A 72,089-nucleotide genomic window follows, 5' to 3' on the forward strand; every position below is an offset into this window, starting at 1 on the left:
TTGTGGGAATGGTCTTGAATCCAGAGACAGCCTCCTTAGACCACATAGTGGATCGGGCACACATGGCTTGACTGTACCGGGCTAAAAACAATGATTTCACAGCACACAGTGAACGGGACAAGGCAACCAGCCTATCAGAGGAAAATAAAAAACATGTGAGGCATTTGATGCACGCAGGCCCACAGTGCAGAAAACAAAAAGCACCCATGGATTACCAACATAATTACATACACGGGTGGTCAAATAACAATTACACGAGACAATGGCACGCAGACCAGGAGCGATCGCAGCATGCAGGGACGCGTATTTGCGAGAATCGCAACGTGTGGAGACCACGAGCAAAGTCAGACCAGTGCTCAATTCCACGGCACACAGACCGAGAGCGTTCGCAGCGTGCAGAGACGCGTATTTGCGACAATCGCCACGGGTGGAAGCAAAGAGCAGGACCATATCTTCACCCAATGCAGCGGCACACAGCCGGCCAAAATTACCCACACAGATGGCGAGATAACAATTACGGTCGACAGTGGCACATAGAGAATGGGCGGCCACGACACACAAAGACACATAATCGCGAGAATCATGGCGCATATAGGCCAAGAGCAGAATCACGCCGATTCCCCATTCCACGATACACAAGGGGCACACATGGCTTGGCTGTAACAAAGAGGGTGACATGGGCACGTGATAAATCGCTCACACTGGTTGAGAGGAAAATGACAGGGAAAGAGGTGTCCGCTGATCTGAAAAAAAAATCACACCCCTTCGAAAAAATCAAGCAGGCTGGAGGTTACAAACAGAACCAGGAGGGGAACCATGATTGTGGAAAACTAAATGCGTCATGCACCCACTTTGATGTGGTAGGGAACGCGAGAGTCGCTCCCGTGGTGAACCCACCTATTGAACAAGGAAAATTAACCATGAAGCGTGATCTAACAGGAAATGATAACCAACAGGATCGGGAGGAGGAACATGCTTGTTTGGTAAATGGAAACGCGATCAATTGTGTCGCAACATTGCGTGAGAGTACAGTAAAAGTGCCAGGGAAACGCGTTACGGAGACAAAAATCCATGATGGATTGGGGAATGTGTGGAAATCCAGCACACGCAAAAACATGGAATCGAATCGAGGCACGGAATCGGATCGTGGTACGGAGTCAGCAAATCTGCACATGGTTGCGGAGAAGGCAAATGACCCCAACAGTCGAGCACGGAAACTCGTGTTGTGTACTAATCCTGGTGGCGTACGACATGGCTTCACGCCACATAAACCCACAGGGAAGGCGAGGGATAAAAAAAATTACCGATACGAACCAAGGAACCGTGCTCATTTGGCTAAAGCCGTACCGACGATGAACCAAAACGACGATGTGATGATGTTGCATGGAAAGGTCACAGGTTACTCGAAAATACCTGGTCATGAGAAAAATTATTCTGTACTTTTGACCAAACGTGGCAGTAAGGTTGCCAATAACTTGGTAAACATTAAACAAAGAGATGCCAGGAGGGAAACGGTGTACCACCGGGCTCGAAACCGCTATCCAGTGTTTCCCAGGAACTGAAACAAAAATCAAAGCAATAATTGATAACAACCGATGTAACATGTTGCCTTTATTTTTTTTTTCCTGTTCTTTTATTTTTTATTTCAAATGTAATCATGCTGTGACACGTACGCGCGCGTTGTAAGGAAAAATCACAAACTGGAAGACAGTCGATGGTTCATGGTGGAAAAAGGCATTTTTCTTTAATATTAAAAATAACCGGTGGCAGACCACCGATCATTTTTAAAAGGGTGTAATGTTGTATACGGCCCTTTTTCTAATTAATATCCATAATAATATTTACGGATGCATACACAGATTTCTTTTTCCTTTCTTTCATGACAAACAATATATATATTTTTTAATAATGAATCAAACCCGTAAGCCAGAAACACGAAAAACCAGGTGTCGGTCATAAACAGGCCATATAGAGATATAAAGAAATAATAAAACTCTCAAGGCGAGGATGTAACAGCTATCGGCGAAAATCTCCAGATGAACAAGAGTTTGATGGGCCCCTTAGGAAAGGTCCCTCCGAGGTCAGAACACCAAGAGAGCAGACACCAGACGCCAACAGGGTAAATCGTATACATATTCTTTTCCTTATTTTCCAGTAAAACAACAAAAAAATTAAAAGGCAACAACAAGAATAAGATAAAATTAGCGATCCTAACGCTCACTCCAATTAAGAACAGGCCACCAGACACATCAGTTAATTATTATCCAATGATTAATTCGCTATCAAATGATTTTCACCTTTAATACTTTTACTGTTAAAACAAAGCTTGGAGCAAGAATACCGAGTCACATCAAAGGTTATCGAGAAGGAATGAGACAACGGGCAAACTTGCGAAAGAGTTTAAACAATATTCCAAGCAACCCCGACCACATTTGTCTCTCTCACAGCGCGGAGAAGCAGGAATTACACCTTATCACAAGGGGCCATCTGGAAAAGCCAGCCGGGTTTGATTAGGAGACACACCCACCCCACACACGGCAACCAGGCAAAGAAAGTTTTAAAGGAAATTGCAAAATAATATTAATAATAACGTGTTAACCTTACACGACATTCCATTATAGAACCTTACAGAACCAAGGGATATGCATTCCAACAATCAAGAAATGGACCTCTTAAACTCAGGATGATAATTATTTTTCTTTTTAATAATTCCATCATAACAATTCGAACCTCGGTAAAACCGAGAGGTGTCGGGAGGACGTAGTTACAAACACGAGTCTTGGCGAACATGGGACCAAATGGTATTTGAGAAATATAAGTCAAAGTATAAAGAGGTGCTCCCGGCCACCTTTGTCTTTCCCTGCAGCACGTGATAAAATGCATACGCTCAGAAGAGCATCTTCACTTGGAAATAAATCAAATACTATGAATCACAAGCAGGATCATAACTGTGTATGATGAGATACCAACTGTGATGTGAAATGTTAAACTTTAAAAAATCTTAACCATTTCTTTGTGCGTCGGAACGCGAACGGAAAAGGGGGGGGGGGAACCCGCCCCTCTCTCTGGGTGGAGGGATCAGACAACCAGACGCCACCGAGATGAATCGAGGTGTCTGTTGTCTTGATGTTTATGGCTTGAGGAAAGACCCGAACAGGACCGTGTCATAAATGACACACACACAAACATACACACTGACACACGAACCCCCCCACCACCGACACACGAACCCCCCCCCCACCGACATACGATCAGATCAAAGATAGCTCCGCCTCGTGAGGGGGAGCCGAGAAGGAGAGAGATTTTTGGCATAAAAAGGAGCCGTTTCAGCATTGAAATCAACTCATCAGCCCTCGGGGCCAACTCATCAGCCCTCGGGGGCAGCTCAACAGAAGAAGACTCATCTCAACTCAGCTCAACAGAAGAAGACTGATCTCAACTCAGCTCAACAGAAGAAGACTCATCTCTACTCATCTCAGCAGAAGACCCGCTCAACTCATCTCAGCAGAAGAGCAGCCATCACCGACGCCGGAGACGTCTCTACAACTCGCCGAATTGGCGACCCGCTGCCGCTGTTAGCGGCCAGCGCCACCACGAGCGAATCGTGAGCCTGCAATCTACAACCGCCGACGACGGAGCACCAGCGCGCCGCTGCGGGCGTGCTTCTAACACCGTCTACCAGACGGTCATCTCAGCTACAACAACGCATCTACTCGTTCACCAACGTCCGTCGAGTCCGAACCAACTACTGAAAGAAGAATCAACTGATACGTATGATACACTGCCCCCCACTAAACACAAACCAGACGTCTGCTTGACGCAAAGAATCGATTCCGAACATTGGCCTACTCTTTCACCACTCACACCATTCAACACACACACACGGGTCATTAACAAAGCCTAAAAACCTCAAGCCATTGAACCATCCGTGATTGTGGAAACATCGCAACGACCGAGTGAATAATCCATCGTTTTTAAGAGTGTTCATAATTTTTCTCTGTAATATTGTGCTGGGGCTGTACTTCTAACCGCATAAATTACCAACTGACCCATTAACAAGGATTAATTCTTGGCACCTCACCACGGAGCGCCGCTCGCGGGGATAGAGAGCGGGTTCAACCGGTTCCCTGTCAGGGGTCTGGCCACAATTAATTAAAAGATTGGCCCGAGATAAGGATATCAAAAGGAAACATCGCCACCCATTGAGTCGCGTTGAGAAGTTGATTAGAAATACTTGAGTCGTTCGTTAATATTGTCTTTCTGCATAATCTTGCTGGTATCCACGAATGAAATAACGAATTGAAACGCATAGTTGTGCCTCCAAGAATAATACTGGTTGTAGTGCCCCTGTCAACGAGTAGCGTTGCATAATAATCAGTCATCCTATTGTGAACAACGTGACAATAATTGCATTAAGGGCCGCGCATGATCAATGACCGAATGCTGTGTTGTGTGACAATTCAAGTAACGAAGCATTGTGGCCATCGAGTGGTGTTGATAAGGCAATTCGAAGTATTTCAGTCGAACGCTTTAAATTCATAATCGTTATGAATCAATGAACGAACATCAACGTGGTACTGTGCTGACGATTTCAAGCATAATAACTTCGCATATCAGGATGTATTAAGGATTGGATACGAATCAAAGACCAAGTGCTGTGTTGTGTAACAATTCAAGCATACGAGTTTGCATATTATAAAGTTAAGGTTTGATAGAATAGTTCGCATGTTTTTAATCTCTCTCTCAACAACCGATCGATTGCGTTACGCGTCGGGAATTAACCACAGGTGCCGCTATCGAGGTGAAACAACGCAATCGTGATGGTATCATGTTAACGCTGTGTTGAAATTCCAAAATCCTGAGATTGAGTTTTCATATTATCCAAAAATTAAAGTTAGCTAGAAATAAAATTGATTAAAGCAGAAGGTTTGTGTGTGATTCTTCCTGAAATTCTGCATAATATTGTTCTGCGTATGAGATCTGAATCCTGGGGACCTATCATAAGCACACTATCACCATACATAATCCATAACACGCATAATTCGTAATGTTCAATCGAGAGTAATCGTATCCTTATCGATAATACGGAATTAAAGAGCAGAGTCGAATCGACTCTCTCTCATTCACGCTCACAACGCCTGCGTCACTGCATACGATTAATTGCGTCATTCCAATTCATAACACAATCCTAGTCACCGAGGCTCGACCTGATAATCCATAACGACCAGCATTATCATAACCACGCCCACTCGCATTAATTAATACGATTACCTCTCGAATCAGCATAATTTATGCGCATAATTACACTGATTAACATAATTTCGGATAAATTATGCAAATCTCAAATTTCATTTAATTTTCATTATTTTCATCAATTTCCATAACACCTATATATACAACAACCACCCTTTCCTGAAACCGCATTGGGGCTCCGCAAGCCTTTCCTCAGCGTGCCTGGCAAGGCGATGTTGAATAATCCTTGCCAGGACCTTTCCCAGCACACTGACGAGTGAGATGCCCCTGTAGTTGTTACAGTCTGTGCGGTCCCCCTTCTTAAAGAGGGGGACCACCAGGGCATCCTTCCAATCCTGCGGAACCCGTCCAGTGGTCCAGGCTGTTGTTATGATGTCATAAAGGGCAGTTTGTGCACAAACGCCACCCTCTCTCAGCATTTTGCTTGGGAGATCATCTCTACCCGCTGCCTTTCCTGGTCTCAGACTCCGGAACGCCTTCAGTACTTCCTCAACAGATGGCACTTTAGCCAGCCACTCACAGGGGGTGACTTAGAAATAGGTTTTACCCTTTTAACTGGCACAAAAACTGACACCTTTATTCAAGGCATCGTGTTTGCAATAACCACAACACAAGCAGTCAAAATGCAAACAAAAGAGATGCTGTTTAATGGCACTCCGCTCCAGTGCAACGGGGGGGGGGGGGGGGTGGGGGGGGGTCGATGGTGCTCGCAGAGAATCCGAGGAAAGAACTGTCAAGGGAACGCATCGAGTTAATTTTACAGCGGACAGAGAGAGTAGTGCGAGCATCCAACGCACCGTTATCAGTGGCAAATTAAAAGATTTCGGGTTTAGTAACATCTACCAGAGCCGATGTGTTTCGAAGAAAAAACATTGAACAAAAAACAAAGATAAACAGCCCCTTACTCGGCGGGCAATCGTTTTTTTGTTTCCGCACCGCACAGCAAAATGCTAATTGTCTTGCAACACAAACAAAACGAGGAGGAGGGGCTTTAATTCAATGGCACCGGGGCACTGCCGTGGCAGCTAACGTTTGCCCGAGCCGAGCCACAAGTCCCCTCCGATGCTAACCGACAGCGGATACGTTGGAGGCGTGCGATCCTCGCCTGGCGGGGTGCATCCCCCAAGCGGCGACGTACAATTAGGCACCAACAATAAAACAACATCCGTCAGCCTCGAGTTGAGTGATCTGCACGCGGACACGCTCCCGCAACGAGCGAGCGAGCGAGGGGCTCCGTCGGTCAAACGTGGACCCGCCGCCCACCGGCCGGCAGTGGCGAGGACGTGGCAATCTCCTCCTACTCCTCCTCCTCGCTGCTGGCGTCGCCGGCTGCTCCGCTCTACGGATGATGCGACGGTGAAGGAGACAGACGGCGGTGGCACAAAACACAAAACACAGCAGAGAGAGACAGCTTCAACCACAAACACCGCAAGAGAGACAGCTTCAACCACAACACCGCGAGAGAGACAGCTTCAACCACAACCACCGCAGATAGACAGCTTCAATCACAACACAAACACCGCAAGAGAGACAGCTTCAACCACAACACCGCGAGAGAGACAGCTTCAACCACAACCACCGCAGATAGACAGCTTCAACCACAACACAAACACCGCAAGAGAGAGACAGCTTCAACCACAACACCGCAAGAGAGATAGCTTCAACCACAACACAAACACCGCAAGAGAGAGACAGCTTCAACCACAACACAAACACCGCAAGAGAGACAGCTTCAACCACAACACCGCAAGAGAGACAGCTTCAACCACAACACAATCACCGCAGAGAGACAGCTTCAACCCAACACTGCAAGAGAGACAGCTTCAACCACAACCACCGGAGATAGACAGCTTCAACCACAACACAAACACCGCAAGAGAGACAGCTTTAACCATAACACCGCAAGAGAGACAGCTTCAACCACAACACAAACACCGCAAGAGAGACAGCTTTAACCACAACACCGCAAGAGAGACAGCTTCAACCACAACACAAACACCGCAAGAGAGACAGCTTTAACCACGACACAAACCCTACCACCCACCATGATCATCATCATGCTGCTGCTGCTTCTGCTGGTTTAGTGACGACCTAAACGCGATGTTACAGGTTAACGCCGTCACCGTGACGACGATCTGACGACGACGTAACCGGCATCGTCACGGGTCGACGCCGTTACCGTGACGATGGCGTCACCAGGCAGGGCGTCCTCCTCCCCGACGACGGCGCTCTTCGCGGCGAACCGCGGTTCGTCGGTGACGTCCACGGTCACCACGGTAACGGCGCTCGGCGAGGTCGCCGCCCCTCCGGCGTCGTCGCCGTCGCCGTCGCTGGCGGCGGCGGCCCACACCGTCAGGTAGTGGTGGCGGCGCTTGTCGTAGTCCAGGGCCCTCGCCACGACGCTTATGACGCCTGGGGCAACACGGCACACACAGCACGCACGCACACAGCGCACACAGCACGCACGCACACAGCACACACACACACACAGCACACACACAGCACACACACAGCACGCACTCACACAGCACGCACACAGCACGCACGCAGCATGCACACAGCACACACACAGCACACACACAAAACGCACCTCTGCGTGATTCTATGGGAGACAGAGACCCAAGAGGGCCGCCGTCTGTGCCCCGTGCCGCGTCTCTCACCGAGCCTCCGGTCGATCCCGAACGCCCCGAGCTCGTTGCCGCTGGCGATGCCGTAGCTCGGCGCGCCCGCCCCGCCGAAGGTGGCCGCCACGGTGACGACCGTGGTGCCCGGCGCCGCGTCCTCCGGCACGGTGACGCGGTAAGCCGGCCGCCGGAACGCCGGGGTGGCGACGTCATCGTCGTCACGGAGGGACACGGAAATCGCCGCGGTGGCGGAAGGCGCCGAGCCCCCCCCCCCGGCGCGGGCGAGCACCGTGAGGTTGTAGAGGGCACGGCGCTCCAGCGGACGCTTGACGACGATGAGGCCCGAACGGACGTCGATGGCGAAGCGGTAGCCGGCCGAGTCCAGCAGAAAGTGAGTCACCCTGCGGCGGCGGCCTAAAACACACAACAACCGCCATTCGCCACTAAGTGGCGGTGGCGTCACCACGGCGCTTGTGCCAGGCAATGTGCACCTTGAGGCAGTCAAGTGAAGTGTCGAACGCCCGCTGGCAGGAGGTCACGGGGCAGACCCAGGTGCCACGGGTCGACTGACTGAGATGACCGAGATGACTGGCTGAAGCACCACCTGTACCGCCTACTGTGCCAACTTGCTGTGCTTTAGCCACCCGGCGCTCCGCTCGTTGTTGTGAGCGTCGCTCCTCCGCCCTCCGTTGTTGTTGGAGGGCGACTGCCTCCAACTGCCCAGTAGCGTCCTTCACGAGCCTCCTCCACAGAGGCCGATCTCGAGACCGCTGGTACCGGTCATCGGCAAGTCCACTCAGCTCCACGTCCTCCTGTACCACGTCACTCCATCTCTTCTCTAGCCCGTGCCGCGCCCGTTTAGCCCCCTCGATCCGGCCGAACAAAAGCTGTTTCGGCATGCGGTGGCTGGGCATGCAGGCCACATGACCCAGCCAACGCAGCCTTGCCTGCTGGAGGAGCTCACCGATGGGAATGTGTCCAGATCGCCAAAGCTAAAGATCCCACGTGTAGCCTCAGACTTTTGGGGCAAGTGCTGTCAGCGAGTAGCACCTATAAAGGCCGGCACTGTGGCACTCGAGTGGGTGGTTGGCCAGCACCACGCCCGGCCGCCTTTGCCTCCCTACTGGCGATGTTTACACACCGCACCAGGTACTCATTTGAGGCTGAGTCGACCTAGGGGAGGCCCGGGACCGGTTTAGATAATCGTCACTGGTGTTGGCCGTGAGCGGGAATCGAACCCCGGTCACCGGGTTCGTAGCGCGGCGTAGCGCTAACCGCTACACCACCGCTCCCCATAATGTACACACTCACGTGTGTGTGTGTACGTCATCGTCGTCATTGTCATCATCTTCGTCGTCATCGTCAACTTCGTCGTCACCGTACCCAGTTCGGAGTCGACGGCGCGCGCGCTCGTCACCGCCGTCCCCACGCCGGCGTGGCGCCAACGCAGGGCGACGGCACGGGGGGGCGACCCCGCGAGGAAGCGCGGGGCCGAGTCGTCCATGTCCTCCACCCTCACGAGGACCTCCGCCCGGCAGGAGCGGCCGCCCCGGTCGTTCGCGACCACGGTGAGCGCGTGGACCGGGGCGGCCTCGTGGTCCAGCGGCGCCCGCGTAAAGAGCTTCCCTACGCGGGGCCACGCCGACAAGAGATGTTAACTACCTCGCCTGGTATGCAGGAGGTCGTGGGTTCAATCCCTACCCCGACGACGCCTGCTGCTGTAAATTTGGAGTTTGCGTCTCTCTCATCATCATCACCACGATGGCTAGATGTTAAGTACCTCGCCTGGTACGCAGGAGGTCGTGGGTTCCATCCCGATGTTGTATATAGGCCCTTTTTCCATCTTAATATTAACAAGTAATTTTCCCATACATATAGATGCATATTTCTATTGTTTTTTTTTATATAATGAATAAAAACAACACCAACCCAGGCCCTCAGCATGGTATGTGGAGGTCATGGAAAAGCCATTTACCATGACCTACTGACATGATTTTGACAGTTACAAACTCCCAGGGTCAAGGGAACAGACAGAGTGCAGAGCAGCGAATTGCAAGAGACTGACGTAAACACAAAGCCAGGGTCACTGAGAGTTTGTGCTAGCCGCAGACAGCCAAGCCAAACAGCCAACCATTTATCCTGCATTACTATTAAAGTAACATACAGTTCGAAATTCAACAACAGGAATAGGCTAAATTATCGACCCTCACGCTCACTCCAATTGGCAACCAGACCACAAGCTATATCATGGAACCATCACCCATCTATTAATTCAATATGAAATGTTATTTCCATATTTTAATCATTTCTATACAACTTGACCCGAAGCATATGACAATAAGAATTTTCCTAAGTCTAAATGAATTCTCTAACCTCCAGACATAATAAGTAGAGTTAATATAAGGTTAGAGAGGAAAAAACAAGCGCACAGCAAAACTGCAAACGTAAGCTAAAGAGCCTGGAAAACCCAAGGGCGGGGGGAAGAGATGCTTGGAATGGCAGCGTGTCAGCCAAGACACCAGGCAAAGTTAAGTAAAAAAAAAATCACAATACAAAATTTCATACATAACATTAATGCTAACGCTGTTCACCGTAAACTATACTCCGCTTACACAACTTTGTTAAACATAAACTACATGACTTAAGTGATGTTAAACCCAGGGTCAGAGAGAGAAAGAGATCCCGGCCGTCTTTGTCTCCCAGCAGCGCGGGGTAGGAGTGTGCATACGCTCGGGAAAACACCTTCCCTTGACATGAGTCAAATACCACAATGGAAAGCTGACACAGACCTTGGGTTACATACAGAATCATGGCTGCGGGTGGTGCGATACCAAACTGTGAGGGATAAGTGTTAACTTTAGACCTTAACCATTCCTTTGTGTGTCGGGAATATGACATGCAGGGAGGGAAGCTTGCCCTCCCTCTCGCACCAGCAGACAGAGAGACGCCTTCGAGACGGTTTGTAACATGTTTGTTTTACTTTTGGTGGTTTATAGAAAGAGGACAACATATGGCGCAGACAAGGACACACATACGGATGGACACACATACGGACACGCATACGGACACGCGCTCCAGACCATGACACACCGCTAAATCAAAAGAAGCCCCACCTGGTGGGGAGGAGCCAACAGGAAGGATTTTGGCATAAAAGAGGACACTGCAGCATTGAAACCTCAGTTCGGGGGAACTCATCAACGGAGCTCCTCAACGGAGCTCCTCAGCTCCTCAGCTCACCAGCAAGGAGATCATCACCTCAACTGAGTTCGTCCGACGAGGCTACATGGTGCGAGTCAGCATCATCAAAAGTAGTAATGCAACGAACGTGCATCGCCAGCGCCGATTGCGCAACCGGTGTCAACACTCTACAACACCACCGAGCACGCTGCGAGCAAGCTGCGTGCGCCATCTACCGACCGAGTTCCACAACTGCAACAGCGTGTCAACTGGTCGACCTACGCCAACCTATTTTTCGATTTAAAGCTTTCGTGACTGCAAGGATTCATCTTCTTTGGTTCTTTCGGTAAAGTCACGTAGAATGAGAATAAAATAATAAATTAATAAAATAACACAATAAAATTCTCACGACGTTTTGGCCACAACACAAGTGGCCTTCTACATTGCAGGGGTCACAAAAAAGATCCAGGTCCGATTCAACACAGTACATAAAATCCGTGATCTGGTTCCATCTGTAAAAGATGCAGTTCCAGACATACAGTACCCGGGCGTTTACAAACTAAAGTGCCTCTGTGGTAGTAGCTACATTAGAGAAACCAAACGACATATCTTGGACCGCATCCGGGAACATAAAGCAGACTTGTAACAGGGTAGAACGAACTCCTTTGCCGTGGCTGATCACTGTTATAATTCAGTGGGCTCACATGACATTGACTTCTCCAAGACGGAGGTTCTTTGCAAACCAACCGGCTACCATGAGATATTCGTTCATGAGGCAATTGACATATACAAGCACAGAGACAATTTCAACCGAGAAGATGGATTCTGGCTTAGTAACCATTGGAAAGATGTTTTAAACCATTTCGGTTCTTAATTGTATTTTACGATGACCTTGACCGCAGCTCTTTCGCTGGCATTGACTCTTAATACCTCTCACACCACGGTTAATGGTATGATTTACAACATGGAGTATAACAGCGCCTCGCAGCTGTCTCTCTCCCCCTTCTCCGTTTCGACCATGGATGAACTCGTCCGTCTGAACGGGGCACGTAGTTATCCGTGGTGCTGAAGTTGAGGGTAAGAATCCACCCATTTTTTCGCCATATAGTATTGTGATATATAACGACTTATTTCGATTTAAAGCTTTCGTGACGGCAAGGATTCATCTTCTTTGGTTCTTTCGGTAAAGTCACGTAGAATGAGAATAAAATAATAAATTGATAAAATAAAATAACACAATGAAATTCTCACGACGTTTAGGCCACAACACAAGCGGCCTTCATCAGGTGAAGGGACGAGACTGTCTGGAGGACAGTGCTGGAGCGAACAAAGCCACGCTCAGATCGCGACCTTTAAGCTGTGTGAAAAGAAACAAAGCGCCTTGAGAAAGGAATTAGCATAAAATTTAGCATTTAAATAGCTGAGTGATTAGCTTAACTGGTCACAGAAATGGCTATTTTAAAGTCAAAGCATACACATCCACAGAGGCACCCCTTGACAAAGGAATTAGCATAGAATTTAGCTTTGAAATAGCTCAGTGATTAGCTTGTGACTGGTCACAGAAATGGCTATGTTAAATTCAAAGCATACACATTCACAGAGGCACCTAGTACAAATCAAACAGGAGAATTTAGCATTGAAATAACTAGGAGAATTTAGCATTGAAATAACTGAGTGATTAGCTTGTGACTGGTCAGAGAAACGGCTATGTTAAAGTCACAGCCTTCACATCTGAGCTATTCACAGTAACTGGGTATACACTACACTATATAATGAATACTATATAGTAAACCAATAAAAAAACTAAAATATAAATTACCTCAATGTTATCAATAAACTCTATATATTCTCCAATCAGCTAAGCTACCATATCACAATGCTATATGGCGAAAAAAATGGGTGGATTCTTACCCTGAACTTTAGCACCACGGATAGCTACGAGCCCGTTCAGACGGACGAGTTCATCCATGGTCGGAACGAATTAATTAATCTCCCGTGAGAAGCACGTCCCGCCGCACACCAAGCCATCTCTTAATTATACAACATCGCTGATGAATCTATGAACGTATATTCGTGCCTTTAGGAATGGAAATAACTTTTTGATTGTCTTTCGTATGAATACCGTCGCATAATCTTAAGGACTTTATTCATATTTTCTATACGCTCGTGTTATGCTGTATAAGAATTAATAGCTCCGATACCAAAAGGGAAACAATGGATAAGAATTGCCTGCAAGAATTGCTTATGGAACTATAAATGAATGCAGGACGGTGTGGGCTATATATATAAGTTCAAATATATGAACTTGCATATTATAAGTGAAGGTTTTTGGTTCGAATATTATATGCATGTTTTAAATTTCTATCTCTACAATGGCTCGCGTCATGCGGGGAAAGGAATCCATGTGCCATTGTCAAAGTGAAATCATACAGATGTTGATGATACTGTATTGATACAGTGTTAAAAATTCCGAGATTGAGAGTCACATACTATATTAGAGTTAAGGTTTAATTAGAAAATAAATTGATTAATGCAGAAGTGGTCGTGTGATTCTTTTCTATAATTTTTGCATAAGGACTGTATCCTGCGACAAGATATGAACTTGGGGACCTAAAATATAAACACACTAATTCACTCAGTAAACGTTAAAGCGAGAATAATTGCATTACACTGATCGATAATACGAATTTAGACAACGAAGCCGAGTTGACACTAGCATAACAGCATACGATTGATTGCATTATCCAGATTGATAACCCCACCTCGTCTACGAGGCGGGGGCTGATTATCATAAAGGCTGTCATTAACATAACCACACCCACTCGCATAAACTAACACAATAATCTCTCAAATTAGCATAATTTATATGCATAATTAACATAATTTCGGATACATTATGCAAATAAAAAAATTTCACACACCACATATACAACACCGGCCCCGACGATGTCTGCTGCTGTATATTTGGAGTTTGCGTCTCTCTCATCATCATCACCACGATGGTTAGGAGATGTTGACTACCTCGCCTGGTACGCAGGAGGTCGTGGGTTCCATCCCGACCCCGACGATGCCTGCTGCTGTATATTTGGAGTTTGCGTCTCTCAACATCTCATGGCCACTGTGGTGACGATAACTACCTCGCCTGGTACGCAGGAGGTCGTGGGTTCCATCCCGACCCCGACCCCGGCTGTAAATTTTGAGTTTGTGTCTCTCTCATCATCATCACCACGGTTGCCATGAGATGTTGACTACCACGCCTGGTACGCAGGAGGTCGTGGGTTCGATCCCGACCCTAACGACTATGAGAGAGGGGTGTGAGAGGAGTGTGACTATGCGAGTGACAGGATAAGTGTTACCGCTGACGAGGTGCAAGCGGAAGGGCGTTGCTCCGGCGTCGTGCAGCGAGTATCTGACGGTGCCGTTAGGGCCGAGGTCGGAGTCACGGGCGGAAACGCTCAGCATGAAGAATCCTGGCGCGACATCCTCCAGCACGGTGACGTTGTACCACAGCTGGGGGGGCACCGTGGGGCACAGCAGTAGTATGGTAGTAGTGGTGGTGGTAGTCGTGGTAGTAGTGGTGGTGGTATTAGTGTTTGTAGTGGTGTTGGTATTAGTGGTGAGGTCACGTATTAGTGGTGACGTCACCACCACTTAGTGGCGAATGGCGGTGGTCGTTATAGTGTGTGGGTCTGTGCGGCGAGTCTACGGCCACCGGTACCTTGTCACACACGGGGTCATTGTCATTGACGTCCAGCACAATGACGACCACGACGACCGTCCTCGCGTAGGTGCAGTCCGTGGCTGTCACCTGCAAGATGTGGTACTCCTTCTCCTCGCGGTCGAGCGGCCGCTCCAGGCGCAGCGTCCACTCGCCCCCCATGTTGACGGGGCCGAGGGAGAAGTGGCCCAGCGGGTCGCCGCCTGCGGTGGGTAGGACGCGGTCGGCGATCGCCGTCGTGACGGACAGGGAGTTTTAATTTCTCTCTCACGATGACGATTGCTTGTGTTGCGATCCAAACGTCATGATATTTTATTATTATTATTTTTTAATTTACCGAAAGACCCAAAGAATGTGACCGAGAGTTTGACGACGAGAGTCGGTTTAACGTGGGGGGTCTCCGCAGCCAACTGTAAATGTAGCGGTGGGTTCACTCTCCAACGCAACGTGTGTCGTGCTGTACCGGTATACTACACTATACACTACTAACTACTATACACTACCCGTCAGGTGGTACGTAAGCCGCAGGTGTTCCGACGTGGCGTCCGCGTCGTCCGCCCGGATGACGGCCAATGCCAGGCCGGGCTCCGCGTCCTCCGGCACGCGGACGTAGACCACCGAGTCCAAGAACCGCGGGGGGCGGTCGTTGGCGTAGCCCGTGGCGAAGATCACCTCGGCGGGGGGCGCCCTCCCTAAGATGCGCCCGCTCGCGTCGGCGTCCATGGCCCGCCGCAAGACCACCGGGGTCCCTGCCTCTGAGTTTTCGGGGATCTCCATCGCGTACTTGGGCCACTCGAAGGCGGGCAGCAAGTCGACCGCCACCGTGGCTACGCTGACGAACGTTCCGTCCGTGACCGAGACCCGGAAGCGGTAGAGGGCGGGCAGCTGCCATCGCAGGTAGGTCTCGGCAAGGTAAGGTAAAAGGTAAAAACAACGAGCCTACCTTTACCCAACCTTTTACCTTACCACAATACAATCACTCTACCCTACCTTTTACCCTTCAGCAGGTAAGGTAAAAGGTTAAAAGCAACGAGCCTACCTTTACCCTACCTTTTACCCTTACCCCATACAAATTACCCGATTACAGGGTAGTAATTACTGGGGTACTACACATGAAAAAGGTTTAAAACAGGTAAATGCTAGGTAGAGCGCTTTTATCATATAGAATATTCTCGATTATTCCAATTTTACACGCTTTCTATTAACTCACTCTGTTGTTGTCATTGTTGTAGCCTCAAATCTTTTAACTCAATTTTAACCTACTTCCCAATGTGGTTTCGACTGCAAACTTGGTATACTTATGTCATACTGATGACAATACTATATACTATCATTAAAAATAAAATAAAATATTTTTAAACATTATTTTTTATATGTTGTGTTTCGGCTTGGGTCTAATTGCCCACTGTCAACTGACGTTGGCTGTAATTGGCCACGGCCCCTTACGTTGTGGCAAGCTTCGGGGCCACTTCCTGGAGTTCTTACATTACTTCTACGGTACATTTCATAACAGCGTGCTTTAAAAAAGTTTAAAAAAAATATGACTTATTCAATGAAGGCCACGGACTGCGCCACGGAGCTTTTAGCAGTAAACAAGGCACCGTATTTACCGGGTAATACTTCGCTCTATCTTTACCCTATCGGGTAATTCTTCCGAGCTACCTTTAAACTACCTTACCCCTTGGCATGTCGACACCTTTAGCCTTTACCATTTTACCCGGTAAAAAAGGTAAATTACCTTACCTTGCCGAGGCCTAATCGCAGGCTGTCGCCGATGACGGAGACGACGCCTGTCTCGACGTCGATCGCGAAGCTGGTCTCGATGTCGCGATATGATTCACGAATGTCGTCCCTGGAGGGGGAGACGATGGCGTATCGGAGCCGGTGGGCGTCCGACGCGTCGGCGTCAAACGCCCTCGGCGCGGCCACGAAGTGCCCGGCCAAGACCAGCCGGTTCACGGACGCCTCGTACAGCGGCCGCTCGAACACCGGGGCGTTGTCGTTCTCGTCCTCGACGGTGACGGTCACCGGAACGTAGGCGGCGAGGGGAGGGGAGCCGCCGTCCGTCGCCCGCACCGAGAAACGATGAAGCCGGCTTCGCTCGTGATCCAGGGGCGCCGTTGTCACGACCAGCCCGCCGTCCGGGTCCACGTGGAATCCCTCGCCGCCCTTCTCCCCGTCGTCCACGATCTCGTAGCGGAGCGCCCGGTTGGAGCCCGAGTCGGCGTCGGCGGCTCTCGCCTGGACGACGGAGGTCCCCGGGGGCGCGAATTCGGACAGCGTGGCGGCGTAAGCGCCCCGCGCGAAGAGCGGCCGGTTGTCGTTGACGTCCCCGACGACGACGTCCAGGCTCGTGTCGGCGTACAGGCCCGTCGCCGGGGATGCGGCCCGCACCGCGAGGCGGTAGTTGGCCCGCGTCTCGCGGTCCAGAGGGCCGACGACGCTCACGACGCCCGTGCCGAAGTCGACGGAGAACTGCTCGAAGGGGTCGCCGTCGACGATGGAGAAAACGAGAGGCGGGCCCCCCGGAGCCGTCGCGTGGACGTGAGCGATCGGCGCGGGCGGCACGACGTCCTCGGGCACCCACGCGACGTGGGAGAGGCTCTCGAACGCCGGCGCGTCCTCGTCGAGCACCGTGACCATGGCGTCGACCGCGGACGACAGCGGAGGAACCCCGCAGTCCGTCGCCACCACGGTCACGACGAAGTCCTCGCCCGATGCGTCCGGGGCGAAGCTCCTCCTTAGCGAGACGTTGCCGCCGGAGTGATCGACGACGAAACGGCCATCGTGGTCGTCCCTCAAGGAGTACCTCACCCTGGCGTTCTCGCCGACGTCCCGGTCGAGGGCCGCCACGGTGAGCACGGCGCTCCCTGGAGCCGCCGCCGCCCTGACGACGGCGCGGTACGGCAGGCCGACGAACGCCGGGGCGTTGTCGTTGACGTCTTCGACGTCCACCTCGACCAAGGTGCGAGCGACGCTCGGGCCGCCCCTCACCTCCACCAGCAGCTCGTAGCGATCGCGCTCCTCCCTGTCGAACGCGACGCCGGCCGTCTCCAGGATGCCCGCCGTCGGCCTCATCCGGAACGTGCCGCTCGGGTCGAGCAAGCCGAAGACGAGCGGCTCGTTGAGATCTCCACCCGTCGCGACGACCACGGCGACCGCGGCGATCGCCGTGCTGTTCTCGGGGATGCGCGCCGAGTACTTTGGCGGAACCCGCAGCCTGCCGCCGACCGCCCGCACGGAGACCTTCACCCGCGCGGCGCTCGAGAACCTCCCGTCGGACACCTCGACCCGCAGGTAATAGCCGGCGGCGAGGAGGGAGGCGTTCCGTACCGCGACGTCCCCGGTGCGCGTGTCTACGGCGAACGCGTCGCCGACGTTTACCGAGGCGACGCGGTAGGTCAACACGGCGCCGACGTCCGGGTCAGAGGCCGCCAGGGTCAGCAGGCGGACGCCGGCGCGGGTCGGCACGATCAGCGTCGTCTCGTACGCGGCCGTCGAGAACGCCGGCGGGCAGTCGTTGGCGTCCAGCACGGCGACGGTCACCTCGGCCGGTGTCTTGGCGGACATCTTCGGGCTGCCGCCGTCCGACGCGGTCACCCGGAAGCGGAACTCGGCCGTCGTCTCGCGGTCGAGGGCCCCGGCCATCCTGACGGCCCCCGTGCGTGGGTCGACGGAGAAGTACTTTCTGGCTTCGCGCTCGACGATCCGATAGGCGACCGTCGCGCGCCCCTCGCCGTCGTCCGCGTCGGCGGCTCGTATGACGAGCGGGACGCCGTCGGGGTCCAGCACCGGGGTCCCCGCCACCGCCTCCTCGCCGACGGCCCCGCGGTAGCGCGGGCGATCGAAGACGGGCGCGTTGTCGTTTTCGTCGAGCACGCGGATCGACACCGACGCGTCCGCCGAGAGGCTCGCCGCGTCCGTGGCCCGCACCGTCAGCCGGTACGACAGCGTCCGCTCGCGGTCCAGCGGCCGTTTGGTGGCGACGACCCCGGACGTCGGGTGGATGTCGAAGGCGCCTTCGGGATCGCCCTCCCGTATTTCGTAGGTGACCGTCGACCGGCCGGAGGCGCTCACTGCGAGCACGAAGCTCCCGGGCACGGCGCCTTCGGTGACCTCCGCCGAGCCGTCGACGCCGACGGGGGCGAATTTGGGGGGAACGCCGTACGCGTTGACGACGATGCGGACGGTGGCGACCGTGGAGCGTTGCGGGCGCCCGTGGTCCTCCGCCCTCACCATCAGCTCGTAGCTCTCCACCGCAGAACCGTTCAGCTTCCGCGCCACAGAGACGACACCCAGCGTGTGGTGGACGGCGAAGGAATTCCCCACGTTTCCTGTCGGGGGAATTCGGAGGGCGTCTTGAATCGTCGTCGTCGGACGAGCGCCAGTTCACGTCGTCAAAACTGAAAGGAGCTGTTGAGGACAAATGACGCGGGGGAAGCCTCGGCGCCCCGTCGGCTGCCTGGCCCCCCCACCCCCCGGCGATCCGAGTTGGACCCGCGACTCGCTCGGGGAGAGAGACGCGACAGAGCGTCGCCACGAAGAAACCACGACGCTGGAAATGTGCCCCGGTGCAGAAACTCCCCCCGGGTGGGTGGGAGTGGCGACGGTGGGATGGGAGTGGCGGCGGGAGAGGGAGTGGTGGTGAAGCGGTCACCGGATTTGATGCTGTATCTGACGTTGCCGTTGGGGCCGTCGTCGCGGTCGAACGCATTGACGCGTATCACGGTGGAGCCCACGGCCGCCCACTCCGCCACGTAGGCCTCGTAGGGGTCGACGGTGAAGACGGGCGTGTGGTCGTTGTCATCGATGACGCTCACCAACACCGTGGTGTACGCTCGCCTCACGGGGATCCTGGCGTCCTGCACCTGCTCGCGCGGGAGAGAGTGAGTGAGAGAGTAAGCTCCTTAGAAACATCTTCCTAAGGTTCAGCCTCCATTTCTCCGGCGCTGCGGTGCCGTCAAACTGCGTCACCGCCGCTCGACACGGCCAATCGGCAAGGTTTGGTGTCACCTTAATGAAACGTGGCGATCGGTGACACGGTTTGTTTACGTGACAAACTACACTACACTGTTGTATACGGCCCTTTTTCCACAATTAATATCCATAAGAATATTTACGGATGCATACACCTAGATTTATTTTTCCTTTCTTTCGTGACAAACAATATATATATTTTTTTAATGAATCAAACCCGTAAGCCAGAAACACGAAAAAACAGATGTCGGTCATAAACAGGCCATATAGAGATATAAAGAAATAATAAAACTCTCAAGGCGAGGATGTAACAGCTATCGGCGAAAATCTCCAGATGAACAAGAGTTTGATGGGCCCCTTAGGAAAGGTCCCTCCGAGGTCAGAACACCAAGAGAGCAGACACGGAGACGCCAACAGGGTAAATCGTATACATATTCTTTTTCTTATTTTCCAGTAAAACAACTAAAAAATGAAAAGGCAACAACAAGAATAAGATAAAATTAGAGATCCTAACGCTCACTCCAATTAAGAACAGGCCACCAGACACATCAGTGAATTATTATCCAATGATTAATTCGCTATCAAATGATTTTCACCTTTAATACTTTTACTGTTAAAACAAAGCTTGGAGCAGGAATACCGAGTCACATCAAAGGTTATCGAGAAGGAATGAGACAACGGGCAAACTTGCAAAAGAGTTTAAACAATATCCCAAGCAACCCCGACCACCTTTGTCTCTCTCACAGCGTGGAGAAGCAGGAATTACACCTTATCACAAGGGGCCATCTGGAAAAGCCAGCCGGGTTTGATGAGGAGACACACCCACCCCACACACGGCAACCAGGTAAAGAAAGTTTTAAAGGAAATTGCAATATAATATTAATAATAACGTATTAACCTTACACGACATTCCATTATAGAACCTTACAGAACCAAGGGATATGGATTCCAACAATCAAGAAACGGACCTCTTAAACTCAGGATGATAATTATTTTTCTTTTTAATAATTCCATCATAACAATTCGAACCTCGGTAAAACCGAGAGGTGTCGGGAGGACGTAGTTACAAGCACGAGTCTTGGCGAACATGGGACCAAATGGTATTTGAGAAATATAAGTCGAAAGTATAAAGAGGTGCTCCCGACCACCTTTGTCTCTCCCGAAGAGCGCGAGAGAGGAATTTTACGCCAGGGCAAACAAGATCGTTATCGCGGGGACCATCTGCCACACACGGAACTTAGTAGTAGCCCCCACCCCACCCTGCACACGGGCAGCAAAAGAGCGAGCGAGCTTTAAGTTAAACTGTCACACATTTATAAACGCACAAAGTGACGAAAATTAATAAACTAAGTAAGAGCCAAGGTAACGGGGTGGATTAGGCTGGTAGAATGTGGAGTCGAAATGATATTTGCAAAGTATAGAGAGATGGGAAGATCCTGGCCACCTTTGTCTTTCCCTGCAGCACGTGATAAAATGCATACGCTCGGAAGAGCATCTTCACTTGGAAATAAATCAAATACTATGAATCACAAGCAGGATCATAACTGTGTATGATAAGATACCAACTATGATGTGAAATGTTAAACTTAAAAAAAAAATCTTAACCATTTCTTTGTGCGTCGGAACGCGTACGGAAAAGGGGGGGGGGGGGAACCCGCCCCTCTCTCTGGGTGGATGGAGTAGACAACCAGACGCCACCAAGATGAATCGAGGTGTCTGTTGTCTTGATGTTTATGGCTTGAGGAAAGACCCGAACAGGACCGTGTCATAAATGACACACACACAAACATACACACTGACACACGAACCCCCCCACCACCGACACACGAACCCCCCCCCACCGACATACGATCAGATCAAAGATAGCTCCGCCTCGTTAGGGGAGCCGAGAAGGAGAGAGATTTTTGGCATAAAAAGGAGCCGTTTCAGCATTGAAATCAGCTCATCAGCCCTCAGGGCCAGCTCAACAGAAGAAGACTCATCTCAACTCAGCTCAACAGAAGAAGACTCATCTCAGCAGAAGACCCGCTCAACTCATCTCAGCAGAAGACCAGCCATCACCGACGCCGGAGACTCCTCTACAACTCGCCGAATTGGCGAGTGTCGCCGATTGGCGTCCCGCTGCCGCTGTTAGCGGCCAGCGCCACCACGAGCGAATCGTGAGCCTGTAATCTACAACCGCCGACGACGGAGCACCAGCGTGCCAGCTGCTCGCAGACGTACTGCGCGCATTACCTACCGAGTCCGCGTACAACCGCGCCGCTGCGGGCGTGCTTCTAACGCTGTCTACCAGACGGTCATCTCAGCTACAACAACGCATCTACTCGTTCACCAACGTCCGTCGAGTCCGAACCAACTACTGAAAGAAGAATCAACTGATACGTATGATACACTGCCCCCCACTACACGACAAACCAGACGTCTGCTTGACTCGAAGAATCGATTCCGAACATTGGCCTACTCTTTCACCACTCATACCATTCAACACACACACACACGGGTCATTAACAAAGCCTAAAACCTCAAGCCATTGAACCATCCGTGATTGTGGAAACATCGCAACGACCGAGTGAATAATCCATCGTTTTTAAGAGTGTTCATAATTTTCCTCTGTAATATTGTGATGGGGCTGTACTTCTAACCGCATAAATTACCAACTGACCCATTAACAAGGATTAATTCTTGACACCTCACCACGGAGCGCCGCTCGCGGGGATAGAGAGCGTGTTCAACCGGTTCCCTGTCAGGGGTCTGGCCACAATTAATTAAAAGATTGGCCCGAGATAAGGATCTCAAAAGGAAACATCGCCACCCATTGAGTCGCCTTGAGAAGTTGATTAGAAATACTTGAGTCGTTCGTTAATATTTGTCTTTCTGCATAATCTTGCTGGTATCCACGACTGAAATAACGAATTCAAACGCATATTTGTGCCTCCAAGAATAATACTGGTTGGAGTGCCCTGTCAACGAGTAGCGTTGCATAATAATCAGTCATCCTATTGTTAACAACGTGACAATAATTGCATTAAGGGCCGCGCATGATCAATGACCGAATGCTGTGTTGTGTGACAATTCAAGTAACGAAGCATTGCGGCCATCGAGTGGTGTTGATAAGGCAATTCGAAGTATTTCAGTCGAACGCTTTAAATTCATAATCGTTATGAATCAATGAACAAACATCAACGTGGTACTGTGCTGACGATTTCAAGCATAATAACTTCGCATATCAGAATGTATTAAGGATTGGATACGAATCAAAGACCAAGTGCCGTGTTGTGTAACAATTCAAGCATACGAGTTTGCATATTATAAAGTTAAGGTTTGATAGAATAGTTCGCATGTTTTCAATCTCTCTCTCAACAACCGATCGATTGCGTTACGCGTCGGGAATTAACCACAGGTGCCGCTATCGAGGTGAAACAACGCAATCGTGGTGGTATCATGTTAACGCTGTGTTGAAATTCCAAAATCCCGAGATTGAGTTTTTATATTATCCAAAAATGAAAGTTAGCTAGAAATAAAATTGATTAAAGCAGAAGGTTTGTGTGTGATTCTTCCTGAAATTCTGCATAATATTGTTCTGCGTATGAGATTTGAATCCTGGGGACCTATCAAAAGCACACTATCACCACACATAATCCATAACACGCATAATTCGTAATGTTCAATCGAGAGTAATCGTACCCTTATCGATAATACGGAATTAAAGAGCAGAGTCGAATCGACTCTCTCTCATTCACGCTCACAACGCCTGCGTCACTGCATACGATTAATTGCGTTATTCCAATTCATAACACAATCCTCGTCACCGAGGCTCGACCTTATAATCCATAACGACCTGCATTATCCTAACCACGCCCACTCGCATAAATGAATACGATTATCTCTCGAATCAGCATAATTATGCGCATAATTACACCAATTAACATAATTTCGGATAAATTATGCAAATCTCAAATTTCATTTAATTTTCATTATTTCCATCAATTTTCATAACACCTATATACACAACAACACGCTACTATACAGTACACTATGGTCACCACGCAAGACGATGGTCACGGCGTCGTCGTTATCGTCGTCGTCATAATCATCGTCGGCAACTTCGATCAGCAGTCGGCTACGTATGGTGCGCACACAGACACACCCGGCGTGGCGCCCCCTCACCATGACGGTGAGTACGTGGCTCTGCTTGGCCTCTCGGTCCAGCTCCTCGGCAGCTGTGACCTCGCCGGTGACGGGGTTAATGCGGAACAGACGCATGCTCTCGGCGGCGTTATTGCCGCCTAAGCTGACGAGCGAGAAGAATAACCGGCCGGCGTCGCCGGCGTCGGCATCAGTCGCCTCCAGCCGGAGGCTGACGACGGCGCCAGGAGAGTCCTCGGCGACGGTCGCATTGTAGAAGCCGTGGGAGAAACGGGGCCGGTTATCATTCACGTCCAGCACCGTCACCTCCACCTAGCGGGGAGTGGGGGGGCGAGGGTAGCGGGGGTGAGTACAGCGGTGATGTGGGTGGCGGTGAGGAGGAAGTGGTGAGAGGTGACAATGCCCCCCGCGTGTCTCACGTGGCCACCGCGGCCGTCCCCTGCCTCGTGACGTCACCACGTCGCCCGCAGAGACGGACACACACAGTCGCACAGAGACAGACAGACACACAAACAGACACACACAGTCACACAGAGACAGACACACACACAGACGTACACACACACAGTCACACAGAGACAGACAACAACAACAACCGCCATTCACCACTAAGTGGCGGTGACGTCACCATGACGCTTGTGCCAGGCTATGTGCACCCTGAGGCCACGTGAAGTGTCGAACGCCCGCTGGCAGGAGGTCACGGGGCAGACCCAGGTGCCGCGGGTCGACTGACTGAGATGACTGGCTGATGCACCACCTGTGCCCCCTACTGTGCCAACCTGCTGTGCTTTAGCCACCCGGCGCTCCGCTCGTTGTTGTGAGCGTTGCTCCTTCGCCCTCCAACAACAGAGGGCGACTACCTCCAACTGCCCAGTAGCGTCCTTTACGAGCCTCCTCCACAGAGGCCGATCTTGACACCGCTGGTACCAGTCATCGGCAAGTCCACTCAGCTCCACGTCCTCCTGTACCACATCACTCCATCTCTTCTCTAGCCCGTGCAACGCCCGTTTAGCCCCCTCAATCCGGCCGAACAAAAGCTGTTTTGGCATGCGGTGGCTGGGCATGCGGGCTACATGACCCAGCCATCGCAGCCTTGCCCGCCGGAGGAGCTCACCGATGGGACCTTGCCCAGATCTTTCAAGGATTTGTGAGCTCCTCACACAATCCAGTCTGGTTAAACCCAGGATGGATTGTAGGCAGGCCAGCCTAAATGTTTCTAACCGGCGAAGATGTTCCATTAGGGGGGTCCACGTTTCGCAAGCGTAGAGAAGGGAGGGAATGACCGTGGCCGAGAAGACCTGAAGCTTAGTGCGGAGTGACAGACCAGGTAGCTTCCACACAGCGTTACGCAACCGATGAAAAGATATTGCCGCTCGACTGATTCGGAGTGAGACCTCTGCTGTTAAACTGGAGCTGGTCATAAGCACACTGCCCAGGTATGGGAAACTCTCCACTCGCTCCACAACTGCCCCATCACCGATTGGGAGCCGTGGGGGTGGAGTGTCCGATGGTACAAAATACCCAGGCAGGTGCTTAGTTTTGGTGGGGCTGATGGTAAGACCCCACCTAGTCTCAGCAGCAGCGTCTCCAACTCCTCCTCTGAATGAGCAGCTATTACCAAATCATCAGCATACATAACGTGGTTGAGCAATAGGGAGCCATCCCTTGACCGCACCCGGGCATCGATCAGCCTCCCATTATATCTGTACCATATAGAGATTCCCCCGGTACAGCTATTGAAGGCTTCACGAATTACGTGGTCAAAATAATGTGGGAGCCAGAGGACATTCCTGTCGCACCCCAAGGTGTACAGGGAATGGCTCTGACTCCCGGCCATGTAGTTTTACCCGGACCCGCTTACCATCATGAAGGTCCTTAATGATCGTGAGCAGAGGGTCAGGTACTCCAAAAGCACGAAGAACAACCCAGAGCCCAGGCCTACTGATGGTATCATAGGCCTTGACCAGGTCAATAAAGCAGAGATGTAGGTCTTGTTGGAATTCCATACACCTCTGCTGTAGCAGACGGACAGAAAATATGGCATCTGTGCAGGACCGCCCTTTCCTGAAACCGCATTGGGGCTCCGCAAGCCTCTCCTCAGCGTGCCTGGCAAGGCGATGCTGAATAATCCTTGCCAGGACCTTTCCTGGCACACTGAGGAGTGAGATGCCCCTGTAGTTGTTACAGTCTGTGTGGTCCTCCTTCTTAAAAAGGGGGACAACCAGGGCATCCTTCCAATCCTGCGGAACCCGACCAGTGGTCATATAGGGCAGTCTGTGCACAAACGCCACCCTCCCTCAGCATTTCGCTTGGGAGATCATCTCTGCCCGCTGCCTTTCCTGGTCTCAGACTCCGTATCGCCTTCAGTACTTCCTCAACAGATGGCACCTCAGCCAGTCACTCACAGGGGGTGACTTCTTCCAATATTTGTGGCACCGCAGCCTCAGCAGGGTCATCCTCACTTTGTGCCACGTTGTTTTCTTGGCTGAGGGATTTTCCCTCCCCCAGGACTTCACAGAAATGCTCAGCAAATCTGCAAACCTGTTCCTGGGGGTCGGAGATTGGATCACCGTTTTTTCCCCTAATGATGGTAATAGGTGTGGCGCTGCAGGTTACTTTTTTGATGGAGTTAAATAGAGATTTGTGATCATGGGCCACTGAGGCAGACTCCATCTCCTCAGCAACCCGCGACCACCACCCATCCTTGCCTCCGAGCGAAGGCTGCGGTAAGCCTCCTCATTCTCTGACGTGGGATTCTGTAGCCGATGACAGTGGGCCTGTCGCTTTTTCTCAACCATCCTGAACACCTCCTCTGTCAGCCAGGGTCTCTGGGGAGGTCTGGACCGCGTACCCAAAGCAGCCATTACAGCTGCATGAGTCACAGTCCTAAACCTCGCCCATTTACCCTCGACATCAGGAGGAGTCGGGGACGATGCCAATCCCAGCCGCAAGTGATGGTGAAATTCTCGCTTGCAACTTTCATCAGATAACTGAGACCAGGCCACTTGAGGTTGGAATGGGGTCCTGGGTGTACACCCACCACCGGAGTGGAAGAATGGCAGGCACATCTTACAGATGACTAGTCGATGGTCAGAGGGCAGATCAGCTCCACGGTAGGTCCTGGTGTCAAGGACATGGGCTCGCATCTGCTTGTCCATTACTATGTAGTCCAGCAGATGTTCTTGCTTGGACCCGGCATGCATCCATGATGTTGTGTGGATGCGCCGATGCCGGAACAGCGTGTTGGTAATTACAAGCCCATGGGCTGCACAAAAATCCAGCAGCCTCCTACCGTTGTTATTGAGCTGATCTGGCCCATGCCCTCCAATCACTCCAGACCAGGTGCCAGCATCATGACCAACTCGGGCATTGAAGTTACCCAACATGATGACTCTATCCTGAGGGGCCACTTTAGCCAGCACCTGTGACAGGAGGTCATAGAAGGCATCTGACTCATCGGCTTTGCCTGCATCCCTCCACGGATGTTAATCTTCGGTGGGGGCATAAGCAACCACGACCACCATTCCTCGCCTCCGGTTGATGGGAAGGCGAGCCCAAAGCAGCCTGGGGCTTACAGCTTCCCACACTTCACCGCCACGCTCCCACGCCCCCTTCATTCTTTTGTTCAAAAGAAGAGCCACACCCTGTTGTTTGGCAGTCTGCCGCCCCGAGTAGAGGACTGTCCACCCCTCATGGTGGCAGGAGCCAGAACCGGTCCACCGGACCTCCTGAATGCCACATAGATCCAGGCGGTACCGGTCCAGCTCCCGACAGAGGAGTGGCAGCCTCTCCTCCGCAGTGAGCATTCGAACATTCCACGTGGCCATCCGTAGTGGTTTTTCATTGTTTCTGGAGGAGCCCCGAGGGTACATATTCAATCTCCTGGCTCCGCCAATTGGGGTTTGGCCAGGAGACGTCATAGACGCCTGGCCCCCCGGGGCCTCCGGCACAAGCTTATTAGTTATATACTTAATTCGCGGTTTAGTGGTAATTAATTGAAGGTGGAGGGGTTACCAGCCCCTCGCACCCATCCAGAGCCTCTGTTTAGCCCCTGTGGTGGACACAGATGCCATGAGGGGAGGAGCCAATCGAAATTGGACCTCCCCCCACAGCACTGCCCACGACAGAGTTGCCCGTCCGGCACCGCGAGGAGGTAGGGGGTTGTTTTGCCGGAGACAGACACACACAGACAGACACACACACAGTCACACAGAGACAGACACACACACAGACGGACACACAGTCGCGCAGAGACAGACAGACACAGACAGACACACACAGTCACAGAGACAGACACACACACAGTCACACAGAGACAGAAACACACAGACAGACACACACAGTCACACAGAGCCAGACACACACAGACAGACACACACAGTCACACAGAGACAGACACACACAGACAGACACACACAGTCACACAGAGACAGACACGCACAGACAGACACACACAGTCGCACAGAGACAGACACACACAGACGGACACACACAGTCACACAGAGACAGACACACAGACACGCGTGGCCACCCACCAGGGTGGTTACAGCGTTGGACCCGTCGGTGAGCCTGATGGTGAGCTCATAGGAGGCGCGCTGCTCGGCATCCAGCGGCTGGGCCAACTCCACAACACCGCCATGTTGGGTCACATAGAAGCGGTCCTCCACGTTACCGCCTGTCAACACGCGGTGCCCCTACCGTCATCATCATCAGGTCACTGTTAACCCATCATCATGTCACCGTTAACCCCATCATCATCATGTCACCGTTAACCCATCAACATGTCACCGTTAACCCCATCAACATATCACCGTTAACCCCATCATCATGATGTCACCGTTAACTCCACCATCATGATGTCACCGTTAACCCATCAACATGTCACCGTTAACCCCATCATCATGATGTCACCGTTAACCCACCAACATGATGTCACCGTTAACCCCATCGTCATGATGTCACCGTTAACCCATCATCATCATCATGTCACCATTAACCCATCATCATGATGTCACCGTTGACCCATCATCATCATGTCACCATTAACCCATCATCATGATGTCACCGTTAACCCATCATCATGTCACCGTTAACACATCATGATGTGGGTTGGGATGGGTTGGGTTGTGTTGGGGTGGGGGGATGTGTGTGGTGGCACCACGTGACCTGTGATGCTGAACCAGAGGAGGCTCCCCGCCGTGCTCTGCGTGGGCAGGGCAATCACCACGGAGCCCACGGCGGCCGTCTCCGCCACGGTGACCGCATGATACCTCTGGGCGAAGGCCGGGGGCGTCTCTGGCGGCAGAGGAGTGGCGACCCAATCCACACGCAGTTTGGTAGACACCTTTCTTGCGTCCAAATCCGTGTTCATGGCGGTGAGCTGCGGGGCCAGCAACAGAGATTGGAGAGTTCCGTTTCGCGGTCGAATCATCGCGGTGATAAGAGGTCGGAGTGATATCATCACGCGTGTCTGCGTGTGGAGGAGGGAGGAAGCGGGATGCGGGGGGAACAGGGTGGAGGATGGAGTATGTCCCTGACCTCCATGGTGTCGGATGTCCCCGCACGGTGCAAGTTTCTCCGGGTGAAGAGGATTCCGATTCCTTGATAGCCGTCCATGCGATATTTTACTTGTGGCGATATGTCGTACGCTATCCTGGCGTTGTCGCCCGAGTCGGCGTCGGTGGCATAGAAACGTGCGATTTCCACCTCCGTTTCGTCATCCGCCAACACCACGTAGACGTGCTGGAGGTCCCTGGGGAAGCGTGGGGTGTGGTCGTTTCTGTCCAAGACGTTCACCGACACCACCACCCTCGTTTCAAGCGGGGGCACGCCGGTATCCACGATGGACACCTGGCACCGGTGGGACGGACGCACGCACAGACACACATGCACAACAACAACCGCCATTCAGCCACTAAGTGGCGGTGACATCACCACGATGCTTGTGCCAGGCTATGTGCACGTTGAGGCCACGTGAAGCATCGAATGCCTGCTGACACGAGGTCACGGGACAAACCCAGCAGGTGCCATGGGTCAACTGACTGGCTGATGCACAACATGTGCCCACTTGCAGTGCTTTAGCCACCCGGCACTCCGCTCGTTGTTGAGCATCGCTCCTCCGCCCTCCATTGTTGGAGGGCGGCTGCCTCCAACTGCCCAGTAGCGTCCTTCACGAGCCTCCTCCACAGAGGCCGATCTTGACACCTCTGGTACCAAGTCCACGCAGCTCCACACCCTCCTATACCACATCACTCTATCTCTTCTCCAACCCACAACTGCCCTAAAAAGACACACACACACATCGACTTGCACACTCATACGACGCACACGCATATGGACTCGCACACACATTACTTTCATATTTACTAACTTTTAAAATAATAGTTTTCTATCTGCGTGACTTAAGTGAAAGAAGCAAGGGGGGGAAATGCAGGCGTCTGCCATGAGTAATTCAGAGTGAGGGCGATGGTGTCCCAACATTTTTGTGCAAACATTTTGCGCGAGCAAAAAATAAATAAATTGGTAAATAAATGAAAGTCAACGAAAACATCTAATTATCCTACCTGTAACTATGAGCTGATGTGCACCAATTAAGCATAATTGACATGTCACCGCTCAACCCCCGTACTGAGGGGGCAAGTGTAAATATGTTAGAATGAAGAAGACGTAATAGCATTCAGTGCAGGGATATGAGGTGGCTGCTGGTTCCTCCAAAGTACAGGAAACGCGATGATTCCCCTCAGAGTAGTTGTTTTGTGAGCAGGACAGTGATATTTAGAAAAGTAGCTATTTTGAAAGAGAAAACGTCTGCATAAGTGTCATTCCCTCGCGCATAAAGACGTGGTCGCAATAATAGCCATTTATATAAATAAGCGCACTTTATCTATCCGCTGCACTTTCCGTCGTTTTCATGCAGGGGCCACTGCAAACCTACGCTTCGGTGTCGATTCCCAGAGTCGACTTAGCCCCCACCGACACGACTTTGCCATTTGTTTGGCGACGAACGACATTTTCCCATTATCCCCACATACGCCATCTTATATATAAAAGTCTTCGCGTGCGCGCGCTTGCGGGGGATTTGGCTCTCAAACGGTGGGGTTCAAGTCCGAAAAAAATTGCCGGGTGGCACGCCCCGAGCCCCATGCTTGGTATAGGCTATTCCGTTTTCCCAGCCGTCAACTTAAAATTAGTTTAATTAGCGATTTAGTGGCATTCTTATTTTATTTACTTACTGCACGAGCTCGACCGTACCAACTGACGCCAATTGCATGCACTGCTGTAGGGAAAGCACACTATGCACTGCTGTAGTAATAGCACGGACCACCACAGTCACTATGCACTGCTGTAGCAAAAGCAGGGACCAAAGTCCGTATGCACTCCAGTAGCTAAAGCAGGTACCACCACTGTATGCACTGTTGTAATCATACCAGCTACCACGACAATATGCTTGCACTGCTGCAGGGAAAGCAGGTACCACCACGATATGCACTGCTGTAATCATACCAGGTACCAGCACATTCAGTATGCACTGCTGTTGTTAAACCATGTACCACCACAGTATGCACTGCTGTTATCATAGCAGCTACCACCGCAGTTAGTATGCACTGCTTTTGTAAAAGCCGCTACCACCACTGTCAGTATGCACTGCCTTTGTGATAGCAGGTTCCACCAGTCACGAGGCACTGCTGTAGTGATACCACAAACCACCACAGTCGGTTTGCACTGCTGTAGTTCAAGCAAGTACCACCACAGTCCGTGTGCAGTGCTGTAGTTCAAGCAGGTACCACCACAGGCCGTGTGCACTGCTGTAGTGAAATCAGGTACCACCACAGTCGGTATGCACTGCTGTAGTCATAGTGCATACCGTCGTGGTGTGTGCGTAAGTCCATGTGTGTGCGTGGTGTGTGTGTGTAAAAAAACTACTCTTTTTTAATTAAGTTACTTCTTTCACAGTAATAATGCCTGTGTCTAATTCCATGTGTGTGTGTGGGTCGATGTGCATGTCTGCGGCCATGTGTGTGTGTGAGTCAATGTGTGTGTGTGTGTGCGTCGCTCCTTGTCAGTCAGTGTAAGTAAATTTCTTTCTATTTGTGTGTTTTTTGGTCCATGTGTGCGTGTGAGTCCATGTGTGTGTGTCTGTACGTACGTGTGTGTGTGTGTGTGCGTACGTCCATGTGTGTGCGTACGTCCATGTGTGTGTCTCAGTCCATGTTTGTGTGCCTCTATGTCCGTGTGTCAGTCCATGTATGTTTGTGTGGGAGTCTGTGTGTCAGTCGATGTGTGTATGGCAATGTGTCTATGTGTGGCAGTCCGTGTGTGTGCGCGTCGATATGTATGTGTGTGTAAGTTCATGTCTGTGTGTGTGAGTCTATGTATGTGTGTGTGTGTCACTCGATGTGTGTGTGTAAGTCAATGTGTGTGTGACTTGATATGTGTGTGTGTCAGTCCATGTGCATGTGTGTTTGTCGCTGTGTGTGCGTGGCTCCATGTTAGTCAGTGTTAGTCCATTTTGTTGCATGCCTGTAGGTCCATGTGTGCGTGTTAGTCCATGTGTGCTTTATTCACTTGCTCAGGGCCTATGATACCATCATTAGGCCTGAGCTCTGGGTTGCTCCTCGTACTTTTCGAGTCCCTGACCCTCTGCTCACGATCCTTAAGGACCTTCATGATAGTGAGCGGTCCCACATCAAACTACGTAACCATGAATCAGAGCCACTCACTGTACATCTTGGGGTGCGACAGGGATGTCCACTGCCTCCCACAATCTTTTACATATATTTGGACCACGTATTTCGTTAAGCCTTCAATGCCTCTACCGGAAGAATTAACATCTGGTACAGATACAATGGGAGGCTCATCGATGCCCGGGTGCGGTCAATCGATGGCTCCCTATTGGCCAACCACGTTATGTATGCCGATGGTCTGGTAATTAATGCTCACTCAGAAGAGGAGCTGGACGCGCTGCTGCTCAACCTGGAGCTTGCCACTAAGAGGTGGGGCCTTGCCATCAGCCCCACCAAAACTAAGCACCTGCCTGGGTATTTTGTACCATCGGACAATCCACCCCCATAACTCACAATTGGTGATGGGCCAGTTGTAGAGAGTGCAGAGTTTCCCATACCTGCCCAGTGTACTCATGACTGGCTCCGGTTTAACACCAGAGGTCTCACTCTGAATCAGTTGAGCGGCATTATCTTTTCATCGGCTGTGTAACACTGCGTTGAAGCTACCTGGTCTCTCGCTCCGCACGAAGCTCCACATCGTCTCGCCCATGGTCATTCCCTCCCTTCTCTACACTTGCGAAACTTGGACCCCCCTAATGCAACATTTTCGCCGGTTACAAACATTTAGGTAGGCCTGCCTACGATCCTTCCTGGGTTTAACCAGGCTGGATTGTGTGATGAGCTCACAAATACTTGAAAGATTTGGACAAAGTCCCATTGGTGACCTCCTACGCCAGGCAAGGCTGCGTTGGCTGGGCCATGTAACCTGCATGGCCAGGCAAGGCTGCGTTGGCTGGGCCATGTAGCCTGCATGCCCAGCCACCGCATGCCTAAACACCTTTTGTTCCGCCGGATCGAAGGTCTCTAAACGGGCGCTAGAGAAGAGATGGAGTGATATGCTACAGGACGATGTGCAGCTGAGTGGACTTGTCGATGACTGGTACCAGCGGTGTCAAGGTCGGTATCTGTGGAGGAGCCTCGTGAAGGATGCTACAGGCCAGTTGGAGGCAGTCGGCCTCCAACAACAACGGAGGGCGGAGGAGCGACGCTCACAAAAACGAGCGGTGCACCGTGTGGCTAAAGCACAGCAAGTTAGCAGGGTACAGGGCACAGGTGGTGCATCTGCCAGTCATCTCAGTCGACCTGTGCCATCTGGGTCTGCCCCGTGACCTCCTGCCAGCAGGTGTTCGACACTTCACGTGGCCTCAAGGTGCACATAGCCTGCCACAAGCGTTGTGATGATGTCACTGCCACTTAGTGGCGAATGGCGGCTGTTCTTGTGCAGTCTATGTATGTATGTGTGAGTTGATATGTGTGTAACTCTGTGTGTTTGAGTCGATTTGTGTATATAACTACATGTGTCTCTCAAGTTGATGTCTGTGTGTGTGAGTCCATGTGTTTGCGTGCGTGTAAGTCAGTGGGTTTCTATGTGTATGGGTCCATGTCTGTTTGTAAGTCCATGTGTGTCTGCCTTTTTCGCCCGGGCAACACCGGGTACTAACCGCTAGTCTAACCTATAAAAGGCATTTTTTGTCTGTCTGTCTCTCTGTCTGTCTGTCTGCATACGCTCAATTGCGAGGGATTTGGCTCTCGGACCGTGGGATTGACGTCGAAAAAAATTTGCCGGGCGGCACGCCCCAGGCTCCGCGGTGGGACTAGGCCATTTCGTTTTCCCATCCGTCACCTTAAAAGTGGTTAAAATCGCGTTTTGGTGCGATCTATCTTAATTTAGTAATTTACTTTTGCCGACCGGCTCGCAACAAAGCACGCCGTTGCACATGCGCGAAACGCTGACGCGAGTTTCCCCCGGCAACGGGCGCGCACGCCGTCGCTGCAGGGTGGACGCCATTTCTCACTCACCTTCTAAATGCAAACAAAATTTACACGCGACGCCGAGGTAAATTCATCAAAGTGTCACGTCCTCTTCTCTCCCCCCCCCACCCCAATGTGTGCAATTACTATTATAGGGTCGGTAGATACTAAAATTATCGTGCCTTTACACGATTATTCTAGCATGGGGGGGCAATCTAGGCGAGGCCGGGGGCTCTGCATGGTACTAGGCCTCAACACGCCACTCTTGTCAGGTGAGGACTTTGTGCTATAGAGTCGATATACCCAGCGTTGCCCGGGGCAAAAATATATTTTAAAACTTCTGAAAACTTAAAAACATAACATACCAATGCAAATATATAACTCAGTAATTTTAAATTCAACCTGAGCGCACCAAGAATTGATTCTTTAAATCGCACAAAGGAATCGAAGATTGTAGATTTTTTTAGAATCGCATATTCTCGTTTAATATACAGTAAGTTGGTTGCATGTCGGCAAGTATGCTAAACAATTCGAACAGACACACATTCACAAATTTCCCTTTCATATATAAGATAAAGTCACCATGTACTACTGTAGTGAAAGCTGTCATCATAGCAGGAACCACCATAGTCGGTATGCACTGCTGTAGTCATAGCAGGATACCACCAGTCAGTATGCACTGCTGTAGTGAAAGCAGGAACCACCACAGTATGCACTGCTGTAATCATAGCAGGTCCAACCACAGCCAGTATGCACTCCTGTAGTGATAGTAGAAACTGCTATCCAGTTGGTAGATACTGCTATAGAGTTAGTAGATACTAACAGTCAGTATATACCACTACGGTCAGTAAATACTGCTACAGTCAGTAAATACTACGACACAGTCAGTAGATACTACTATACAGTTAGTTGTTACTACTATAGGGTCGGTAAATACTACTGTAGGCCCAGTAGATACTACTACAGTCAGTAGTTACTACAGTCACTAAATACTACTAAACAGGCAGTAGCTACTACTGGCTCAGTAGATACTACTATACAGTCAGTAGATACAACTACAGAGGCAAGAGATACTACTTACTCTATTGTATTAAGGGTGTGTAGGTATATATACCTACGCGGGGATAAAGATATTTTTTGAGGGGGTGGGTCGACAATTTTCAGAAACCTTTTAGATCAACTATGTACCCCACACTTTCTATGACTTTTTGGACTTGTGCAAGCCTCTTATAATTTTGTTGGTGGAGAAATGGACAAACGGCCCACCGGGCTTTCACAATACCTTAGTATCTGTGTATGTATATGTAAGGTTTTTAAGAGAAGTTTTGAAATATATTTTTTTTTACCCGGGCAACGCCGGGTACTTCCTGCTAGTAGGTTAGATAAAATACTGTAGGAGCCAGAGGACATCCCTGTCGCAGAAACGGCTCTGACTCCCGGCCACGAAATTTTACCTGGGCCCGCTCACCATCATGAAGGGTCAGGGACTCCCCATCACTACCACCACCACCCTCACAGTGACTCTCTCACCTCTAGCTCGTACTCCGCCTGCGTCTCTCTGTCCAGCGACTTGTCGGGGGTGTTAGATATGACGCCTGTGCCGAGTCGGTTCACCGGAGGTCAACCACAACCATATGCCGGCCGGCACATGCACGCACGCGGTGGGGCGGGGGGGGGGGTGGGGGGAGTTCGTTATCGTGATGTCGGACTCTGTTGAGTCACATCGCGTCAAATGGAAATGCGTCGATAGTAAATGTTGCTGTATGTTAGTGCTGTACTAGTAATGAATTGGCACGTTCTGTGGTGTATAGAAGTGTCGTGTAGTGTCCACCATACACTACAATTGTAAATGTTGTGAATTTGCTCTCCTCCCCCACCACCGGACGCACCTGACGTTTTGTTTACGGTGAACATTCCCTGTGGGTCTCCACTAACGATGTTGAATGTGAGACCCTTGCCCCGGGGCACGCTGTCCTTGTCTGGGTCCCAGGCTTTCACTTGGAATATAACAGAATGAGAGTTCTCCATAGCGTCGGCCTGGTACCACGTCTGCGACACCCACGGGGGGTTGTCGTTCACGTCCTTGGGTGGGGGGGGGGGGGAAACCACACACGGTACTCTCATCGTGCCGTTTTAAAACGCAGCGGCGCGTACGCACGTGTTGAGTGCGCGCGAGTTTCCGTACCTGCACATCCACGTAGATGTGCAGTGTAGAGAAGCGTTGGAAGACTCCGCGATCCGTAGCGCGCACCTCGAGCCAGTAGCTTCTCACCGTCTCGCGATCCAGCGGCCGCATCGTGACGATCACCCCTGCCGTCACGAAACGCCGTGAATGACACGCAGCAGAGACGGGCGCCAGCGTGAGCCGTCAGCCGGCGTCATGAACCATGAGGAGCAGGGAGAAGGAGGGTAGTAGTGGTGGTTGTAGTGGGTGCGGTCTACCGGTCTCCAGATGAATGCTGAAGACCCCCAGGTCGGATCCGCCCACGAGGGAGTACCGCACCTCCCCGTCCAGACCCTCATCGTGGTCCGTGGCCGTGGCGGTGAAGATGGCAGTCCCCACGGGGATGTGGGGACTGCCATCCTCCACGTCCGTCACTTCCACCGTCACCCGGCAGACGGTCGACGGTGGCCCCCTGGGGTCGCCGTCGTGCGTGGCCACTGTTAGGTCGTAGCGGCGTCGTCTCTCAAAGTCGAGCGGCCGTGCCAGCTGCAGGGCCCCGCTCGTCTCATGCACCGTGAACGTGCCGTCCCCCTCGTCCACGCTAACCAGCGTGTAGTGCACCTCCCCGGCCGGCCCCACGTCGGGGTCTCGAGCGTCCAGCCAGCCGAGGACGGCCCCCACCGGGACGTCTTCGGGCACGCGGAGACGGAGGGGGTCCGGCGCGCACGTGGGCGTGTGGTCGTCCACATCATCCACCGTCACGATCACCGCGGCGACGGAGGAGAGGCGGCTCTCTTCCGGCACCAGGTCCGACGCCTCCACCAGCAGCGCGTGCTCGGCGCGCCGCTCGCGGTCCAGCGGCGCCGCCACCTCCAAGGCGCCCGTCTCGGCGTCCACGCGGAAGAGGTCGGTGTCGGACAGCAGGCGGTAGCGCACGGAGCCCGCGTCGCCCTCGTCGCCGTCGGCGGCCTCCAGCCGGAGCACCTCGTGGCCCGGCCGCACTCTCTCCGGCACCCGGACCGCGTAGGCGCGCCGCGAGAACTCCGGCCGGTTGTCGTTGACGTCCAAGATGACGACCCGGACAGTGGCGCTTGCGGAACGCCGCGGCGTGCCCAGGTCGTGGACAACGACGTTCACGGAGTAGGAGGTGACGGTCTCGTAGTCAAGCGGCACCAGGACCCTCACGACGCCGGTCTCCGCGTCCACGGCGAAGCCGCTCGCCCCGCCGTCCGTCAGGGCGTACAGCAGCTTCCCCTCGAAGCCGTCGTCCGGATCCTCGGCCTCCATTCGGATGACCTCTGCCCCGACGCGCAGGTCCTCGCGGACTTCCACGGCGGCCGCCGGGGCGGCGAACGCCGGCGCGTGCCGATTGACGGTGCTGGCGGCGACAGGGCACGGGCGGTCTCGCCGTTGGTCCGCCCGGTGGAGCATCTCGCCCATCCTCTGGGCGATCTCCGTCGCCACGCACTGCAATGACGGCCTCCAACCGGGACGGGCGTCCAGGACCGAGATGTTCAGGAACGTCTCTGCCGAGAGCTCCCCGTCGGTGGCCGTGAGGCCGAGGTGAAAGGCCCCCGCCGGCCCGACGGCGACGTCGGCGAGGGAACGCGCGAGCGTCACGACGCCGAGGGCGTCGTCGAGCGCGAAGAAGCCGCCCTCGTTCCCGGACGCAATGCCATAGAGCACTGGCCGGAGGTCGTCGGCGTCGATGGCCAACACGGTGAAGATCGGCTCGCCAGGCCGGAGGTCCCGGGGGATCTCACCCACGCAGTTCCTCACAAAGACGGGCGCATTGTCGTTCACGTTGGCGACGCGGACAGTCGCGATCACCTCCGCCTCCCGGCGGAACGGAGTCCCCCAGTCCGAGGCTCGCACGTGCAGCCAGTAGACCCCCGCCGTCTCGTCGTGGTCCAGCGGCCCCGTCGTGACGATGATGCCCGTGAAGGGGTCAACGGTGAATGGGCCGGGCTCGGCGTCCGCCAGGCCGTACGTCACGCGGCCGTCGTACCCCTCGTCCTTGTCCGTGGCGTGCACGACGAGCACGAACGTGCCCGTCGGGACGTCCTCGCTCAACGAGGCGAAGTAGTTGGGCCGCTCGAAGACCGGGGCGTGCTCGTTGTAGTCCACGACGTCAATCGTGACGCTGGCGACGCCCGAGCCGACGTCGGTACCGACGTTGAACGCGAGGCGGCGTCTGTCGACCGCCGCCAAAGACTTGCGGACGGAGACGACCCCGGTGGCGGGGTTCACGGCGAAGAAGTAGCCGTCGGCGCCGCCTCGGACGACGTACCGGCAGCTCCGCGCGCCGCAAGAGGCTCTGACCGCGAGCACAACGGCGCGGGGCGGAGACCGCCGCTCGACGGCGCCCGCGTAGACGCTCCGCTCGAACGCGCCGGCGGCGCCAGTGGCGCCGCCCTCCCGGACCGTGACCCTGACGGGCCGCGAGTGCTTGGGCGACCTCCCCCCGTCGCGCGCTTGCACGGTGAGGTTCACCCCGAAGGGGAAGTCCGCCCAGTCCAGCCGCCCCGAGAGCCTCACCGCGTAGGTCGAGCCGGGGTCGGTTCCGTCCGTCGGGGCGACGGAGAACGCCCGGAGGGGGTCGCCGGCGATGATCTCCACGGCGCTGATCTCCCCCGCGGGGCCGCCGTCGTTGTCCTCCACGGCGAGCTCCGCGTACGAGGCGGCGGGGTCGGCAAATGACGCCCGCGGCCCGTGGGTCGCGACGACGGCAATGCGCGGGGGGTCTTGGTTCGCCCAGACCACGTTCACCGTGATGCGCGCCGAGCTGGACAGGCCACCGCTGTCGACGGCCAGCACCTTCAATATGTACATCCCCCAATCATCGGGCTTCAGCCTCTTGACGAGCATCACAGCGCCGCTCGTCGGGTGCACGGCGAACACGCGATCTGCCATGGCGTAACGGATGCGCCCGTTGGGGCCCTCGTCAGCGTCCGTGGCAGCGACGCGAACGACGACGGTGCCCGCCGGCGCGTCGTCGGTGACGAAAAGGCCGACGGTGCTCGCCGGCGCGTTGAAGTCGCTCGCGCCGTACGATGACATCGAGAACAGCGGGCTGAATTCGTTGCGGTCCATCACCCGGACGTAGACCGTGATGAACGCCAGACAACGGCGGCTCCAGGTGACCGCCCTTATCCCCAGTACGTAGCCGGGGCGCTCCTCGCGGTTCAACGGCACATTCCCCGTGCGGATGCGCAAGATTAAAGTGTCACCCAAGTGCAACCCCTCTGCCGTGAACCCGGCCCCCTCATCCCCGGATACGATGGAGTACGTGGGTATGAAGCCCCAGAGGCCGATGTAGAACCCCATCCTGCTGTGGCTCTCCACATACGTCCTGGGCGCGGAGTTCTCGTAGACGGTGGCATTGTAGAAATATCTGGCTAAGGGCGGCTCCGGCTGGCCGCCGCACGGCGGCAGCAGCAGCAGCAGCAGCGGGAGGAGCGCCGAAGCCATCTTGTTGGGCGTCATGGTCTGCACTCGAGAGGCAATGACGACAATGATGACACCGAGCAGCGGTCGGAAAGGCGGGTGCCGCGAAAGTCTCCGGGTCCGTTCGGTGCTCCCAATGGGGTATGGGTCCTCCTCATCCTGTAACATGTCAGATCAAGACCAAATATAAACCAAACAATTTTAAGTTTGCCAGGCAAGGCGCCCCCCACCGAGCTACCGGGTAGCGCTTTTTCAGTAGCGAACTGGCCGTCGTAAACGATAGCTCAGCAAAGTGGCTCATCATCGTCGTCACGTGGCCAAATACCAGGCGCAGTAGTTAACATCTCCTAGCCACCGTGATGATGATGAGAGATGCAAACTCCAAATCTACAGCAGCAGGCGTCTTCAGGGTTGGGATCGAACCCACGACCTCCTGCGTACCAGGCGAGGGAGGTGACATCTCCCGACCACCTTTTCCAGAGACCCATTCCCAACGTGGACATTTGCGGCGGCCAAATTACTCCTCAACAGTCGCTCGTTCGCAGTGGCGGAGCCAGTGGGGGTTCGGGTGGCACTGTTGCATATATAGGCCTTTTTCCATTTTTTGTTTTTGATATTAATGATTTTGCCAATATTTTTTTTTCATATAATCACTCGCGGGGTCACTGGGAGCACAAACAAACGGAACCCCCCCCCCCTCCTTTCGAGCAGCTGTCTTATCACTCTCGCAAAGATAATAACACCCTCCCCTCCCACCAACGGAAACGGTCAGTCATAAAGTCAAATAAAAAAACACACACGCCCCCCCCGGACGAAGGATAACAAACAGGCGTTTCGTTTTGGTTAATTTTTTCATGCTTCTGCTAAATGGTAAAAATTCCAAAACTTAGCGACCAAAGATGAAGCTAACATTATCGATCCTCACACTCACTCCAATTAAAAACCAAGCCACAATCTACATCAGTGGATCATTACTCATTTATTAATTCAATACTAATGTTATTTTCACCTTTAATAATTTTCTACACCTGACCGAAGCATCAAGAATAATTCTAGCAGTCAGGGTTATTCCTAAGCCAAAACGAATCCTCTATCCTGGGGATATCAGATACTAACAATAACTCGAGAACAAACAGCACAAACCCAGGATACAGACGGTGGAGAAAAAATTTACCCTGAGAAATACGTGATGATAATGTTAAATCACAAATCTTGGGAAACAAACCAAATAATCATTATGCAGTATTGAACCGAGGGTTATCCGGAAGAGATGAGGCGAAATAGGTAAAACTTACACAACCAAGATAAACTGTATCCCATAGGAAAAGAGCCTCCCAACCTTCTTTGTCTTCCCGCAGCACGGGATAGCAAGGAATGTAACGCCCAGAGCGAGGGAAATTACTCTTTTATTGCAGGGGGGCATCTGTGTTCCACGGATGAAAAGATGGCTTGGGGAGAGACACAGATGGCTTAATAAATGACACACACACACACGGACACACTGACACCCCCCCCCCACCACAACACAGAGCGAGATCAAAGGAAGTTCCGGTCCTTTGTGAAGAAGGCGAGCAGAGAAAGAAATTTTGGCATAAAAAGAGAGACACGGGCCATGCATCACTATCGCAGCTACCAGCGGCAGAAGACGGCGACCATCAGCTCGACAAGAAGACACACAGCAGCTCGGAAGAGGACAGCAAGCCAGCTCCGGGTCATGGCCTCGAGAGCAACAATGCGTGTGGTGCATCGCAGAGAAGAGGGGCGAGGTGATGCTCTGTGCCGAGTTCGGCATGGACCGACAGAGTATCGCTGAAAGTTATTCTCAGCGTCAAGCAATCAACCTCTAGAAAAGGGCGGAGAGGGTCAAGCATCGGCCAAGCCAGCCTTGTAGAAAACCATCTGCACGAGCAATCGGCACCGCCAGAGAGAGACGGAGCAAGAGCACGCAGCAGCGCCACCAGCGCCACCAAGCAAGGGTGCCAGCTGCCAAGCATTGTGCCAACTTGGCTCATCCAGCAGGGGAAAGAGCCTGACCAGCCGCCCGTGAGTAAGAGTGTCAGCGCCAGCGAGCGCGCAGTGGGTTCGACCCACACGCACACCGACCAGCACCAGCTGGGAACCAAGACAAGAGATAGGGAACCAGCCGTCGTTCGTATACCCTCCCCCACCCTCACAAACCCACGACGCACCCGGCGTCTGCTCACACAATAATTTACCAAAGAGACAATCCAACGCACCCACACAATAAGAAGACTAATTATAAAAGTGCATGAACCATCAGCTGGCCGTGAAGGCATCCGCGGCTCAGCGAGTGATAAGAATTTACTTCTAATCGCATAAATTACCAATAGATTCATCGATACAAACTAAACTTTTGAAACCTTCGTCACGAATCTACACGCTCACAGAGATAACATCGTGTTAAACCCATTTCTTTAGCATGTAATCTTGTCTACGAATTAATTAAAGCTTAGCCAAAGATAAGAATCTCCCGTAGGAGGGCACGCACCCCGTCGCATACCCTTATTCCAAGACATTTAGTTAATTATATAATCTTGCCGATGAATCTATTGACGTATACTTTTGCCTTTGGGGTATAATTTGCTTTTATTGCCTTTCGTATAAATATCGTTGCGTGCCTGTTTTAAAGACTCTCCCTATCACCAACTAAGCTCGAGTTACGTGGTTGAATTAATCATATGTGCGGTTGCCAAAGTGAAACAACGCAACCATTGATGGTTAAATGTACCGCTCACTGAGGGAAATTTCCCCGATGGTACCGGGGGTAATTCCAAGCATGAGAGTTCGCAAACACAGAAGTGTTTGAGTGTTTCTTTCTTGAGTTCATGCGTAATAATCTTAATAACTGTATCCTGCGGTGAGATTTGAATTTGGAGACCTGACATACACACTAATACATAATCAGCAAATGTTAAAGCAAGAATAATCGTATTATACTGATTGATAATACAAACTTAGACAACGAAGCCGAGCTTAATCTAGCATACTTACAGCACACCTGCATAACTTCATACAATTCATTTTATGATCCCGATTGATGATACGACCCTGAGCAACAAAGCAAAGCCCAATTATCATAACTGCCCACATTAGCATACTCGCATACATTTATACGATTCTCCAATTAGCATAATTTATGCACATAATTACATCAAATTACATAATTTCGGATAATTACACATTTTTCCAAATTTAATTTAATTTTTATTTTCATCTAAATTTTCATACCCGACATATACAACAGCACGTCACGTGCGCCCCCCCCCCCCCCCCCAATGATCGGATCATTGGGGTTTATTAGTAGTAAATCGACATTTTTGCGACACCCACTGCCACTGTGTAGCATATTATTACGTGCCAGGGACTCTATGAGATGATAGGATATTAGTCCCAGTCCATAATTGGCAATAAGTAACGGCAAAGCAGTTATAAGTGACTCAGAATTGTGCACAGTCGTGTATAGAGTACACTACACATTATTATAGAGTGTAGTAGCAGTGGCAGTAGCGGTAGTAGTAGTGGTAGTCATGGTGATAGTAATAATGGTGGTAGTAGTGGTAGTTAGTGGTGATAGTAGTGGTGGTAGTAATAGTGGTGGTAGTGGTGATCATAGTAGTGGTAGTAATAGTGGTGATCATAGTAGTGGTAGTAATAGTGGTGGTAGTAGTGGTGGTAGTAGTGGTAGTTGTAATAGTAATAGTGGTAGTTTCAAGTTTCATTTATTAGGTATAGCCCTGTGAGCCATGTGGCTCTTAAGTCGGGTGCAACCGCAACAAACAAAATTTGAACACAGAACATCCCAAAGCGACGACGCGCAACAGAAACATCCTGGAATAAACCAGCAAATATTCTACACAAAAAAACTTATTAAAACGCTGTGTGTTAAATCAATGTGGTGCAAGCCAACAACAACAACCATAAGACAATTTAGATTAACCATATGTTTTCGAATCACCAAAATAAAGCTGTAAAAACAATGTAACAACAGTAATCATAGGAACTGTGAATTTAAATTGAACAATAAACGATATACATAACACGTACGGCAAAAAAACTGCAGCCATAGCTGGCAGCACGACACTCCCAGTGTATGATGTGTGAGTCAGCAGCAGAGTGAGTGAGTGTATGATGTGCGAGTCAGCGTATGAAGAGTGAGTTAGTGAATGATGTGTGAGCGAGTGTATGATGTGTGAGCGAGTCAGTGGCAGTGTGAGTGAGTGTATGATGTGCGAGTCAGCGTATGATGTGCGAGTCAGCGTATGAAGAGTGAGTCAGTGAATGATGTGTGAGCGAGTGTATGATGTGTGAGCGAGCCAGTGGCAGTGTGAGTGAATGATGTGTGAGTCAGCGCACGATGTGTTAGTCAGCGCATGATGAGTCAGTGTATGATGAGCGAGTGAGCCAGCAAACAATGAGTGAACCTGTGTATGATGAGTGAATGGGTCAGTGGTTGTGCGAGTATATGATGTGTGAGTGAGTAAGCGCATGATGAGCGAGTCAGTGCATAATGTGTGAGTGAGTCAGTGTATGATGTGTGAGTGAGTCAGTGTATGATGTGTGACAAAGTCAGTGCATGGTGTGAGTGAGTCAGTGTATGATGTGTGAGAAAGTCAGTGCATGGTGTGAGTCAGTGCATGGTGTGAGTGAGTCAGTGTATGATGTGTGAGTGAGTCAGTGTATGATGTGTGAGCGAGTCAGTGTATGATGTGTGAGTGAGTCAGTGCATGGTGTGAGTGAGTCAGTGCATGGTGTGTGAGTGAGTCAGTGTATGATGTGTGAGTGAGTCAGTGCATGGTGTGAGTGAGTCAGTGCATGGTGTGAGTGAGTCAGTGTATGATGTGAGAGTGAGTCAGTGTATGATGTGTGAGTGAGTCAGTGTATGGTGTGTGAGTGAGTCAGTGCATGGTGTGAGTGAGTCAGTGTATGGTGTGTGAGTGAGTCAGTGCATGGTGTGAGTGAGTCAGTGTATGGTGTGTGAGTGAGTCAGTGCATGATGTGTGAGTGAGTCAGTGTATGGTGTGTGAGTGAGTCAGTGCATGGTGTGAGAAGTCAGTGTCGGCTCCCTCTGCTTGCGCCGTCGCCCCGCCCCCCCCTGACTCCGTCGGCCCCCCCCAGCTCCGTCGCCCCCCCCCCCGGCTCCATCGCCCCCCCGCTGGCTCCGTCGGCCCCCCCCCAACTCCGTCGGCCCCCCCCCCCGGCTCCGTCGCCCCCCCCGGCTCCGTCGCCCCCCCCGACACCGTCGGCCCCGCCCCCACCTCCGTCGGCCCCCCCCTGGCTCCGTCGGCCCCGCCCCCCCTCCGTCGGCCACCCCCTGGCTCTGTCGCCCCCCCCCCCAGCTCCGTCGGCCCCCCCCTGGCTCCGTCGGCCCCCCCCCCCGACTCCGTCGCCCCCCCCCTGGTTCCGTTGGCCCCCCCCAGCTCCGTCACCCCCCCCCGACTCCGTTGCCCCCCCCTGGCTCCGTCGCCCCCCCCCCCCCAGCTCCGTCGCCCCCTCCCGACTCAGTCGGCCCCCCCTGGCTCCGTCGGCCCCCCCCGGCCCCCCCGGCTCCGTCGGCCCCCTCCGTCGGCTCCCTCGGCCCCCTCACAAACGGCCTCGCCAGCCGCTGCTGGCCGCGCGCGCCTCAGGTGGCCATCTTGCGGGCTGCGCGGGCCCGCGCTGCTGCTGCATTCGCAGCAGCAGCGCGGGCCCCGTCGAGTGCACGCTGCCGGGCGGCGCCGCGCCGCAGTAGCGCGCCAGCCGCGGCGCCGCCGCCGTGCCGCCGTCGTGCAGCGTGAGGGCGTCGTAGCGGCACAGCGGCTCTCTGTAGGCCCCCCCACACGTCTCGTAGGCCCCCCCCCACACGTCTCGTAGGCCCCCCCACACGTCTTGAAGGCCCCCCACACGTCCTGTAGTAACCAGCACTGCAGGTGAAGGAGGATTTGGTAGGTTCCATTTGGTACGTGACAGAGGTTGTGGAGGGAGGCTCAATGCACATACTGTTCACTTTATCACTAAATTAGAACTTAAACACCAAATTACACTAACTTAAACTTCACATTTTTCACTTAACAATTCATGTTTACTTAAATACTACATTATTTTACACCACATTACTCGCTGTCGGACGATATCAGCTGATGTGGCACTTCGCTGCTGACAGAAGCAGCAAACAGTGAGTGATAGTAGTGGTAGTAGTGACAGTAATAGTAGTGGTAGTACGAGTGGTGGTAGTAGTTAGTGGTGGAAGTAGTGGTAGTAGTAGTTAGTGGTGGTAGTAGTAATAGTAATAGTGGTGGTAGTAGTGGTAGTAAGAGTGGTAGTTAGTGGTGGTAGTAATAGTGGTGGTGGTAATAGTAGTTAGTGGTGGTAGTAGTAGTGGTAATAGTGGTGGTAGTAGTGGTATTAAGAGTGGTGGCAGTAGTAGTGGTAGTTAGTGGTGGTAGTAGTGGTAGTAGTAATAGTGGTGGTAGTAGTAATAGTTAGTGGTGGTAGTAGTAGTGGTAATAGTGGTGGTAGTAGTGGTAGTAAGAGTGGTGGCAGTAGTAGTGGTAGTTAGTGGTAGTAGTAATAGTGGTGGTAGTAGTAGTGGTAATAGTGGCGGTAGTAGTGGTAGTAATAGTGGTGGTAGTAGTAGTGATAGTGGTGGTAGTAGTAGTGATAGTGGTGGTAGTAGAGAGGGTAGAGGGAGAGAGCGAGGGAGATAAGACGCGGTTTCAGTGACGGTGCAGAACAGGCGTTTCGGCCTCAACCACCTCTACAGCAGCTATGCCGCTCAAAATACACATCGTTTATTGTTGGCGCCTGAGGGTACCGAAGTCGGTTTCACCACCTCAAGGATGAACTTGCAACCGAGTTCCCTGGAGAGATAACTGGTGAGGGGACCCCGACACAGACTGTCTTCCAGGAGGTGCAGATTGTGGGAGGGAAACTTCTCCACTCCAAGGCCAACGGCGATGGGTTTGTAGACTCGGATGAGAAGCTACAAAAGATCTTCTTCAGTGGAGTGGAGAAAGCCCTCGAAAAGAAGTAGCCAGAATGTGTTGAAGCAGAAGCATGCTTTGCATATTCTTGGTTCTTTCGGTAAAGTCACCACGTAGAAGGGAAACAATAAAAGAATACAAATATAAAACAATACAATTCTCACGACGTTTTCGACTGCAACACAAGCAATCATCATCAGGTGTTTTCTCACGACGTTTTCGACTTGTGAAAACACCTGATGATGATTGCTTGTGTTGCAGTCGAAACGTCGTGATCATTTTATTGTTTTATATTTTTATTATTTTATTGTTTCCCTTCTACTTTACCGAAAGAACCAAGAATATGAATCCCTGCAGTCACTAAGGCTTAAAATCAAAACATGCTTTGCTTCTTAACAGAGGTAAAGGCTTGTCTGTGTCGCTGGTTCTAAAGAAATGTATTGATGTTAAAATAATGTATGATTCAAAGCTAGCACATTTATAGTAAGAAATCAGTCAGCATGTGTTAAATAGTCCACTGCTGTATACAAAGCTTTAGTTAAACTGGCACAAGAGCAAATGTAACTTTTCAGTGAATATTATTACATGAAAATAATATCTTACATTAGCACGTACAATTTGTTTTCTGGGAGTTTATATATATCCAAATTATTAATCATTACCAACAAATGTACTTGGTTTCCACGTCTCATTTGCTCTTTTTTAAAGTTAACTCTGACTAAAATGCAAACACATCCTTTGTTCTGATTAACAGCTCCATAAATCTTTTTTTAAAAATCTAGATTTTTGTTTTAACCACTGCCTCCTCTTGCTCTCCAGTGCCTTAATCGTCATAAAAAATGGGTTTGTTTCATACATTGCTAATGGGAGGTTTCGTTGTTCGCGAATGTGCATCGTTTAGCTTGAGACCCAGCCAGGCTTTTCCTGGACAAATATAAATTAGTTCTGGATCCTAAAAAAAAAGCTAATACTGACTCAATCATCATACGCTGACTCGCACATCATACACTCACTCACGCTGCTGCTGACTCACTCACACATCATACACTGGGAGTGTCGTGCTGCCAGCTATGGCTGCAGGTTTTTGTCGTACGTGTTATGTATGTCGTTTATTGTTAAATTTTAAATCACAGTTCCTATGATGACTGTAGTTACATTGTTTTTGTAGCTTTATTTTGGTCTGGTTGTGGTGTAATAGTTTTCTGCGATGTAGATTCATATTTTGTGTGTTTGCGGTTGCACCCGACTTAAGAGCCGCATGGCTCACAGGGCTATACCTAATAAATGGAACTTGAAAAACTTGAAACTTGAAAACTTGTTTTTGTGACCCCCTATGGTGACAGCTTTAACAGGACTCGTGGTCGTTTCACCGTGAGCCGGCGCCGGATGAAGGAGATGGCTCTCAGCGCCCTGCCACGATGAACAAACCACCAACGAGTTAAACTCTTGTCAACCGTCTCCTCTGCATACACATCTATCACTTTGTTGCAACTGGGGAGGAGAAGCTGGTGTTTTTTTTATTGATTTTAAATTTCACTTGGGGGTAGGTATGTTGTCAATTGTATCGTTTAATTCCCGCGCAGACTTTACTTCGAAAATTGGTCTTCAATAAACCCGCGATCTTGATAGAATGCATTGAATCAGAAGCAAGACTTTGTTGTGTTTACTGTTCTAAAGTATGTGTTTTTTTAATAGTTTCAATTGTTGGGCTTAACTGTTAACTGTTTCTTCGAAAAAGCAAATAATTGAAAACACGAGTTGCAGGGGTTTAACTTTGGCTAATCATTGTCCCAAACTAATGAAGTTTTGTAGTAATGGCATGCATACATGTCCTAATTGGTATTGGCAGTAAACACAATGCATTCAGAGTCTTCAATACATATAAACATTCACGAGTTTCAAAAACCATTCCGGACTGGGCCAGTCTGATATTTGACAACACTTTTTTTTAATTGAGCATACATTGCACCATTTATATCAACGTTGATTAGCCAAAACCAATTTCAAGTATGCTGCTGCAGTGGAGTCGTCGTGCAGTGCATTTCACACTGCTGAAAATAATCCCACACACTTGGTTCCCCTGATCACAACGGAGCCATTTACATTAGCAGTGTCGCCTACTGTATTACAGTGAAGCTACACTGTACTCGGCAGGGATTTTGTCTTAACGCCTATGTACAGTGAGGGAAAAAAGTATTTGATCCCCTGCTGATTTTGTACGTTTGCCCACTGACAAAGAAATGAGCAGTCAATCATTTTAATGGTAGGTTTATTTGAACAGTGAGAGACAGAATAACAACAAAACAATTCCAGAATAACGCATGTTAAAAATGTTATAAATTGATTTGCATTTTAATGAGGGAAATAAGTATTTGACCCCCTCTCAATCAGAAAGATTTCTGGCTCCCAGGTGTCTTTTATACAGGTAACGAGCTGAGATTAGGGGCACACTCTTAAAGGGAATGCGTCCTCCTCGGTCTCAGAGTCCCTGGAGAAGCTCGCGGTCGTGACGAGAGCCATCACCAGGGAACGCGTCCGTCGTGAACGACGCCCTCGAGAAAATTCTGATGGACAAACCATTGGGCTGACGAGCTAAAGAAGTACTTGACAGACTTTCCCGCTGAATAATTCTACATGGAGAAGACTCAACCCTCAATCGTTGCGAGTCTACTGCCAAATTGCTTGTCACAATTTACTTTACAGTTACGAGCCGCGAGTAAAAAAAAAATAGCATTTCGTGCAAGTCGTGTTTTTCGAATAACAAACCTTGCCAATGTATACAGGAGATTGTAACTTTCAGTTATTTTCATTTAAAGATGTATAAAAGGTTGCAGACCATCAAACACCGAATTCTAAAAAAAGGAGAGGGAAAGAGAGAGAGAGAGGGAGAGAGAGAGGGAGAGAGAGAGGGAGAGAGAGAGAGGGGGAGGGAGAGAGAGAGATATGGGCAAAGTGCACACCAGGCTGTTCTGCCAACAATACACCTGGGGGAGCACCAGACTGAAGAACGCGGACATCACCGACATGGAAGCCCGAGTCCTCAATTTGGAGGGTCGCCTCGCCGAGGACAGCGACCCTGCTCTTCTCCAAGAATACGAGGAGAATAGGGAGCGTCTCAAAGGGCTACATGAGGAGCAGACGAGGGGAGCGTTTGTGCGATCCCGGGTGAAGCTCATCACGGACCTCGACACGGGATCCCCACTTTTCTACTCCCTCGGGAGGCAGAATGGGAGACGCAAATCCATGGAGTTCCTCTTTGATGGTGACGGTGTCCTGGTGCACGAACTCCAGCAGAAGTCGACCATCATCAGAGACTTCTACGGCAGCCTGTTCTCCCCTGAAGAAACATCAGAACCGGCCCAGGCGGAGGCATGGAGTGGTCTACCCACCCTGGGGGAAGACGGGAAAGAGCTGCTAGAGCAAAAGCTCACCAGGACTGACCTTGACGCAGCTGTAAGAGGACTGGCCCCAAATAAATCCCCAGGGTTAGACGGCCTAACAGGGGAATTTTACGCCGCTTTTTGGCCATCCCTGCGGGAGGACTACAGAGAGGTGCTGGAGGAAGCCTCAGTCACTGGGGTGATGCCTCAGTCTTGGAGGAGGGCGGTGCTCACTCTGCTTCCCAAGAACGGAGACCTGAGGCACCTACAAAACTGGCGTCCGGTCTCCCTCCTGAACACAGACTACAAAATATTGACGAAGGCTCTCTCCCTGCGACTGAAAGGGGTGATTGCACAAGTCGTACACGGGGACCAGTCCTACACCATCCCCAGACGAACCATCCACGACGGCATCTTCCTGGTCAGGGACCTCATCGCGGTGTCCCAGAGGTTGGGCATCCCAATTGCGTTTCTTGCTCTTGACCAGGAAAAGGCTTTTGACAGAGTGGACCACAAGTACCTGCTGGGAACCCTCAAGACCTTGGGTTTTGGGGATGCCTTTGTCCGAACGATCCGCCTACTCTACACCAAGGCGGAGTGCATGATCAAGATCAACGGCGCCCTCACTGCCCCGGTCAAATTCGAGCGAGGAATGAGACACGGATGCCCATTGTCGGGCCAACTTTATGCCCTGGCATTAGAGCCTTTCCTGAATCTCATAAGGCGGAGACTCAGCGGCCTGGTGCTGAGGGAACCAAGCGTCAAGTTGGTCCTGACGGTATACGCCGACAACGTCCTCCTCATCCTGCGCTCCCTGGCTCATGTCGCCCTGCTGCATGAGTGCCAGGAGGTCTTTTCGAAAGCCTCCTCATCAAAGATGAACTGGCAAAAGTGCAGCGGCCTGCTGGTTGGAGCGTGGGACATGACCGAGTGTCCCGAGAAGGCAAAAGCCATCAATTGGAGCACAACATCGCTGCACCACCTGGGGGTGTTCCTCGGACCAGAGGAGGAACCACCGCAGAGGAACTGGGTCGAGCTGGAGAAGGTGAAGGAGCTGCTGGCCACCTGGAGTCGCCTGTGCAAGTTCCTCACCTTCAGGACAAAGACGTTGGTGGTGAACCAGCTGGTGACGTCCATGCTGTGGCACCGACTCTTCTCCCTGCACCCCCCCATGAGCCTCGTCAACGCACTTCAGAAGCGAGTCCTCGACTTCTTCTGGTCGGGTGGAGGACACCGGGTCGCGGCTGGGGTCCTGGCCCTGCCACTGGACGAGGGCGGTCATGGGCTGGTGTGCGTGCGGAGTCAGCTGGCCACCTTCCGACTGCAGGCAGCGCAAAAGTTCCTGCACGCCGCCCCTGCACCCGCCTGGAGCGTCACGGCCTCCTTCCTCCTGAAACAGCTGGGGGGTCTGCAGTGCTCCAAGTAACTATTCTACATGGACCTGCAGGGCCTCCCACTGGGACAGCTGCCACCCTTCTACAGAAGCATCCTGCAGACATGGAGCTCCCTCGCCGTCAGGAGGCTGAACCAACTGCAATCGGCCGAGGATCTGGTCTTCGAACCGATCCTCAGGAACCCACAGACAAAGCTGCCATCCACCACCACCACCCCTGGCATAGAGAGGCGCCTCGCCAACGCGCGGCTCACCAGGATGGGAGATCTTGTGGAGCCTGAAACAAGGGGCCGGTGGTTCGGACCAGCAGACGTGGCCGCAAAGACAGGGCTGCAGTCGCTCCGGGTGGTTGTCTGGATCCTGGCCGAAGCCAAAGGGGCCTTCTCAGCGGCAGCGGGGAGAACGCCCCCCATCGGCGTTGGGGATGACGAGGCCCCTCTCGATCCCCCTCCACCGGAGCTCTCAGTCGTGCCACTGCATCGCCAATGCCGACAAACGAAGGCGGATCACAACCTGTGCCGGCTAGAAGACCTACCGGAGGTGGCCTTCGCAAATGTAAAGAGGAAGGTGCTCTACTCCTACATGGTCCGGTTCCACCAACAGGACACCCTGAGGAGCCACAAGGACCATGCCTGGAGTAAAGCCCTGCCCTGCGTCTCTCCGGAGAGGCCTCGCTGGAGGCAACTCTACTGCAGACCGACGCACAACCGCATCGGCGACCTCAGCTGGAGCATCGCCCACGGCACCGTCACCACCAACGTCTTCCTGGCGCGCTTCACCGACACGTCCCCGGAGTGCCGGTTCTGCGGTAAAGTGGAGACGGTGGCGCACCAATACGTGGAGTGCAAGAGCCTGGACTCGCTGTTCAAGGTCCTGAGAAACATCCTCCTAAGGTTCAGCCTCCACTTCTCCCCGATGGTCCTCATCTTTGGATACCCGAAGGGCGACGGACCCCAACATCTTCAGGGGCTGGTCAACGTGCTCTTCGGCTACGCCAAGCTCGCCATATACAGGGCGAGGAAGGTGGCCCTGGAGGGGCAACGTCCGGCCAGCAGCCTGGGCATCTTCCGCGCTCTAGTCGGAGCCAGGGTGTGGCTGGAGTTCCGCCACGCCCGGCTGACCCACGCCGTGCCGGCCTTCAAGGAGCAGTGGGCGCTGGAGGAGGCCGTGTGCTCGGTGGCAGATGACGGAGAGCTCTGCATGCAGATCTGAGCTACCCGTCGGAGGCCGTTTGACTGTGGGAAGGGCTGCGTGCAGGTGCAGCACTTGTCGTAGTTATAAAGAAAATAGAGAGCGATAGAGAGCCAAATGGAGTAGGAAGAGAGGGGGCAGAGAGAGAGGGGGGGGGGGGCGGAGAGGGGGTAGAGAGAGAGGAGAGGCAGAGAGGGGGGTAGAGAGAGAGGGGGGGGGCAGAGAGGGGGTAGAGAGAGAGGGAAGGGGAAAAAAAGTAAAAAAATTGGGTCTTTCACTTAAAAGGGGGGGGGGGTTACAAAAAGCAAAGATTAAAAAAAACGAAATGATGAACGGAGCAAAGTGTCGACTACACTGAGCATCTTCTTGCTTCTTCTGATCGTAAAAAAAGAGAGAGGGAGAGAGAGCGAGAGAGAGAGCGAGAGAGAGGGAGAGAGAGCGAGAGGGAGAGAGAGAAAGAGGGGGAGAGAGAGAGAGCGAGAGAGAGGGAGAGAGAGCGAGAGAGGGAGATAGAGAGGGAGAGAGAGAGGGAGAGAGAGAGAGAGGGAAGGGGAAAGACATTTTTTTTGGGTCTTTCACTTAAAAGGGGGGTGGTTTATATAAAGCAAAGCATTAAAAAAACACAAAAAAACCGAAATGATGAACGGAGCAAAGAGCCGACTACACCGAGCATCTCCTTGTTTCTTCTGATCGTAAAAAAAGAGAGAGAGGGAGAGAGAGGGCGAGAGAGAGAGGGAGAGAGAGAGATGGAGAGAGAGAGGGCTCCACTTTGTGCTGCTCTTGGCTGGCATCTAGCAGCTCACTACTGCGTGCCGCGTGTGTGTGGTGACCACCACGGGTAACGAGACACACACACTCCACGGGGATGACGATGCAATGGTGACGAGGACAGCTCCTCGTCGTGACACTCTACCTGCTGCGCAAAGAGCGGAGACCGAAGAGGCCGACGCCGAGGAGCCGCGGTCGGAGCCGGCGGAATCCTTCTCAGAGACGGCGAACAGACGCCATCGCTCCTGGGACTCGGCCTTCGTGGGCGTGGCCCTTTGGTCACGCCCCTCCTTAGGCCCCGCCCCTTGACTACGCCCCTTTCCAGGACCATCCATTGGCCACGCCCCCTTTTCAGGCTCCGCCCTTGGTCACGCCCCCGTTCCTAATTAATAACATTCAGTAGAGTCACGTAGGCATAAGAAATAATAAAATTACATAATAGCATACGACGTTTCGATTGCAACAAAAGCAATCATCAGGTACAGAAGAGCTAAATTTAAGAGAGAGAGGAAACACATAACTGCAGATATATACACAGAGGAGCACACTAAATCAAACAGGTTTTAGAAAAATTTGGAAACCATATAAAGCAACACAGACCGCGACCGTCTGTGTTACTTTATATGGTTTCCAAATGTCCTCTTGAAATCACGCGATACCCCCCTCCCCCATTCTTTTGGCCAAGTGTAAGAAATACAATTTTAGACTTACAACTTTTTTTTGTTATTTCCTTTAAACCTTTATACGTGACTTTACCGAATGACCTAAAGGAACAGCTTTTATTATTTTAAATTTATTATTTTTAATTTCAAACTTATTTTGTATTTTCCTTCTACGTGACTTTACCGAAACAACCCAGAATTACGAATGTCGGCATTGACGAAAGTTTTAAGTAAAAAAATAATAATTATTATATTTGTGTGTGTGTGTCGCTTGGCAGGATGGTGGGATATGGCTGTAGCATGGAGCCCACGGAGACTTCATCCAGCAGTGGATTGACCACGTCGAGTGTGCATGATGATAACGTCATGTACACATGAAGTACGAATAGACACGCGTGTAGTTTTATATATGTGTGTGTGTGTACGGGGAGCGGTAGCGCAGTGGTTAGCGCATCTACGCTCCACGAACCCAGCAGCAGCTTCTACTAAGAGCAGTTCCATTACTGACCACGGCTGTCATCAGTGGCGAATGGTGTCGGAACCGGTTCTGTGAGTCCCATAGAGCGCCCCTTGGCCTTCAGTGCGGGTGGAGTAAAAAAAAAACTTTTTTTTTAATATCCGCAGTTGGGAAGACAAAGGCGGACGGGTGTGGGAGCTTCCATCGGTGCCTCTCTAACAGCCCTTGTGGCCCAACAGCGTCACACGCAGGTTTTTTTTTAAATATCCATCTATATTGATAGAGAGAGAGATATCTGAGTGTCTGACAGAGAATATCAACAGAGTGTGAATCCATCTAAATACGAGTAGACAGAGAGAGATTAAATGAAATGGCTTTCATTTAATCTCTCTCTGTCTCTCTCACATCACTCTGTCAGTCCACCGCAAGTGACATGATGATCATCATCATCTTGGCCTGCAGTGTGGTGAGTGAGTGGCTGGGTGAATGGGTGAGGGAGCGTTGTCCTGACCTGAGTGGTGAGTGAGTGGGTGAGTGGATGAGTGAGTGTTGTTGTGACCTGCAGTGTGGTGAGTGGTTGGTGTGACCTGCAGTGTGGTGAGTGGGTGAGTGAGTGGGTGAGTGAGTGTTGCTGTGACCTACAGTGTGGTGAGTGGGTGGTGAGTGGGTAAGTGTTGTCGTGACCTGCAGTGTGGTGAGTGAGTAGTGAGTGAGTGTTGTTGTGACCTGCAGTGTGGTGAGTGAGTGGTGAGTGGGTGAAGATTCACTGTTGTTTTGGTTTTAGGCTGTATATAAATGTTAAATTACATTTATTATTCATGTTAATGTGTGCTTCAGTCTGACATTGCATAGCGCATACATCAAGCAAACAAATACCCAGATCTCTTACTTGGCTTTTAATATACCACAGAGCCACATGCAGACTGCAGGCACCTATAAAGACCAGCATAGCACATCAATTGTGGTGTCATCTGCAGCATGGCCTCGCCACCTTTGTCTCCCCAGTGCTGATGTTCACACACGACATCAGTCAGATATTTAAGGCTGAGTTGACCTTGGGAAGGCCCAGGACAGGTATGTTGTTGTATACCGCTGTATGTTGTTCAGCAGTGGATTGACTAAAGGCTGTACATTATTATTTTTACAGCTCATGAATAATGGCTGCATGGACGATTCATGCCAGGAGTGATGGCACAGTGGCGGATTAGAGATGGATAAGAGATGGATAAGTAAGTAATAAAATGGCACGGCATTTTTTTCTCTCTCAAAGGAATCAATCTTTATGGACATTTTGAACTGGGTCATAGTTTTACTTCTGCGCGCCTCTCGCATCTCCGCAAGTGACATGCGCGTGGCAGGGGCAGAGTTGCTATTATTAATGCCCGGTGGATTACGTAATGTCTGCAGGCGCATGTGCTACACCGCACTCTGTAATAAAACACGTGTTTGCGACAGGCGCGCTGTAACGGGAGATAATGAATCCGCGGCGGAATGATCAAGCATGGATCAAGCTGTGATATTTTGAACACCTGTTTCTTTCTGCTCGAGCATGGATCAAGCAGTGTTCGAGATTTTGCATGGTAAAAAAAAAAATCGGTCGATTCCCCGTTTATTTGAAGATTGTTGGGTCGTTAAAATACGTCGATTCCCGTAGCGGTATTCCACATATGGGTAAATCCACGCCTGATTATTCCATACGTGGGCCTAAAATGCGACCGTAATTTATTATTCATTCTGTCGCGGATTAATTTTGTCCTGTTGGAGCGCATTCCCAGGCAGTGGCGTTGGCCGTGCTTGCTAATGAGTTCTCCTCCGGGGCATTGGAGGCGTGCGCATTGATGCGACAGCGAGCTGAAAGAGTCCAAATACACGGAACGGCTGTGGCACCGGAACACGAGATTGATTTTCTGTTAGTGGCAAGTGCGTGGGGGCTGCTGCCCCTCATCTTCTTCCTCCTCCTCTTCCCTCCTCGTTGCTGCCGTTCGCAGCTCCGAGCTCGCTGCCTCCGCGCAAACTCCTACGAGACACGTCTCTTGGCTGGCTCTCGGCCACCTCGGGTCATTCGCACACACACGCTCCCCGCGTGCATTTCCCCTACACGTACCCAGGTATACGCCGCTGCCCACACTCGGCCATGCGCGGTTACCCACCACGTGCCCACGCTAAAAATAGCGCGGCGGCTGCCCGCGCGTCGCTCCCTTCGTCCGCTACGACTCGCGCTATAAATAGCCGTGTAAAGATGCGCGACCGCGGCTCCGCACGAGCACCACCAGTCATGCCACCGACCACAATGCCCACCACCACCACGATAGCCACAACTACCACTGCCACAACCGCAACAACCGTTGTATGATTATGCACGCGCGTACCCGGGTACCTCACGGCGCAGCTCTACACACACGCGGTAACCACCGCCAGCAGCAGCATCACGCACTTGAATTGCATAATCTTGTTTTATTTTACCGTCGATTATTTATTCTCCACGAATAAACAGACTAGACTGTTTCGATTTAAAGCTTTCGTGACTGCAAGGATTCATCTTCTTTGGTTCTTTCGGTAAAGTCACGTAGAATGAGAATAAAATTATAAATTGATAAAATAAAATAACACAATAATATTCTGACGACGTTTCGGCCACAACACAAGCGGCCTTCATCAGGTGAAGGGACGAGACTGTCTGGTAGGACAGCGCTGGAGTGAAAAAAGCCACGCTCAGATCATGACCTTTAAGCTGTGTCAGAAGAAACAAAGCGCCTTGACAAAGGAATTAGCATATAATTTAGCATTGAAATGGCCGAGTGATTAGCTTGTGACTGGTCACAGAAATGGCTATGTTAAAGTTAAAGCTTACACATCCGCAGAGGCACCCCTTGACAAAGGAATTAGCATAGAATTTAGCATTGAAATAGCTAAGTTAAAGCATACACATCCGCAGAGGCACCCCTTGACAAAGGAATTAGCATAGAATTTAGCATTGAAATAGCTGAGTGATTAGCTTGTAACTGGTCACAGAAATAGCTATGTTAAAGTCAGAGCATACACATTCACCGAGGCACCTAGTACAAATCAAACAGGAGAATTTAGCATTGAAATAACTAGGCGAATTTAGCATTGAAATAACTGAGTGATTAGCTAGTGACTGGTCACAGAAATGGCTATGTTGAAGTCAAGGCCTATACATCTGAGCTATTCACAGTAACTGGGTATACAATACAATGTATAATGAATACTACATAGTGAACCAATAAAAAACTAAAATATAAATTACCTTAATGTTATCAATAAACTCTATATTCTCCAATCAGCTAAGCTACCAACAATAAGTCGTTATATATCACAATGCTATATGGTGAAAAAAAAATGGGTGGATTCTTACCCTCAACTTTAGCAACACGGATAGCTACGGGCCCCGTTCAGACGGACGAGTTCATCCAAGGTCGAAACAGAGGAGGGGGAGAGAGACAGCTGCGAGGCGCTATTATACTCCATGTTGTAAACCATACCATTAACCGTGGTGTGAGAGGTATTAAGAGTCAATGCTGGCGAAAGAGCTGCGGTCTGAAGGTCATCGTGAAATACAATTAATTAAGAACGGAAATGGTTTAAAACATCTTTCCAATGGTTACTAAGCCAGAATCCATCTTCTCGGTTGAAATTGTCTCTGTGCTTGTATATGTGAATGGCCTCATGAACGAATCTCTCATGGTAGCCGGCTAGTTTGCAAAGAACCTCCGTCTTGGAGAAGTCAATGTCATGTGAGCCCACTGAATTATAACAGTGATCTGCCACGGCAGAGGAGTTCGTCCTACCGTGTTTCAAGTCTGCTTTATGTTCGCGGATGCGGTCCGAGATATGTCGTTTTATGTATTGTGTTGAATCGGACCTGGATCTTGTGTTTATTCAGGATTTTGGAGATCTTTTTAGTGACCCCTGCAATGTAGGGTAAGGTGATGGTTTTGAGTGGCTCCACAAGAGAATCCTTCTTCATGACTGGAGTGATGGCTTTGCGAATTGTGTAGTCGGAGTAACCATTAGCCCTGAGAGCCTGGTGTACGTGATTGAGTTCACTGGTAATGTGTTCCTGGTTGGAAATGCATTGGGCTCTATGGTATAGAGTCTTGATGAGGGAGTTCTTCTGGGATGGATGGTGGTGGGAATCCGGTTTCAAGTAAGCATCTGTATGGGTGGCTTTCCTGTAGACAGAGTGGCTCATTGAACCATCATGTCTCCTTTTACTTAAGACATCCAAAAAGGGTAGTTTGCCATCTTTTTCGACCTCCATGGTAAATCTGATGGCTGGGTATATGGAATTGATGTGGTCGCGGAATTGGTCTAGAGCAGGCTGGCCATGTGGCCAGCTGACAAAGGTGTCATCCACGTACCTCTTCCATAAGGTCGGGCGTAGAGTGGCAGTCTGGATGGCGTCAGTTTCAAATTTTTCCATGAATACGTTGGCTACAACCCGAGATAAGGGGAGCCCATTGGGGTGCCCTCAGTTTGTTTGTAGAAAGTTCCATTCCAGGTGAAGTATGTGTGTTGTGAATGTGTATGCTCTGACTTTAACATAGCTATCTCTGTGACCAGTTACAAGCTAATCACTCAGCTATTTCAATGCTAAATTCTATGCTAATTCCTTTGTCAAGGGGTGCCTCTGCAGATGTGTATGCTTTAACTTAGCTATTTCAATGTTAAATTCTATGCTAATTCCTTTGTCAAGGGGTGCCTCTGCGGATGTGTATGCTTTAACTTTAACATAGCCATTTCTGTGACCAATCACAAGCTAATCACTCGGCCATTTCAATGCTAAATTATATGCTAATTCCTTTGTAAAGGTGCTTTGTTTCTTCTGACACAGCTTAAAGGTCGTGATCTGAGCGTGGCCTTTTTTCACTCTAGCGCTGTCCTACCAGACAGTCTCGTCCCTTCACCTGATGAAGGCTGCTTGTGTTGTTGCCGAAACGTCGTGAGAATATTATTGTGTTATTTTATTTATCAATTTATTATTTTATTCTCATTCTACGTGACTTTACCGAAATAACCAAAGAAGACTAGACTGTGCATGTCAGTGCGGACCAGCAGGACAGGTCTAACCTATCTCTCTACTGCCCGATGCTTAATCGACCTGTCCGCTCTCTCTATTTTCTCTCCGAATTTCGCCACCTTTAGTCTTACCCCTCTCCCTCGTACTTGCGGTCCGACCTCGCGGCGATGGAGGTCGCGGCAAGATGATGCTGCAAACGGAATCTGGCTGCTCTCTGCCCCGTCTCACGGACGTGCGAGTAACAGTGAGGTGACGGCTCCTCGATCCCTCCCTCCTGTTGATCTTCAAAGCCCTCGCGCCGCCAATCTGCGGTGCATCACGGGTAGAACCATTAATCCGCGGTGCATCATGGGTAGAGACGCTAACCCGCGGTGCATTATGGGTAGAGACGCTAACCCGCGGTGCATCATGGGTAGAGACGCTAACCCACGGTGCATCATGGGTAGAGATGCTAACCCGTGGTGCACCATGGGTAGAGAAGCTTAAACCCGCGTTGCCCCACTCCCCACCTGCCTGCTGGTCCGCGTGTGTCCTGGGCATCTCCTCACTGCGGTTCTCAGCGAGTTCGCCGTGGTCATTTAAGTTAAGCCACGGCGCCCCAGTGTCATTTGGCCTGGGGGGGGGGGGGGGGTGCCTGCCAATTCCCTGGCCCTTAGAAACCGTGGAGCACCCCCACGAGGGGGCCTCTCGGGTAAAAACTCAGGGCAGGTGCCCGCCCCCTCCCCACGAGGCCCTACGTGAGTGTGTGTGTTTATGTGGGGGGGGGGGGGAAGTGCTGTGACGGGAGCCGGGTGGCTTCTCGGTCGCAGCAGCACAGCGACTGCCCCGGTTTCGACGGAGCGGCTTCGCTGTTGTGGCACCACACAGGTGCACTAATGCACGGTACCGTTATTTTATCATTAGCCCAGTGAGTACCGTTATTTTATAATTAGCCCAGTCAGTAGCGTTATTTTATCATTAGCCCAGTGAGTACCGTTATTTTATCATTAGCCCAGTGAGTACCGTTATTTTATCATTAGCACAGTGAGTACTGTTATTTTATCATTAACCCAGTCAGTACCGTTATTTTATCATTAGCCCAGTGAGTACCGTTATTTTATCATTAGCCCAGTGAGTACCGTTATTTTATCATTAGGCCGGTGAGTACCGTTATTTTATCATTAGCCCAGTCAGTACCGTTATTTTATCATTAGCCCAGCGAGTACCGTTATTTTATCATTAGCCCAGCGAGTACTGTTATTTTATCATTAGCCCAGTGAGTACCGTTATTTTATCATTAGCCCAGTGAGTACCGTTATTTTATCATTAGCCCAGTGAGTATGGTTATTTTATCATTAGCCCAGTGAGTACCGTTATTTTATCATTAGCCGAGTGAGTACCGTTATTTTATCATTAGCTCAGTGAGTACCGTTATTTTATCATTAGCCCAGTGAGTACCATTATTTCATCATTAGCCCAGTGAGTACCGTTATTTTATCATTAGCCCAGTGAGTACCGTTATTTTATCATTAGCCCAGTGAGTACCGTTATTTTATCATTAGCCCAGTGAGTACCGTTATTTTATCATTAGCCCAGTGAGTACTGTTATTTTATCATTAGTCCAGTCAGTACCGTTATTTTATCATTAGCCCAGTGAGTACCGTTATTTTATCATTAGCCCAGCGAGTACCGTTATTTTATCATTAGCCCAGCGAGTACCGTTATTTTATCATTAGCCCAGCGAGTACCGTTATTTTATCCTTAGCCCAACGAGTACCGTTATTTTATCCTTAGCCCAGCGAGTACCGTTATTTCATCATTAGCCCGGCGAGTACTGTTATTTTATCATTAGCCCAGTGAGTACCGTTATTTTATCATTAGCCCAGTGAGTAGCGTTATTTTATCATTAGCACAGTGAGTACCGTTATTTTATCATTAACCCAGTCAGTACCGTTATGTTATCATTAGCCCAGTGAGTACCGTTATTTTATCATTAGCCCAGTGAGTTCCGTTATTTTATCATTAGCCCAGTGAGTACCATTATTTTATCATTAGGCCGGTGAGTACCGTTATTTTATCCTTAGCCCAGTGAGTACCGTTATTTTATCATTAGCCCAGTGAGTACCGTTATTTTATCATTAGCCCAGTGAGTACCGTTATTTAATCATTAGCCCAGTGAGTACCGTTATTTTATCATTAGCCCAATGAGTATGGTTATTTTATCATTAGCCCAGTGAGTACCGTTATTTTATCATTAGCCCAGTGAGTACCGTTATTTTATCATTAGCCCAGTGAGTATGGTTATTTTATCATTAGCCCAGTGAGTACCGTTATTTTATCATTAGCCCAGTGAGTACCATTATTTTATCATTAGCCCAGTGAATAACGTTATTTTATCATTAGCCCAGTGAGTATGGTTAGTTTATCATTAGCCCAGTGAGTACCGTTATTTTATCATTAGCCCAGCGAGTACCGTTATTTTATCATTAGCCCAGCGAGTACCGTTATTTTATCATTAGCCCAGCGAGTACCGGTATTTTATCCTTAGCCCAACGAGTACCGTTATTTTATCCTTAGCCCAGCGAGTACCGTTATTTCATCATTAGCCCGGCGAGTACTGTTATTTTATCATTAGCCCAGTGAGTACCGTTATTTTATCATTAGCCCAGTGAGTAGCGTTATTTTATCATTAGCACAGTGAGTACCGTTATTTTATCATTAACCCAGTCAGTACCGTTATTTTATCATTAGCCCAGTGAGTACCGTTATTTTATCATTAGCCCAGTGAGTACCGTTATTTTATCATTAGCCCAGTGAGTACCGTTATTCTATCATTAGGCCGGTGAGTACCGTTATTTTATCCTTAGCCCAGTGAGTACCGTTATTTTATCATTAGCCCAGTGAGTACCGTTATTTTATCATTAGCCCAGTGAGTACGGTTATTTAATCATTAGCCCAGTGAGTACCGTTATTTTATCATTAGCCCAGTGAGTATGGTTATTTTATCATTAGCCAGTGAGTACCGTTATTTTATCATTAGCCCAGTGAGTACCGTTATTTTATCATTAGCCCAGTGAGTATGGTTATTTTATCATTAGCCCAGTGAGTACCGTTATTTTATCATTAGCCCAGTGAGTACCATTATTTTATCATTAGCCCAGTGAATAACGTTATTTTATCATTAGCCCAGTGAGTATGGTTATTTTATCATTAGCCCAGTGAGTACCGTTATTTTATCATTAGCCCAGCGAGTACCGTTATTTTATCATTAGCCCAGCGAGTACCGTTATTTTATCATTAGCCCAGCGAGTACCGTTATTTTATCCTTAGCCCAACGAGTACCGTTATTTTATCCTTAGCCCAGCGAGTACCGTTATTTCATCATTAGCCCGGCGAGTACTGTTATTTTATCATTAGCCCAGTGAGTACCGTTATTTTATCATTAGCCCAGTGAGTAGCGTTATTTTATCATTAGCACAGTGAGTACCGTTATTTTATCATTAACCCAGTCAGTACCGTTATGTTATCATTAGCCCAGTGAGTACCATTATTTTATCATTAGCCCAGTGAGTACCGTTATTTTATCATTAGCCCAGTGAGTACCGTTATTCTATAATTAGGCCGGTGAGTACCGTTATTTTATCTTTAGCCCAGTGAGTACCGTTATTTTATCATTAGCCCAGTGAGTACCGTTATTTTATCATTAGCCCAGTGAGTACCGTTATTTAATCATTAGCCCAGTGAGTACCGTTATTTTATCATTAGCCCAGTGAGTATGGTTATTTTATCATTAGCCCAGTGAGTACCGTTATTTTATCATTAGCCCAGTGAGTACCGTTATTTTATCATTAGCCCAGTGAGTATGGTTATTTTATCATTAGCCCAGTGAGTACCGTTATTTTATCATTAGCCCAGTGAGTACCATTATTTTATCATTAGCCCAGTGAATACCGTTATTTTATCATTAGCCAAGTGAGTACCATTATTTTATCCTTAGCCCAGTGAGTACCGTTATTTTATCATTAGCCCAGTGAGTACCGTTATTTTATCATTAGCCCAGTGAGTACCGTTATTTTATCATTAGCCCAGTGAGTACCGTTATTTTATCATTAGCCCAGTGAGGATTGTTATTTTATCATTAGTCCAGTCAGTACCGTTATTTTATCATTAGCCCAGTGAGTACCATTATTTTATCATTAGCCCAGCGAGTATCGTTTTTTTATCATTAGCCCAGCGAGTACTGTTATTTTATCATTAGCCCAGTGAGGATTGTTATTTTATCATTAGTCCAGTCAGTACCGTTTTTTTATCATTAGCCCAGTGAGTACCGTTATTTTATCATTAGCCCAGTGAGTACCGTTATTTTATCATTAGCCCAGTGAGTACTGTTATTTTATCATTAGTCCAGTCAGTACCGTTATTTTATCATTAGCCCAGTGAGTACCGTTATTTTATCATTAGCCCAGTGAGTACCATTATTTTATCATTAGCCCAGCGAGTACCGTTATTTTATCATTAGCCCAGCGAGTTCCGTTATTTTATCCTTAGCCCAGCGAGTACCGTTATTTTATCCTTAGCCCAGCGAGTACCGTTATTTCATCATTAGCCCAGTGAATATGGTTATTTTATCATTAGCCCAGTGAGTACCGTTATTTTATCATTAGCCCAGTGAGTACCGTTATTTTATCATTAGCCCAGTGAGTATGGTTATTTTATCATTAGCCCAGTGAGTACCATTATTTTATCATTAGCCCAGTGAATACCGTTATTTTATCATTAGCCCAGTGAGTACCGTCATTCTATCATTAGCCCAGTGAGTACCGTTATTTTATCATTAGCCCAGTGAGTACCGTTATTTTATCATTAGCCCAGTGAGTACCGTTATTTTATCATTAGCCCAGTGAGGACTGTTATTTTATCATTAGTCCAGTCAGTACCGTTATTTTATCATTAGCCCAGTGAGTACCGTTATTTTATCATTAGCCCAGCGAGTACCGTTACTTTATCATTAGCCCAGCGAATTCCGTTATTTTATCATGAGCCCAGCGAGTACCGTTATTTTATCCTTAGCCCAGCGAGTACCGTTATTTTATCATCAGCCCAGTGAGTACCATTATTTTATCATTAGCACAGTGAGTACCATTATTTTATCATTAACCCAGTCAGTACCGTTATGTTATCATTAGCCCAGTGAGTACCGTTATTTTATCATTAGCCCAGTGAGTACCGTTATTTTATCATTAGCCCAGTGAGTACCGTTATTTTATCATTAGGCCGGTGAGTACCGTTATTTTATTTTTAGCCCGGTGAGTACCGTTATTTTATCATTAGCCGAATGAGTACCGTTATTTTGTCATTAGCCCAGTGAGTACCGTTATTTTATCATTAGCCCAGTGAGTACCGTTATTTTATCATTAGCCCAGTGAGTATGGTTTTTTTATCATTAGCCCAGTGAGTACCGTTATTTTATCATTATCCCAGTTAGTACCGTTATTTTATCATTAGCCCAGTGAGTACCGTTATTTTATCATTAGGCCAGTGAGTACCGTTGTTTTATCATTAGCCCAGTGAGTACCGTTATTTCATCATTAGCCCGGTCAGTACCGTTATTTTATCATTAGCCCAGTGAGTACCGTTATTTTATCATTAGCCCAGTGAGTACCGTTATTTTATCTTTAGCCCAGTGAGTACCGTTATTTTATCGTTAGCCCAGCGAGTACTGTTATTTAATCATTAGCCCAGTGAGTACCGTTATTTTATCATTAGCCCAGTGAGTACCGTTATTTTATCATTAGCCCAGTCAGTACCGTTATTGAATAATTAGCCCAGTGAGTACCGTTATTTTATCATTAGCCCGGTCAGTACCGTTATTTTATCATTAGGCCAGTGAGTACCGTTGTTTTATCATTAGCCCGGTCAGTACCGTTATTTTATCATTAGGCCAGTGAGTGCCGTTGTTTTATCATTAGCCCAGTGAGTACCGTTATTTCATCATTAGCCTGGTCAGTACCGTTATTTTATCTTTAGCCCAGTGAGTACCGTTATTTTATCATTAGCCCAGCGAGTACTGTTATTTAATCATTAGCCCAGTGAGTACCGTTATTTTATCATTAGCCCAGTGAGTACCGTTATTTTATCATTAGCCCAGTGAGTACCGTTATTTTGTCATTAGCCCAGTGAGTATCGTTATTTTATCATTAGCCCGGTCAGTACCCTTATTTTATCATTAGGCCAGTGAGTACCGTTGTTTTATCATTAGCCCAGTGAGTACCGTTATTTCATCATTAGCCCGGTCAGTACCGTTATTTTTTCTTTAGCCCAGTGAGTACCGTTATTTTATCATTAGCCCAGCGAGTACTGTTATTTAATCATTAGCCCAGTGAGTACCGTTATTTTTTCTTTAGCCCAGTGAGTACTGTTATTTTATCATTAGCCCAGTCAGTACCTTTATTTAATCATTAGCCCAGTGAGTACCGTTATGTTATCATTAGCCCAGTGAGTACCGTTATTCAATCATTAGCCCAGTGAGTACTGTGATTTTATCATTAGCCCAGTGAGTACCGTCATTTTATCATTAGCCCAGTGAGTACTGTTATTTTATCATTAGTCCAGTCAGTACCGTTATTTTATCATTAGCCCAGTGATTACCGTTATTTTATCATTAGCCCAGCGAGTACCGTTATTTTATCATTAGCCCAGCGAATACCGTTATTTTATCATTAGCCCAGTGAGTACTGTTATTTTATCATTAGTCCAGTCAGTACCGTTATTTTATCATTAGCCCAGTGAGTACCGTTATTTTATCATTAGCCCAGCGAGTACCGTTATTTTATCATTAGCCCAGCGAGTACCATTATTTTATCATTAGCCCAGCGAGTACCGTTATTTTATCCTTAGCCCAGCGAGTACCGTTATTTTATCATTAGCCCAGCGAGTACTGTTATTTTATCATTAGCCCAGTGAGTACCGTTATTTTATCATTCGCCCAGTGAGTACCGTTATTTTATCATTAGCCCAGTGAGTACCGTTATTTTATCATAAGCCCAGTCAGTACCGTTATTTTATCATTGGCCCAGTGAGTACCGTTATTTTATCATTAGCCCAGTGAGTACCGTTATTTTATCATTAATCCAGTGAGTACCGTTATTTTATCATTAGCCCAGTGAGTACCGTTATTTTATCATTAGCCCAGCGAGTACCATTATTTTATCATTAGCCCAGCGAGTACCATTATTTTATCATTAGCCCAGCGAGTACCGTTATTTTATCCTTAGCCCAGCGAGTACCGTTATTTTATCATTAGCCCAGCGAGTACTGTTATTTTATCATTAGCCCAGTGAGTACCGTTATTTTATCATTAGCCCAGTGAGTACCGTTATTTTATCATTAGCCCAGTGAGTACCGTTATTTTATCATAAGCCCAGTCAGTACCGTTATTTTATCATTGGCCCAGTGAGTACCGTTATTTTATCATTAGCCCAGTGAGTACCGTTATTTTATCATTAATCCAGTGAGTACCATTATTTTATCATTAGCCCAGCGAGTACCGTTATTTTATCATTAGCCCAGCGAGTACCATTATTTTATCATTAGCCCAGCGAGTACCGTTATTTTATCCTTAGCCCAGCGAGTACTGTTATTTTATCATTAGCCCAGTGAGTACCGTTATTTTATCATTAGCCCAGTGAGTACCGTTATTTTATCATTAGCCCAGTGAGTACCGTTATTTTATCATAAGCCCAGTCAGTACCGTTATTTTATCATTGGCCCAGTGAGTACCGTTATTTTATCATTAGCCCAGTGAGTACCGTTATTTTATCATTAATCCAGTGAGTACCGTTATTTTATCATTAGCCCAGTGAGTACCGTTATTTTATCATTAGCCCAGCGAGTACCGTTATTTTATCATTAGCCCAGCGAGTACCATTATTTTATCATTAGCCCAGCGAGTACCGTTATTTTATCATAAGCCCAGTCAGTACCGTTATTTTATCATTGGCCCAGTGAGTACCGTTATTTTATCATTAGCCCAGTGAGTACCGTTATTTTATCATTAATCCAGTGAGTACCGTTATTTTATCATTAGCCCAGCGAGTACCATTATTTTATCATTAGCCCAGTGAGTACCGTTATTTTATCATAAGCCCAGTCAGTACCGTTATTTTATCATTGGCCCAGTGAGTACCATTATTTTATCATTAGCCCAGTGAGTACCGTTATTTTATCATTAATCCAGTGAGTACCATTATTTTATCATTAGCCCAGCGAGTACCGTTATTTTATCATTAGCCCAGCGAGTACCATTATTTTATCATTAGCCCAGCGAGTACCGTTATTTTATCCTTAGCCCAGCGAGTACTGTTATTTTATCATTAGCCCAGTGAGTACCGTTATTTTATCATTAGCCCAGTGAGTACCGTTATTTTATCATTAGCCCAGTGAGTACCGTTATTTTATCATAAGCCCAGTCAGTACCGTTATTTTATCATTGGCCCAGTGAGTACCGTTATTTTATCATTAGCCCAGTGAGTACCGTTATTTTATCATTAATCCAGTGAGTACCGTTATTTTATCATTAGCCCAGTGAGTACCGTTATTTTATCATTAGCCCAGCGAGTACCGTTATTTTATCATTAGCCCAGCGAGTACCATTATTTTATCATTAGCCCAGCGAGTACCGTTATTTTATCCTTAGCCCAGCGAGTACCGTTATTTTATCATTAGCCCAGCGAGTACTGTTATTTTATCATTAGCCCAGTGAGTACCGTTATTTTATCATTAGCCCAGTGAGTACCGTTATTTTATCATTAGCCCAGTGAGTACCGTTATTTTATCATAAGCCCAGTCAGTACCGTTATTTTATCATTGGCCCAGTGAGTACCGTTATTTTATCATTAGCCCAGTGAGTACCGTTATTTTATCATTAATCCAGTGAGTACCGTTATTTTATCATTAGCCCAGTGAGTACCGTTATTTTATCATTAGCCCAGTCAGTACCGTTATTGTATTCATAATAAAGGTTTTTGGGTTAGATCGCGTTTATTTATAAATGTGTCGTAACCTTCCACCACCCGACACGGCCAATCAGCAAAAAAAGTGTCACGTTGACAAAAGACAATTCAATACTTTAGCCCACCGGTGTGTTGAAGAGTGAATCCACATTTACAGTTTGAGTAGGACGTTTCGCTGGTAAATAAACAAAAGGAAGGAGCAGCAATGGGTTCTCCTTTATCCCCTGCTATAGCAAATTTGTACATGGAAAACTTTGAAATAAGAGCACTTGCCTCGAGCACATTAAAACCATCCTTTTGGTTTAGATATGTGGATGACACTTTGGTTGTCTGGCCACATGGTAAAGATACACTTAATGATTTTCTAAATCATCTCAATGCACAAAACCCGGCCATCCAGTTCACCATGGAAATGGAGGTGAATAACACACTCCCATTCCTAGATATTTTGCTTGGACATGGCCTAAACGGTAAAATAACACACAGCGTTTACAGAAAGCAAACGCACACTGATGCCTATCTGAATGCAGAATCACATCATCATCCAGCTCAGAAATCCTCTCTTATCAAGACGCTCATACATCGGGCTAAAACAGTGTCAGATGATGAGAGTCTAGTGAGAGAGATTAAACACGTTAAAGATGCACTACGACAGAATGGCTACAATAATGCTCAAATTAACAGAGCACTGAATGCCAAATCACGATCGCAAAGCAATACTGCTGAAAGCGACCAGATTGTTAAAACAATAAAAATTCCATATATCTCAAGAGTAACTGACAAATTAGCCCGTGTTTTGCAAAAGCAAAACATTACAGTAAGATTTGGTACAGTACACAAAATTCAAAAACTAGTATCTTGCACTAAAGATGCATTACATAAATTATCAACAGAAGGTGTATATCGGATTAATTGTTTATGTGGCAGCTGCTACATTGGACAGACGGGACGTAACATCCGCGTAAGACTAAAAGAACATCAGAGAAATATTAAATTATCTCAAACACAACTGTCGGCAGTGGCAGAACATGCTTGTCAACAAGGACACTCAATTGATTTTGTTGTTATATTCTGTTTTGTCCATGATGACAGTGGCATTGCCCTTGTCGGCTGAGAGGACGACAATATCACTTTTCTTTTTTAATTGAGATAATTCAAAACGTTCGTCTTTGCTGATGTTGCTGGGTGGCAACTTAGCGTTTTTGAGGGTTGCAGCGATTTCAGATCTTGCTACGTCTGCAGAGATGTGACTCAAGCCCTTGAGTGCAACGTCGACATAGGCAATGATATCATTAACCGGTAAGTGTCTCGGTGTGACAGCAAAGTTTAGACCTTTAGCTAAAACGGATTTCAGACCATCAGAAATATTACATACACCCAGCCATCAGATTTACCATGGAGGTCGAAAAAGATGGCAAACTACCCTTTTTGGATGTCTTAATTAAAAGAAGACATGATTTTAAATTTTGATTTAAAGCTTTCGTGACTGCAGTAATTCATATTCTTAGTTCTTTCGGTAAAGTCACGTTGAAGGGAAACAATAAAATATATATTTTATTATTTTATTATTTTATTGTTTCCCTTCAACGTGACTTTACCGAAATAACTAAGAATAAGAAGACATGATGGTTCAATGAGCCACTCTGTCTACAGGAAAGCTACCCATACAGATGCTTACTTGAAACCGGATTCCCACCACCATCCATCCCAGAAGAACTCCCTCATCAAGACTCTATACCATAGAGCCCAATGCATTTCCGACCAGGAACACATTACCAGTGAACTCAAGCACGTACACCAGGCTCTCAGGGCTAATGGTTACTCCGACTACACAATCTGCAAAGCCATCACTCCAGTCATGAAGAAGGATCCTCTTGTGGAGCCACTCAAAACCATCACCTTACCCTACATTGCAGGGGTCACTAAAAAGATCTCCAAAATCCTGAATAAACACAAGATCCAGGTCCGATTCAACACAGTACATAAAATCTGTGATCTAGTTCCATCTGTAAAAGATGCTGTTCCAGACATACAGTACCCGGGCGTTTACAAACTAAAGTGCCTCTGTGGTACCCGCTACATTGGAGAAACCAAACGACATATCTCGGACCGCATCCGCGAACATAAAGCAGACTTGAAACACGGTAGAACGAACTCCTCTGCCGTGGCAGATCACTGTTATAATTCAGTGGGCTCACATGACATTGACTTCTCCAAGACGGAGGTTCTTTGCAAACCAACCGGCTACCATGAGAGATTCGTTCATGAGGCCATTCACATATACAAGCACAGAGACAATTTCAACCGAGAAGATGGATTCTGGCTTAGTAACCATTGGAAAGATGTTTTAAACCATTTCCGTTCTTAATTAATTGTATCTTACAATCACCTTCAGACCGCAGCTCTTTCGCTGGCATTGACTCTTAATACCTCTCACACCACGGTTAATGGTATGGTTTACAACATGGAGTATAACAGCGCCTCGCAGCTGTCTCTCTCCCCCTCCTCTGTTCCGACCATGGATGAACTCGTCCGTCTGAACGGGGCCCGTAGCTATCCGTGTTGCTAAAGTTGAGGGTAAGAATCCACCCATTTTTTTGCCATATAGCATCGTGATATATAACGACTTATTGTTGGTGGCTTAGTTGATTGGAGAATATAGAGTTTATTGATAACATTGAGGTGATTTATATTTTAGTTTTTTATTGGTTCACTATGTAGTATTCATTATATATTGTATTGTATACCCAGTTACTGTGAATAGCTCAGATGTGTAGGCCTTGACTTCAACATAGCCATTTCTGTGACCAGTCACAAGCTAATCACTCAGTTATTTCAATGCTAAATTCGCCTAGTTATTTCAATGCTAAATTCTCATGTTTGATTTGTACTAGGTGCCTCGGTGAATGTATATGCTCTGACTTTAACATAGCTATTTCTGTGACCAGTTACAAGCTAATCACTCAGCTATTTCAATGCTAAATTCTATGCTAATTCCTTTGTCAAGGGGTGCCTCTGCGGATGTGTATACTTTAACTTAGCTATTTCAATGCTAAATTCTATGCTAATTCCTTTGTCAAGGGGTGCCTTTGCGGATGTGTATGCTTTAACTTTAACATAGCCATTTCTGTGACCAGTCACAAGCTAATCACTCAGCCATCTCAATGCTAAATTATATGCTAATTC

The 72,089-nt window shown here is 49.5% G+C and overlaps 1 protein-coding gene and 1 pseudogene across 1 annotated transcript; one reads left to right on the forward strand and one right to left on the reverse strand.

The window, feature by feature from the left end:
* Nucleotides 1–2,095: 2,095 nt before the first annotated feature.
* Nucleotides 2,096–54,015, reverse strand: LOC142919888 (protocadherin Fat 3-like). The gene is made up of 18 exons (XM_076062564.1): nucleotides 53,899–54,015; nucleotides 36,873–40,200; nucleotides 36,616–36,740; nucleotides 36,320–36,512; nucleotides 35,961–36,025; nucleotides 29,434–29,745; nucleotides 29,062–29,275; nucleotides 28,431–28,570; nucleotides 23,917–24,207; nucleotides 19,430–19,640; nucleotides 16,516–19,106; nucleotides 15,276–15,675; nucleotides 14,773–14,975; nucleotides 14,411–14,564; nucleotides 9,261–9,503; nucleotides 7,914–8,291; nucleotides 7,433–7,665; nucleotides 2,096–6,592 (listed from the first exon to the last, which is right to left on the reverse strand). The coding sequence occupies exons 2-18, from the start codon at nucleotides 40,078–40,080 to the stop codon at nucleotides 6,551–6,553; spliced, it is 9,003 nt and encodes a 3,000-aa protein (XP_075918679.1). The 5' UTR covers nucleotides 40,081–40,200; nucleotides 53,899–54,015; the 3' UTR covers nucleotides 2,096–6,550.
* Nucleotides 46,762–47,102, forward strand: LOC142919885 (selenoprotein W pseudogene; annotated as a pseudogene).
* Nucleotides 54,016–72,089: the final 18,074 nt, after the last annotated feature.

Source organism: Petromyzon marinus, unplaced genomic scaffold (genome assembly GCF_048934315.1).
Source record: "Petromyzon marinus isolate PM22_M1 ecotype Great Lakes invasive population unplaced genomic scaffold, UKy_Petmar_22M1.pri1.0 PM_G_Scaffold_66, whole genome shotgun sequence".
Taxonomy (NCBI): Eukaryota; Metazoa; Chordata; class Hyperoartia; order Petromyzontiformes; family Petromyzontidae; genus Petromyzon; species Petromyzon marinus.

Coding starts and splice junctions, on each gene's coding strand:
- LOC142919888 (XM_076062564.1), bottom strand. CDS start 40,080: ATGACGCCCAACAAGATGGCTTCGGCGCTCCTCCCGCTGCTGCTGCTG. Junction 36,741..36,872: donor CAGCATTCATCTGGAGACCG/GTAGACCGCACC, acceptor TCGTGACGGCAG/GGGTGATCGTCACGATGCGG. Junction 9,504..14,410: donor CCGCTTGCACCTCGTCAGCG/GTAACACTTATC, acceptor GGCCCCGCGTAG/GGAAGCTCTTTACGCGGGCG.